Source organism: Glycine max, chromosome 1, assembly GCF_000004515.6.
Source record: "Glycine max cultivar Williams 82 chromosome 1, Glycine_max_v4.0, whole genome shotgun sequence".
NCBI classification, from domain to species: Eukaryota; Viridiplantae; Streptophyta; class Magnoliopsida; order Fabales; family Fabaceae; genus Glycine; species Glycine max.
The window spans coordinates 15,915,155-15,987,243 of record NC_016088.4 but is presented as its reverse complement, the minus strand read 5'-3'; the positions used below and the strand labels follow the sequence as shown (position 1 = coordinate 15,987,243).

Below are 72,089 nucleotides of genomic sequence, written 5' to 3'. Positions count from 1 at the left end.
ACAATAAGGAAAGCCCGGTCGTTGCCGTCTTGGCTGACATATACAACACATTCAACCAGAGGTGTGAAAAGAGTAACGCAAGAATTATCTGCTGCACGTCAGCCCTCTATGTGTGGTTGGTTTCGCACCTTTTCCACCAAGATGTGAGACACACCTGCCCACTGCAAAGTCATCGTTCATGTGTAGAAAAGAGGGAGGCCAATTGGGACCAACTCTTGCCAAGCATAGAAGGGGTGTCAGTCAACTGGTTCCCTCGCTGGTAGGAAGGAAGATAAGGAATTCTATTTTCATGCAGAGGATTTCCAAATGTTCCCTTGATGGGGACAAGGGGTTGTATCAACTATAATCCCATCCTTGCCATAAGACAGCTTGGCTACCTCACGAGGGGAGAGCCGTTGGTGGAGAGCCTCACACCTTTCGTCACACGGGGTTTCAGTGACCCAACGCAAGGGTGCTTCAAGGAGTCCACAAGGCGTGGGAGGTGGTGTAGAGAAAGGACAGAGAACTTAGGGGGAGTAGCAACGGCTTGATGCCACAAAGGTTGAGAGCCTACACACGAGGTCTAGATTGGCTCCCGAATTTGAGAGCCGCTAAAGAGGAAGGGGTTGAAGCCCCGGAGGAAAGCGAAGAGGTGCAAGCCCTCAAAGAGGAGCTCGAGAAAGAATAAGTAGTCAAGGAAAGGTTCAAAACAACAGCCGTCAGAATCCGAAGGGAGAATGACGAACTGAGGGGCATCAATACAGCCATTGCCAAAGCCTTGGAACAAGAAAACAAGAGGGTCCAGAAGGAAGAACACGACCGAAATAAGTTCCGAGGAGCTTTGTGGGGCAGCAAAAACGAGCTTAAACTCCGGAGAGAAGAAAGAGACTAGTCACGAGTGGAAGGCATGATTCTGAAAGACGAATTGAAGACTTGTCTGAGGTCTAAAAGAAGTTTGTCTCAGCAACTGAGCGAGACTGAAGCAAACATGTTAGCCATCATCGGCAAGTACAAAGAAGAACTGGATTTGGCAACGGCCCATGAGCATAAGGTGGCGGATGAGTACGCCCAAGTGTACGCGGAAAAGGAGGCAAGGGGAAGGGTGATTGACTCATTGCACTGAGAAGCGACGATGTGGATGGATCGATTTGCCCTTACTTTGAATGAGAGTCCAGATCTTCCCCGATTACTAGCAAAGGCCAAGGCGATGGCAGACGTGTACTTAGCCCCCGAGGAAATCCATGGGCTCCTCAGCTATTGCCAACATATGATAGACTTGATGGCCCATATAATTAGGAACCGTTAGGGCGGTTGTATTGTCACCCGGATCTTGACTAGTTGAAACTTTTTCTTCTCTTCAAATAAAATGAGGTTGAACCTATGAGTTTGCTCAAAAAGACTAGTGTGAATCTAATGCTCTGACAATTTACTTCTAGCATGCATTCATACTTAACTACCTTGTTGCATACTCACCGCATTTTGCCTCTCTAGGTGGAAACATCATAACTAAGCACGCTCCAAAGCACCCATATTGTACCCGCTCCAAGTCTAGAACGATGGCGGACTTGGAAGAGGTGCAAGAACAGATGAAGGCCGATATGTCGGCCTTAAAAGATCAGATGGCTTCCATGATGGAAGCCATGTTAGGAATGAAAAGGCTGATGGAAAGTAACGCTGCCACAGCCGCCGCTACTAGTATCGCCGCTGAAGTGGACCTAGTCCTTTAGCCCGCGACAAGCCTAGCACACCACCCCGTCCCTGACATGAGGGGATGAGGAAGAGACACTATGAGACGCGCCAACAGCCTACACCGGGGTATAACCGGAACGCCTTCCCCTATGGCTTGCCTCCCAACTTCACACCACCAACATTGCATGATAACATGGATCATGCCCCTCCACAACCTATTGGGGTTTCCTACTAAGGTCCACGGGAGCATGTTCACGAGGAGGATAACTCTTACCCCCCGTTCACTGCTGAAGGACCAACACTAGACACGCTGCCTCAACCCAACATAGCGGGGGTCTCTCAACCCCGCCTAGTACAACCAATACTCATGTCTGTAGGAGGGTCGCCTCCAACGACGAAAATGAGGGAAAAGCTTGACCTCCTCGAGGAGAGGTTAAGAGCTGTTGAAGGATTTGGTGACTTTCCGTTCACGGACATGATGGACTTGTGCCTAGTGCCAGACGTCATCATCCCTCCCAAGTTCAAAGTACCATACTTTAACAAGTACAAAGGGACTACTTGCCCCAAGAACCATTTGAAGATGTACTGTCGAAAGAAGGGCATGCATTCAAGGGATGAGAAGTTACTTATGCACTTCTTCCAAGATAGTTTGTCCGACGCTGCGGTGGTTTGGTACACCAACTTGGAGGTGTCCCGCATTCGATCATGGAAGGACTTGATTACTGCCTTTATTAGGCAGTACCAATACAACACAGATATGGCTCCTGATAGGACCCAGATTCAAAACATGTTCAAGAGAGAGCACGAATCCATCAAAGAGTATGCCCAGAGATGGAGGGATTTGGCGGCCCAGGTGGTACCTGTTCGAACCTGGCAAGTGCACCAGATCGTGCAAGTAGTATAAAACGGTAAGAACCGAATATCGAACTCTCGAGGAACTTGTGTTGCTTGGTAAAGCTATATTCAGTGAATAGGTGTCTAGTATGAAAAAAGATGTGTCAACTATGCACAGGTATGTAAACTAACTATTAACAGGAAAATCATGTGAGTAATGATGTGTAAAGATAAGTAGACAACACGTTGGTCTTCCTATTAGGTGCCTGATGTTAAAAGGATATTCTCTACTTAACAATGCTCATGTGTTCTATGGTGTCTCCTGAAATGCTAAACCCTGACTCCTTATGATAGACTAGCCTAATCCTGATCAAGCATCGTCCTCATATTCCTCTTGTTGGACTAAACTCGACCAGAATCACATTAAGACAAACAAACAAACAACTAGGTTACCGTACCTCGATCCCTCGTGATAATACGATAAACTAGCCATGTCCTATCAAGTTCTAAGAATCAGACCAGTTTCCACTGTTGAATGATCCTAACAAAGCATGCATCTACGTGATAAAGGCAAAAGCACACTGAAATGACATATTGATAGCACAGCGAACACATAAAACATCATTAAATAGATATACAAGTATTTATATCAAGTACCTACAAGGAAGAACCAACAGAGGATTTAGCTCTCCATATATGGGAAGCTTCCTTTATAATAAAGAGAAGAGAAAAATGAAGGATTGAAGAAATACAAGTAGTAGGGATGTCTCCTCCACCTTTAGAACCTCACAATCACTCACAGACTCATCTCATGCTTTCAGGATGGCTTCCTCTTCTCGCTCAGTTCTCTGCCAGTCTTCTCACAGCAAAGGCTCTCAAAACTCTCTAGAACTTGGACCTTTCTCTCTCTAGAAATCTCTAAACATGCAAAAGCTTCGAGAATTGTCCAAACTCTCTCTCCATTTATGATTTCAGGCTTAAATAGATGGCTTTGTTGGTGCTTGCGCGCATTAGTGAATTTCGGCTTAGCGCGCGTCTTTTCGCTCAACGGATGGACTCAAGCGATGCGCTTAGCAGGATTAGCCCTTGCTCAGGGAACATGCACAACTCATCCTTCTTCTAGATTCTTCCTCGTGCTCAGCCAAAAGAGTGTTGCACTCAGCGGATGGCTTGCTAAGCAAGTAGATTAGCTTAGCGAGCGGATGAAAATCAACACTTCACAAACTTGCCTAATTAACCTGAAATTAAGAGGAAATGATTATTAAACACACAAAATGGGAGTGCTAAGTATTTACCTATCTTTAACAAAAATTAATTACAACATTACAAAATAACCATAAATTGGAGGAGTTTGATACAATTTACACTAGTTTCTTACACAAAAGTTAGTCGTATTCATCAACTAACAGTACCTCCCATGATGGAAAGGGAGATGATCACCATGATAGTAGACACTTTGCCGGTGTTCTACTATGAAAAGTTGGTAGGCTATATGCCCTTCAGCTTCGCATACCTCGTCTTCGCGGGCGAAAGGATAAAAGTCGGGTTGAAAAGAGGGAAGTTCGACTATGCGTCTCTCGCCTGCACCAGCAATTGGAGGGAGGGAACAACTGGGGCAAGGAAGAAGGAAGGCGACACCCACGCTGTCACCTCCACACCCACTTGGTCTAAGTCTCAACCGGCCCCACACAACACCCACCAGTATGCCCAACATCACCCAAGCTTTGCGGCCCGCGCCGGAAGCTCTTCTCCCTCGGCACCCGTCCAACCAAGGACGCCCACACCACCACCAAGGGTCTCCCCTCTGGCGCCGGCTCCAGCCCAGCCTCGTCCCAACAACAAGTTTTCCCGCAGCACAAGCTACAACGCCAGAAGAAGCCCTCCGGCGAGGAGAACCCCAAAATTTTCCCCGATCCCCATGTCCTATGGGGACCTCTTGCTATCACTATTGTCCAACCATATGGTGGTAGTAACCCCGGGAAGAACTTATCAAGTCCCTTTTCCCAAGTGGTACGATCCCGACGCCACTGCGCATACCACGGGGGAACCCTGGGGAACTTGATTGAGCAATGCCTCGATTTCAAAACCAAGGTTCAAAGTTTGATCGAGGCAGGATGGCTAACATTCCAAGAGGATGGGCCCAACGTGAAGACCAACCCTCTTGCCAATCACGGAGGGCTGACCGTGAAAGCAGTAGAGGTGTGTGGGTCGTGATAGCCTAAGCATTTGGGAGACATAATAACCTCAAGAAGGTTTATCTTTGAAGCCTTGTAAGAGGCAGGTGTGGTCCCCCCCAATGGGAACAAAGAGGATCCCTGCTTGATGCACCCGGGTCTGCCACACGACATGGAGACATACGCGACAGTGGAGGAGCTGTTGCAGCGTATGATTGATCTTGGTCAGCTTGAAGTCAATAATTGGAGCGAGAATGAATAACATGTCTGCATGTAATCCGCGGATATGGAAACTCCCAAGAAATCGAAACCCCTGGTGATACATTTCACCCGGGTCTCTGCACCCCAACGGCACCAAGGCACGCCCATGGCATCAAGCCGAGGGTCGACCCCCTTTCCCTACAAAAGAAGCAAGGAGGTACCGTGGAAGTATGCCCTCTTGAACTCGTGTGAGAAGAAAGAAGACACCGCCAGCATCGACTCATTCTCGGCAAAGGTAACCAACATCACCGGGCTGAGTGGTGTGACCCATAGCGGTCGCATCTTTATGACACCTGACTTACCAGCACGGCCCGTTAATGCTAAGGGAAAGGCTAAGGAAAATGATGGACCGGCCAGTAACGCGACCCCCGCTTCGGAGGAGGATGTGCTGGCAGGGAGGTTCGCCGAGAAGAAAGTGGAGTTCAGCAGAAAAGAGGTGTTGGCAGAAGAGGCCAGTGAATTCCTTCGAATAATCCAGCAAAGTGAATACAAGATAATAGAGCAGCTTAACAAAACCCCAGCTAGGGTCTCCATCCTAGAGCTACTCATGAGCTCGGAGCCTTACTGGGCATTATTGATCAAAGTGCTAAACGAGGCCCACGTGGCCCAAGACATCTCTGTGAAGGATTTTGAGGGGATAGCCAAAAACATTACCGCTAATAACTATCTTACCTTCGCAGAAGAGGAGATCCCTGCTGAAGGGCGGGGGCACAACAGGGCCCTACCCGTCTCTGTCAAGTGCATGGACCATGTTATGGCCAAGGTCCTCATCGACAATGGCTCGAGCTTGAATGTGATGCCAAAAAGCACGTTGGAAAAGCTGCCTTTCAATGCCTCCCACTTAAGGCCAAGCGCCATGATAGTCCGGGCATTCGATGGGAGCCACCGGGAGGTGAGGGGGGAGATCGACCTCCCGGTCCAAGTAGGCCCCCACACTTGTTAGGTTATCTTTCAAGTGATGGATATAAACCCCACTTATAGTTGCTTATTGGGCTGACCTTGGATCCACTCATTGGGAGTAGTACCCTCGATGCTTCACCAGGAATTGAAATTTATGGTGAATGGCCTTTTGGTCATCGCCTCGGGAGGGGAGGACCTTCTGATAAGCTGCCCGTCCTCCATGCCCTATGTCGAAGCTGCCGAAGAAGCTCTGGAAACGGCATTCCAATCTTTCAAGATAGTGAGTAATGCCTCGGTGGAGTCCCTCTCGATGTGTCCTCGCATGTCTAGTGCAGCGGTCATGGTGGCCCGCATCATGCTAGGGCATGGTTACAAGCCCGGCATGGGCTTGGGGAAGAACAATGGCGGCAGGCCCGACTTGGTGGATGTCAAAGAGAACTCCAGAAGGTTCTGTTTGGGATATGAGCCTACACAAGCCAACATAAGGAAGAGCGGCTGGGAAAAGAGAAACCGGGGCATTGGCCTATAGCTAAGGGCATATGTGAAGGAGGCCCCTCCCTGTCATCTCAACGAGAGCTTCGTCAACGCCGGCTTGAGGTGCGAAGAGGAAGTGGTTGTGGTGCACGATGAATCCCCGCAAGGGTGTCCCGACCTGGTGCAACCATGTCTCCCGGGTTTCCAGCTAGGAAACTGGCAAGTCATGGAACGACCCAAGGTTTCCTCGGCAAGCATAATGTAAACCATGAGTTTTAGAACCCTATGGCTGGGCCTAGGCTTTAGGGTTTTCCTTTTGATAAGGCATTACTCGTTTCAATAATACAAGATCTTTTGCTCATTTGTTCTTGCGCCTTCACCCTTCCTCATTCATTTGCATATTTATTTCTTTCTGCTGCGATACAGATCCGACGATGAGTCCTGTGAAGGTACTGATACCAAGGACCCGACCGTCGATTTTGGGCGAGAGGCAGATCTGGCGGAGTAGGAAGAAGATGAGGCAGGGTTGTCCCCGAAGATGGAAAGGATGGTCGCCCAAGAGGACTAGGCGTTGAAGCCACAACAAGAGGAAACAAAGGTTGTAGATCTTGGTGCTGGCGACGAAAGGAAGGAGGTAAAGGTGGGTACGAGCATGACTGCCTCTATCCATAACAAGCTGGTGACTTTACTACAAGACTACCAAGACGTCTTCACCTGGTCATATCGATATATGCCTAGCTTCGACTCTAACATGGTACAGCACAGGCTCCCTTTAAATCCTGGATGTTCCCCGGTGAAGCAAAAGCTGAGGAGGATAAAGCCTGAAATGTCCTTAAAGATTAAAGAGGAAGTAAAAAAGCAATTTGATGTGTAAGCTTCTTAGCCATGGCTCGATACCTTGAGTGGGTGGCCAATATAGTCCCTGTCCCAAAGAAAGACGGGAATGTGCGAATGTGTGTAGACTATCTTGACCTAAACTGAACCAGTCCCAAGGATAACTTTCCTTTACCCCACATTGTTTTCCTCGTGGACAACACTGCCAATTTCACTTTTTTTTTCCTTTATGGATGGCTTCTCGGGCTACAACCAGATAAAGATGGCACCAAAGGACATGGAAAAGACGACGTTCGTCACCTTGTGGGGAACGTTCTGTTATAAGGTGATGTCCTTCGGACCCAAGAACGCTGGGGCAACCTATCAGTAGGCGATGATGGCTTTGTTCCATGATATGATGCACCAAGAAATAGAAGTGTACGTGGATGATATGATTGCCAAGTCCAAAACAGAAGAAGAACATCTCGTCAACTTACGGAAGTTGTTCGAGAGGTTGTGGAAGTACCAGTTAAGGTTGAACCCAGCCAAGTGCACTTTCGGGGTCAAATCGGGAAAACTGTTGGGTTTCATCGTAAGCCAAAAGGGGATAGAGGTTGACCCCAAAAAAGTTAAAGCCATCATCAAAATGCCAGAGCCACGCACTAAAAAGCAAGTTTGAGGTTTCTTGGGGTGCTTGAACTACATTGCCAGGTTCATATCACAGCTCATGGCTACCTGCAAGCCATTATTCAAGCTTTTGCACAAGGATCAGTCTGTTCGTTGAAATGACGATTGTCAAGAGGCGTTTGGAAAGATCAAACAATGTCTCATGAACCCCCAGCACTGATGCCATCGGTGGCTGGGAGGCCTCTCTTCCTCTATATGACGGTATTGGATGAGTCGATGGGGTGCATGTTGGGACAACACGATGATTCCTGAAAAAGGGAATGGGCCGTCTATTACTTAAGTAAGAAATTCACAGCCTGTGAGATGAACTACACCCTTTTGGAAAGAACGTGTTGCGCCCTGGTGTGAGTGTCCCATCATCTGAGATAGTACATGCTGAGCCATACCACCTGATTGGTATCCAAGATGGACCCAGTCAAGTACATCTTCGAAAAGCCAGCCCTCACAGGACGAATCGCTCGATGGCAGGTGTTGCTATCCGAGTTTGACATAGTCTATGTTACCCAAAAGGCGATAAAAGGAAGTGCCTTGGCAGACTATTTGGCTCAGCAAACCTTCAATGATTACTAGCCCATGCATCCCGAGTTCCCAGATGAGGACATCATGGCCTTATTTGAAGACAAGATGGAAGAGGAGGACAAGGACAAGTGGGCCGTATGGTTCGTCGAAGCATCGAATGCCTTAGGCCACAGGGTTGGAGCAGCCTTGGTCTCTCCTGACGATTAGTGCATACCCTTCACGGCCAGACTAGGTTTTGACTGCACCAACAACATGGCCGAGTATAAGGCATGCGCCCTCAGAGTCCAAGTGACCATCGTCTTCGGTGTCAAGCGGCTCAAGGTCTACAGGGACTCAGCTCTGGTAATTCACCAACTAAGAGGGGAGTGGGAGACTATGGATCATAAGTTGATATCCTACCAGGCTTACATCAAGAAACTGGCTGAATTCTTCGATGATGTCTCCTTCCACCATGTTCCCCGAAAGGAAAACCAAATGGCCGATGCACTTGCCACTTTGACATCCATGTTCCAGCTGACTTCGCACGGAGACTTGCCATACATCGAGTTCTGATAGAAGAGGAGCAAGATGGTAAATCATGGTTTTTCGACATCAAGTGATATGTCGAGAACAAGGAATAACCACTCGAGGCCTCTAATAATAACAAGAGAACATTAAGAAGGTTGGCGGCTGGTTTCTTCTTGAGTGGGAACGCGCTGTACAAGAGGAACCATGATATGGTGTTACTCCAATGCGTAAATGCTAAGGAGGCTGAGAAGATGATAATGGAAGTCCACGAGGGCTCTTTCGGAACACACGCCAATGGGCACGCCATGGCTAGAAAAATCTTGAGGGCGTGATACTATTGGCTCACCATGGAGAATGACTGTTGCCTCCACGTGAGAAAATGCCATAAGTGCCAGATGTTGGCAGACAACGTCAACGCTCCACCGATACCATTAAATGTCATGGCTGCCCCATGGCCCTTCTCCATGTGGGGAATAGATGTCATCGGGGCCATCGAGCCAAGAGCCTCAAACGGGCATCGTTTTATCTTGGTAGCAATCGACTATTTCACCAAATAGGTTGAAGCTGCCTCGTACGCCAGTGTCACGAGGAAGGTGGTCGTCAGGTTTATTAAAAAGGAGATAATCAGCCAGTACGAATTGCTGAGAAAGATTATCACGGACAATGCCACCAATCGGAACAACAAGATGATGAGGGAAATGTGCGAGGACTTTAAAATCCAACACCACAACTGCATGCCCTACAGGCCCAAGATGAACGGGGCAGTAGAGGCGGCAAACAAAAACATCAAGAAAATAATCCAGAACATGATTGTGTCCTATAAAGATTGGCACGAGATGCTCCCCTTCACGCTACATGGCTAGCGGACTTCAGTATGCACTTCAACTAAGGCAACACCATTTTCGTTGGTGTGTGAAATGGAAGCCGTATTACCATTCGAGGTGGAGGTTCCATCCTTGAGGATCTTGGCAGAGTCCAGTTTGAAAGAATTGGAGTGGGCCCAAACGCGCTTCGGCCAACTCAACCTTATAGAGGGAAAACAGTTGATGGCTATGAGCCATGGGCGTTTGTACCAAAGATGGGTAAAGAATGCTTTCGACAAGAAGGTACGCCCATGCAAGTTTAACGAGGGAGACCTGGTGCTGAAGAAGGTATCCCAAGCCCTGAAGGATAATAGGGGAAAATGGGCTTCGAATTACGAAGGACCTTTTTTCGTGAAGAAAGCATTCTCGGGAGGAGCACTAGTGCTTGCCAACATGGATGACATCAAGTTACCCTTGCCCATGAACGCTGATATTGTCAAGCAATACTACGCTTGACACTTGGGGCAATTTGGAGATTCGCTGCCCAAATTGTTTTTGTGTTTTTCCATGGCTTCTTGTCCTTTTGTAAGCTCCGGTCACAACATTTAATAAAATGACAAATTGATGGTTCTTTTCCCAATCCCTGTGTTGTGTCTGTTGTTGCGTCAAGCCCCCACTCAGGTCCCTAGGGGTGCCACAGACGCTTAATTAAAATGAACATAACAGACTTTGCTCATCATTGTTGCATTTTAAACTACTCATGCATGCGCATGCCCATGCATATTTCCATCCTGTAGGTGAAAGCGGGAAAACACATGCGTCAAGCGAAGGTCGGTGCCACACCTAGTAGAAGATTCAAAAAGACTAGGGTAAGCGGGGGCATGGTCATGTATTTATTGCGTTAGGTAGACCATCTGACTCAAGACGTTGAAGAAATGCTGCTGGGAGACAACCTATGATGGCTCCGAAGAAGCTCTCCACAAAGAGGTCCAGAAAGGACACCTCTGGGGAAGGCTCCAGTGCTGCCCAGGATTTTGATAGTCACCGATTTTGGAGCGCCGAGCACCAACAGCATTTCGAGGCCATCAAAGGATGGTCGTTCCTCAGGGAGAGGCGGGTCCAGCTGAGGAATGATGAACACACTGACTTCCAGGAGGAGGTAGCTCGGAGGCGATGGACTCAGCTTGTATCACCTGTGGCTAAGTTCGATCCCAAAATTGTCATGGAATTCTACGCCAACGCCTGACCCACTGAAGAAGGTATCCGTGACATGCGCTCATGGGTAAGGGGCCAATGGGTTCCTTTTGATGCAGACGCCCTCAACCAGTTCATGGACCACCCGCTGATCCTGGAAGAGGGTCAACAATGCGAGTATAGCCAGAGGAGGGACTAGGCTGATGGTTTCGACGAGGAGGCCATCGCCCAGTTGCTGTGTACACCGGGGCAGGATTTTGCCCGGACTGCCGTAGGGAGGCGGGTGCGGATCATGCGCACTAGCATGACCACCCCGACCCAGATATGGATGACACTGCTGCTTAGCAACATCCTCCCTAGTGACCACAACTCTGACCTTCATTGCCGAAGTGCCAGTTTGTGTATGCCATCCTTACAGGAATGAGCGTTCACGTGGCTCAGCTGATCACAGATGCCATTTATATTTTGTAGGTATAGGACGGAGCACCCCAGCCGCAGGCAGTAGACGCACCGCCACCACCTCGGCAAGCCGCTTCGGCTAGGCCACTGAGCGTGGAACATTACCTACAGCATGTGGTTCGCCAGTAGGCGGCCAACCACCACGGACAGGTGCAGTTGCATGAGTGCCTCTACCGATTCAGCCTCAGCCAGTAGGGTCAGGGTTCCACCCCTTTTATATGCCCTACCCCAGAGCAGTTCGGAGCTGCGGTCGCATGGCTTGGAGACTGCCCCGATGCTCAGACAGGGGCAGGACCTGCAGGGGCCCCCGGAGCCGAGGATGAAGCCCAAGAAGATGAAGACATGGCTGACCTATTCGACTTCTAGGGAGGAGGCGGATTGATGCAATCAGGAGCACCGGACTCGTGATTTCTTTTCCATTATTATCTATTTTCATTTATTGTTATGCATGTTACTACTTTCATTGTTATTATGTGCTGACTTTACTTTTCAGTTGTCCCCATAATTACTGCTTTCAGTCGCTTTGACGTTGCATTTAGGTGTTACTGTTTGTCATGTTATTTTGTTACATGTCGCGATTTACCGTTTGTTGGTTCTCTGTCGTACTTACTTTACGACGTTTTGTCCGAAACCAAAAAAAATGTGTGTGTGTGTGTGTGTGTGTGTGTGTGTGTGTGTGTGTGTAAGCTTTGTGAACCTTCATTCATACGCCTTTTTCAATAAAAGTAATCTCGGGTATCAACCGTGCCCAGGTCACAAGCTGTTTTTCATCTTTTGAAAAAAATGGCAAAAAAAAACAACAAAAAGGAAAAGATAAAAATAAATAAATTTGGTTAACTAAAAAGCCAACACTCTTTTGAAAGGAAGTAGACTCCAACTTTTCTTTGAAAAGATTTGCCATTCAGAACACAAGGTTTTTTTGAAAAAATGTGTGTGTATGCCCTTAAAGGGTGAATGCTGTGAAAATTTTCCCGAACGCCCAAAATGGACTCGGATGAAGGCATGAATTGATAAAAGAGCATGTTTTGGAAACACTGGGTTGACTTAAATAGGGAAAATGAATCCTGAGTCCTAGATTCACATGACCATAAAAATTGGATGCTTGAGTGTCCACATGGGTGCATGCATGACCAGTTTTGCATAAAATTTCCAAATCATAATTGTTGCATGTGTGTCATGGAAATAATGTGGGGCGTCCCTTTTATCCATGAACTGCTAGCCAAACCAATGCCCTAACATATATCATGTCTGACCATTCTACAAGCCTTGAGCCAAAATCCCAACTCACCATAAACCTTGACCCGGGATGAGAATTTCCATCCTTGCCCTCGGAAGAAGGAACAATGGGGTCTCCCAACAAAGAAGAGTCACTCACTGTTTAGCTGCTAACACACTTCAAAAACAAAATAAAAAAAAAGTTCCCAGTCAAAGATCGAAAGAAAACGAAAGAAAAAGAAAAAAAGAGAAAGTTCTCGGTCAAAGATCGGAAGAAAACAAAGGGAAAAAGAAAATCCCCGATCAAAGATTGGAAGAAAATGAAAGAATTATACAGAAGGGTCTTCGGACCAGACAAATATCCAAACAATACAGAATAGCCACAACCAAATAAGGAAAGAAAGGAAACCACGACTTCTAGTGGTCCTCTCCCTTTGGTTGCTGACCAAAATCCTATGTGCTGGCGACTTTCTCGCCTCGCACTAAACAAAAATAGAAAAGGGAAAGGCCAAAACACTCAAAGCCAAATTTCCCACCAAAAACACTATTCCTAAAAAGGTCTTATTGATCCATGATCACGCATGTGATCTTTGATTTGATAGGAAATGATTTGCAAAGTCAAGTCATGACATATCTATGGTTCAGAATTAGGATAAAACACTTGCTTGTGTGAGATTGATACACTTTGAGTGGTTTCTTTCTATTTCAGTTGGACCCGGTGTTTCCTCTAAATGGTCGTTTAGAAATGAAACGCTAACATCCAAAATCTCATTTGTGGTTATGGGAAAATTTTATCAGCATACTCTCCTTCCCCAATAGACACATTGTTTTTCTCCTAAAATTATATGTTGCTCTAATCAGTTGGAGGTTTTTGTTTCTTTACTAAAGCATGTTCACATTTTAGTGAAAGAATGCCGAGACTATTTTAGTTTAACGCCACTTGCAAGAACTATGTAGGTCTGAGTTCCTCATCTCAAATTGAGGATACATAGGAGCAAAAACCCCACTTTTTTCAACTACCCCATCCTGCTATCGTGACCCGTGAATCCGGTAGCATGCGAAGACGCCTTACGGTTATCTGCACCTCGTCATTTGGAGACCCGAAGTCTGATTGACAAGCAAAGACCAATGTGGTCGTCTGCACCCTTTCTGGAGATGTCAGCATCTTCCGACCGAGACTCTTTTGGTCTCACAACATCTTATGATCCTGACCCATGCGTCAGGTGGCAGGCGAATATACCCAAGTGATTATCCGTACAAAGACAACATCTGTTGATCTTGACCCATGCGTCAGGTGGCAGGCGAATATACCCAAGTGATTATTCGTACAAAGACAACATCTATTGATCCTGACCCATGCGTCAGGTGGCAGGCGGATATACCCAAGTGATTATCCATACAAAGACAACATTTGCTGATCTTGACCCATGCCTCAGGTGGCAGGCAGATATACCCAAGTGATTATCCGCACAAAGACAACATCTGCTGATCCTGACCCATGCGTTAGGTGGCAGGCGGATATACCCAAGTGATTATCCGTACAAAGACAACATCTGTTGATCCTGACCCATGCGTCAGGTGGCAGGCAGATATACCCAAGTGATTATCCGTACAAAGACAACATCTGCTGATCCTGACCCATGCATCATGTGGTAGGCGGATATACCCAAGTGATTATCCATACAAAGACAACATTTGATGTTCTTGACCCATGCCTTAGGTGGCAGGCAGATATACCCAAGTGATTATCCGTACAAAGACAACATCTGTTGGTCCTGACCCATGCGTCAGGTGGCAGACAGATATACCCAAGTGATTATCCGTACAAAAACAACATCTGTTCATCCTGACCCATGCGTCAGGTGGTAGGCGGATATACCCAAGTGATTATTCGTACAAAGACAATATCTGTTGATCCTGACCCATGCATCAGGTGGCAAGCGGATATACCCAAGTGATTATCCGTACAAAGTCAACATTTGCTTATCCTGACCCATGCGATAGGTGGCAGGCAGATATACCCAAGTGATTATAAGTACAAACACAATTCTGTTACCCCGACCTGTGAGAGGTCCGGTAGCATGCGGAGATACCTTTTGGTTATCCGCACACTTGCTTTCGTTACTCCAAGGCTATCAAAGTCCTTTTATCCTCCCAGGATGAGCAAGTCCGGTGATATCTAGGATGATGATAGTCGTCTGTTTCTAATATCTTTTTGAGATTTTTTTGCAGATACTTTTTATTATCCAAGGACAATCAAGTAAGATGACGCGCCAAGAACCTCTTCTGTTGTCCAGAAACGATCGAGTCCGATAGCATTGGAGACGTCATGATTTTCACTAACAGAGCTATTGGTCGGTCTGGTAAGGATTTAGCTCGAACGAAATTAGTGTCTTATATTTACTTCCCTTTTATCTCCAATAAAAAATAAGTAAAGAGGGGCAACTGTCATATCCTAATTTCGTCTGGGGACCATTTTTTGTCGGCATACAACCTCCATTTGACCACTTCAAAATGTTTAATACCCATTGTCATGGAATTCGTAGAGTTCCGGGACGTTTCAGAAAGAAAACAACCAAAAACACAAAACGGGGGGTGAACTTATCAAACACGGGGGGTGCGATAAGAAAACTTCATCCGGAACACTAAGGAAGCTGGGTGAACTTAGCAATGAGGGGGTGCGCTAAGGAAACTTCCTCATGAGCCTCTAGAGGGGGTGAACTTATCAAAAGGGGGTGCGCTCAGAAATCTTCCTTAGGAAGTCTCTAGGCGGGGACCACCTCCTTTTTTCTCCTATAAATAGGGGGAGGAGGCTGAGTTTCAAGGGCCCCTAACTTCTATGTTGTGTATTTCAGTTGTTTTTAGTGAAAAGAAGTGAAAAAAGGAAGGAAATCCAAGCCGAGGTGCTTCCATAACGCTTCCGAGACGTTTTCGTGAGCGATTCCATGAAGATTTTCCGCCGTTCTTCGCCGTTCTTCATTCGTTCTTTGTTCATTCTTCGGTCTTCAACTGATATGTTTTTGAATTCGAGGCTTTCAATTCATTCTTGTATTGTTCGCTTTCATTCTTCATCTCGTTTACTTTCGGTATTCTTTTCTTCCGCTTTTAACGAGCTTTTGACCATTTATTTAAGCCGTTATCTCGCCAAATAATTGATAAAATGAATTTCAACCGATCATTTGTGTTATAATCTCGTTTAATCACTGTTAAAATAAAATCCAACCAATCGTTCATGTTGTAACCTCAGTGAAATCAAAAAAGGCAAAAATAATAATAAAATAATCAAAATATCTTTGAATAAAATAAAAAAAATCAATCGGACGTTTTTCTTTGAAAGTTTCCTTGAATGAATTGACTAATAACTAAAGTGAAACTAAAGCTAAAATCAACTCACAAATCAAGCTTTGTCCGCAAAAGTCACTTAAACCCGTTTTAAGGTCCAACACCTTAAACGGTCCTCTTTGCTTTTATCGGTTAACATGGACCGTTCAAAAACTTAAAATCAATACATAACTTTACCGCTTTTTGGCAAGAACTATGTAGGTGTCTGATTTCCTCATCGCAATTGAGGATACATAGAAGCAAAAGCCCTGCTTTTGTCGACCACCCCAAAAGATCGTTAATGGTCCAACACCTTAACATTTCTCTCCTTTCAAAAACCAAGAGATCGTTAATGGTCCAACGCCTTAACGTTTCTCTCCTTTCAAAACCAAGAAATCGTTAATGGTCCAACGCCTTAACGTTTTTCTCCTTTTAAAAAATCAAAAGATCATTTAAAGGTCCAATGCCTTAAACAACTTTTGTTCGGTTAAAATATATCTTGCAGAAAAAGATAAAAACAACTTAACCAACGTTTAGTTCTGAAAGAACTACGTAGGTCTGATTTCCTCATTGCAATTGAGGATACGTAGGAGCGAGGGAAACACCCTTGTCGACCATAAAAAGATAAAAAAATACAAAAAGGCCTATAGAAACTAAAAACATAAAAAAGGGTAAAATACATAATTTTGAAGTCATGTCTTGCACACTTGATTAAAGGCTGTCGTCCCTTGTGACGGACGTGTGGGGTGCTAATACCTTCCCCGTGTGTAAAAAAATCTCCCGAACCTTTCACACTTAAAGTTCATAGACCACACGTTCCGGTTTTTTCGACGTTTTCCTCGAATAAACGTTGGTGGCGACTCCACGTGCCTTCCACCCTTGGAAGACGCACCCGTGAGCCTTGCGTCGCCCTCCCGCTGAAAGGTAGGTTGCGATAATTACATTCATAAACAATGAAATACTTAAACCATGCAATAAAAAATCAAAGTCTCTAAAATCCTTATCATAATAATAGAAACCATAATCCACAACTATGTGATCTCAAAGAGTATCAAAATAGGTAATGTAAATGGTGTCAACAAAGATAAAATGGTACTATATACAACCCAAAATGAAAGTAAAGTCAAAGTAGCAAAAGAGATACATATGTGACAACATACAAAATGTGAACCCTATTTACCCATATAAGAATACATTAAAAAGGAAAACTAGAGCTCAGAGTAGTCATCCATTTCCAACATACCCTATAAATTGTAGACCCCAAACCTTAAGACTATCCTTAGAAGGATCCTGTTTAGGATCTTCCTTAAGATTTTCTCTATATCCTCACTAGAGTCATCAAACAAGTCCTCCTTAGTATCCTCTTCCTTTAAGGCATCACTTAGACGCAATATACTAGTAGGAGAAGATATAAGAGACTCATGTTGGAATACTCAGATTTAGTCATCCCATAATCTCCATGAAAACTACCCTATGAAGATGGGGGTGATGAACGTGGCGCATCAATGTCTTGGTGATATCCTGGAGCCTTGTCTTGATAAAGGATCATTGACATGCTCAAATGAATTGGGGGTAAGGAAGGTCCATTATTTGCAGTTGCAAAACTAAAACACACCTGCCCAAAAAGATGTCATGTCTCCAATATGCATCATGGGACTAGATACATAACTATAACATCCACGATGAATCATACTGGAAAAAGAGGCATCCAGAGACTATGCAGGTATGAGACTGTACAACTAAGGATGTCTTAAAGGAATTAATTGGTATTATTTATACCAACAAGATGCATATACTTTTCGGTAGCTCATCACTTAAGAATTCCACAGTTAAGCGTGCTTGGCTTAGAGCAATTATGGGTTGGGTGACCTTCTAGGAAGTTTCCCATAAAGTGTGTGAATGAGGACAAAGCACGCTGAAAAGTCTTGTGTTGGTTAGTGCAGATAGTCATTGATCCTAAAAGCAGCCCAAGTAGATTGTCAAGGTCTCGAAAAGGGCTACCTATGGAATATTTTGATCGATGATGGGTTCTAACCAACAAGAAAGTTGAGTGAAGTGTCACCGCGTGAAGTGCCATAGAGTATGAGCCATCGAGATGTCAATAATTAGGGGCATTACAAATGGTATTAGAGCATACCTCTCTTTTGGTACGGTGTGGTTCGAGGATGAACCAAGTGGAAGCTGGAGGGCATGTAACACCCTGAACGAATCACATCGGAATGAGAGGGATCCATAGACTATGCAGATATGGGACTATACAATCGAGGATCTATTAAAAGAATTAATTGGTACTACCTATACCAACAAGATGGATCTATTTTTCAGTATCTCGTCCCTTAAGAACTCCACAATTAAGCATGCTTGGCTTGGAGCAATTATGGGATGATTGACCTTTTGGGAAGTTTCCCAAAAAGCATGTGAATAAGGACAAAGCACACTGAAAATTCTCATGTTGGTTTGGGGGATAGTCATTGATCATAAAAGAAACTAATGCAAATTTTTGAGGTCTCAAAAAGGGCTACCTATGAAAGGTTTTGATCAGTGGAGGGTTCTGACCAACAAGAAAGTTGAGTGAAGTGTCACCACGTGAAGTGTCGTAGAGTGTGAGTCATCGAGATGTCAACAATTAGGGGCGTTAAGTAACCACGATGCCCTTCACTCGTCCATTGGCCTTTGAAAAAAATAAAATGTATGGAGTGAGTCTCCCTTCTCCTTTAAACCAATACACAAATGACCTTTTAGTCACATACACAAACATTAACCACCTCGATGTGGTACTCTCACGGGTCTTACTCGTACCCTAAGCATATTCCCAAATTATTCCTTAACTCATCATATATCGGATTCATTGCCACTAGAACTTTCAGAACTTAGTGGACTTACAAAATTTAAGTTGAACAACTATTGGGAGCACCCATTGTCATAGTACAATGATAAGGATCTCACTAACATGATAATGGCTTGCATTCAGTCAATGTTTCTTAGTTGCTTGTATGAATACAACTCGACACCTTATCCCTAAGGACGTTCATGCCATGTGACCATTTTTTAGGTACCACACTGTGGTCATCCAATTTCTGAGGACTGATTCTTCAATGACTTTCTCCATCGAGACTATTCTTTACAAATTTGTCTGGGCTTATAAGCAAAATGTACTAGACAAAGGTCTACCAAACATCACGAGCTCATCAACACATCACATAGAGATCCATATCTCTTTCAGCATCATAGTGGATAGTCCATCGTTACCCTATCCCTCATAAACATAACTCATCACATAGTTGAAGCTCACTATACAACCCCTCAAAAAATCCCCATTCAACCCCTTCCACATCACATCCAAATGGTCTTGCTACAACCAAAGCAAAAAAATTAATATTCCTTCCCTTCGCGTATCTTGATAACCCACTTTTGGAGTGATATTTTGTGAGTTGTTGTGCCATTTGCATGCTTTTCTTGGCAGAACTTACATTTGGATGCTAGTTCTCTCATGCAGAAGCACAACTTCTCAATTAAATGAAAAGAATGGAAATATGCACTTTTACATGAAGACTTGAAGACTCTGCACTTGACTATGATCGTACTACATCCATCATGACCATGGTGAGCATAACGACCATGATAATCTAATGAAGACCCTATGTGAATAGTGTCAACTTCACGATGACGGTTGTAGTCACATCATGACAGCCGTAGTGAATTCAACACACCTAGAAATTTAGCGTCAATAGTTTCCAACTACGACCGTGGTGGATTTTAGCATTGTCGTAGTGCACCTCAAACTAGTTTGTAATCTTAGGAAGCTATGGATATGGGGTTTTAAATATGTGAAAACACCTTTTACCTAATTTACGAATTTGAGAGCATTCTAAGGGGTTTTGTGACTTTTGAAGCATGAACAACACCGTGAAGATGGATCATGATCATTATTCCTACCTTGTGGTATGTCTATGCTAATTTCTTATAGACCTAGGTGGAGAATGTTTTAACCTAATTGCATGATTAAACTGTTTGGGAAATCTCCAATAGATTAGTTAATCCTTAATTGATCATCCCTAAATTTGATTATATCCTTTGACATAAATTTATATATCCATGATCATTGGAGTATCAATTTGAGGCAAAGAGCATCCTTTGACCTTGATCATAGGCTTTGGTTAACTTTGGGAATTGGTAATTAACTATGGAAGGAACTTCATTAGAATGATGATTAGGGAAAATTTGGTATTGGTGAATCATAATCCTTGGTTGCTTTTACTATCACTTAAATCTCTCTCCTGCAATAGTTTATTTGTTTTCTTTTGAAAAACAAAAACCACAAAAATACTTAAATCTTCTTTTGAATTATATGAAATGTTAGTTTAAAATTTTTGACTATTTAGGAATACAACTAGTCTATAGGGTTTGATAACTGCACTTTTAGTCCACTGTTACTACTACATAGGTTACACTTGCCCTTGTGCGAGCATTATTTTTATGCATCAAGTTTCTGGCACTATTGTTGGGGACTAATTGCGGAGATTTTTGAGTAGTTTAATTTTGTTAAATCGAGCAGTTTTGTTCATAAAAATTATTTCCTTATTTTTTTTATTTTTATGATATTTCTTTTCACTTTATATCTCGTTGCATTTGATCTTTTCTTTTGCTATTTAGTGCATGCAAACCAGGTAACAAAATCCATCATTGTGGTACTAACCTAATATTAAAAAGCTAATATGAAAACTTTGTGTAGAGAGAGATAAAGAGTAATGACAATTGATCCGACTTAGACCCTTATGGACTACCTCACCCCTACCTTAGGGGAAACCAATACCATCCTACTTCTCGCCCTACTTGAAGGAGTCACATTTGATTTCAAGCATGGGTTTCTACATATGCTAGAGAACAACCTGTTTAGTGGTGTTGCCTATGAAGATCCTATGCAGCACCTGAGCAAGTTCATCAAGTTAACCAACATGGTGAGAAAGAATTATGTAGCGGTAAAGTACATTAGACTATATGCTTTTCCCTTCTCTCTCAATGAGAAGGCGTGGGACTGGCTGTGTTCACTACCTAAGAATGGCATCACCACATGGAATCAGTGCAAAAGTGCCTTCTTAAGGAAGTATTTCTCTCCTATTAAGATAGATCAGTACATCAAGGACAATGGAAACTTTGTTCAGAGGAAGCAAAAGAGTCTGCCTTAAGCTTGGGAAAGGTTACAAGAGATGATTAGAAGCTACCCACACCATGGAATTACTCAAAAAAGGCTAGTTCATATTTTCTATGGTAGAATGTCCTCACATAATAGTACAAGCTTGGATGTTGCTTGTTAAGGCAACCTTATGTTAATGCCCCCTATTGATGCCATCAAAATAATTGAAGATGTGTTCTAACCCCCCCCCCCCCCCTACAACAACTCATGGGATAAGAGGATTATGAAGAGAGGCATCAACCAGGTGGATAAAGATGAATCCTAAACTGAATTGGGAAAGTAGATGTAGGCTCAACAATGAACATTGAGACACTCATGAGAGCTCAAGCTCAAGTCCCAATCGCTACACCTCCATTCCCAACCTATGATAGATGTCAGATTGTGCATGGGCCAGGAGAATGCACTATTGATGATAAGCTAGTTGTAGCCATGCTTAGGGGAGGAACAATTCTTATAATTTGTACCCCAAAAATTTCAATCAAGGATAGGGCTTCAAGCAGAATTAGGGAATGTTTAGGTCTCAACCCATGTAAAATCAAAGGCCTAGGCATGATGAGAGATAACCTACTCTTCAAGAAACCATGATTCAGTATATGACCCAGAATGATTAAAGAATGAAGTAGGTAGAGTCCCAATTGACCAACATACATGTCATAAAGGCAACCAGGCAACCTCCATTCGTAGCCTGAACCAAAATTATAAGAGGGAGGATGCCAAAGTTGTGATGATTAGAAGTAAGAGGATTTTTAGGAGAAAGAAGATTCTCCTCAAAAAGCTACATATGACGACCTTACTAAAAAGGACCAAGCACCTGAGAAATTGAGGTTCCTACTAATGGGAATATAGTGTCAAAGAAGGAAGGGGATAAAAATAAGAAGATACTGACATCTTCTTAGGTAAGTGTAACATCCCAATTTTCGTAAACTAGATTAAAAATGATTGTTATTTATAAATAAATAAAATTTTAAAAAAATGATGAGATTTTATAAATAAATAAATACGGAGACATAATTATTAATTAAAATAATGATTTGAGAGAAAATAAAAATGGTATTTAATTTATTTGTTTGATAGAAAATAAAATAAAGTTTGTGTTTATAAAATAATAAATAATAAATAAATAAATAGAGTAAATAATAGGTCGTAAATGTCCCTAGCTTTAAATAGCAACATGCTAGGTCATTTTTCAGACTGACTCCTTAGCCTCCTCTGCCTCACAATTTCGTTTTTCTCTCTTCTCCCAAAACCTTCTTTTTTTTCCGTAGGCCACCTAATTTGTCTTAGAAAAATGACAATCTCGGGCTCATTCACCGTTGGATCGTCGTTAAACTGGAGCACCACGTTCACAACCCAATTCCGAGAATTCCCACCGTTGGGAATTTCGATAATATGTCCATGATAAGAGAAATACCCCTTGCATTGTAGCATTTTCCTTTCCCGCAGAAACCCAGAGCTGTCTCGGTAAAACTACGAACCCGGTTTCGTTAACCGTTGGATTTTCACGAAATTTGTATATGTTGTTTAAAATTCAATTTCGCAAGCTTTCACCGTTGGGATTTGCGAGATAATATTTTTGGAGAGAGAAAAATAAATCTCATGAAGACAGTACAAGTGGAGGCTTCAATTCCTTCTCTGTCTCTTTGACGTTTGGGAAGTCTATCAAAGCAGTTAGAGGAAAAAATTGGAGGAATCTCAGGGAACCGCTAGAGATGCTGCTATTGCTGGCTGAAGACACGTGAGCCCGCTTAAAGGTAAGGGATGGGTTATTCACAATTGGGAACTAGTGAGAACATGTGTAGGGATCCTTAGAGATATCAATTGGAATGAGTTTTTGGGTGTTTTTGCAATTTCATTTTATCCTTATAATTATTACAGTGAATTATATATGTTTGACAGACCAATTGTTGTGAAATTGATATGCTATTGTGTTGAGCGTGAACCCTATAAATTGAGTACTTTTTCTAATTAATATGAATTGATAAAATAAAGTAATGAGAAATTTAGAGAGAGATATTAATTTTGTATTTTCTCTTTTTCTTGTTGTTTAGGTTTTTATATATAATTTAAAAAATTAATATCATAATTGAAACTGACCAAAGTGTTCATATAATTATTTAGAATTTGTGCATTGAAAGCTTACTTTGAAATTTGTGATTTAATATGATGTATGCTAGTTTATATATATAGAGGTAATTATTTATATTAATAATTTATGTAAATAATATTGTAGAGTGTTATAGTATGATTCCAAAAATTATTAAGTGTTGGAGTTTGAAAATATTATGGTTAAATTTCATGAACATGTGTATGTTGTACCTTATGAATATCATTGAGAATGTTATGAGATGATTGATGTGATGTTATGAGATGTTAAAGTGTGGACATGATATTCGATTGTGAATAAGTGGATGTGTTTAACACTTGATGTTACATTAATTATATTGTGAGCTATGAATTATACAATAACCCGACCAGTGTTTATGCGCAGTGTTAAAGAGAAAGTGTAGGTTCCTAGTTAGGAACCAGTGTTATATTGTAGCGCAATGTGTTTAGCGTGTTTGAAACATGAGTGTGAGGTCGTGGTATTGTGTAATTCATTAGCAGTGTTTATAAATAGAATATGTGATGAATTGTGGAATAACATGTTGCTTTGAGATTATAATATTGTTATTGAGATTGAGTATAAGTGTAAAGTTGAACATGTGCTAATTTGTGAGATACGTGTAAACATGTGATGGTGGATTGTGACACTATGAGATGTGAAATTGTGAATGAGTTTTAGTTGTGGATAAGTGTGTAGTTAATACTTGATGTGAAATTACTTGTGTTGTAAGCTACGAATTGTACAATAACCCGACCAGTGTTATCTTGAGAAAAGCGTTGACGCGCAGTGTTAAAGAGAAAATATAGGTTTCCTATTTAGGAACCATTGTTAAATCGTAGCACAATTGTGTTGAACGTGTTTAAAACATGAGTGTAAGGTCGTGGGTATTGTATAATTCATAAGCAGTGTCTGCATGCAAAATTATTTTAGGGGTTGGACCTGAATCAGGAGGGAGAGGCCCTAACAGACTCTTCGGAGTGTAGGCCTTGGGGGTCACCGGGTTTGAGTGCTCCTTTAAGCCTATGCTGATCCCATATGGTTGGAGCATTCTCGCAAAACATCGTGACCCTGACTGGTCTCCCTATGATCTTACTTAGTGAAAGTGACCTGACAAACCCATTGTGTGGTGTGTCTTGTTATGTACTCCTAAGCGCCCCAGGGTGGTTTTTTACTGACATGGTACCACATTGTATATAGGATTGAGTCTTAGCATAACTGTTGCATATGCTTGCTAATTGTTTATTATGAAATTGATTTGTTATTATATCTTGATCGGAGTGTGGGATTCTTGTGTAATGTGATTGACGATTGAAAAGTGAATTTTGAATGAGTCAGTGGTGAAGTTACGTGAGCTATGTTTAAGCAAGTGGTATCTCATTTATATACTATGTATATTTAATTGTCTTGTTTCTCTATTAGCTAGGAATGTGATAACTCACTCCCTGTGTGTTGTTGTGTTTGGATCCTGTGATGATCTTGAACTTGTGTTCGGGGGAGCAGATGAATAGGTGGATGACTATGAAGAACCTCATGCTAGAGGACACGGGAACACAACGCTCTGATAGGATATGACATTAGGATATAGGTCTTACTTATATTAATTGTATGAAGCTTAGACGACCTTGTTTGAGTCGAGAATACTTTATTATTTATTTGGACAAGTTTGAATATGATATAGAAGAAAATGAATGTGAGCTTTTTTCCCCTTTGAAAGACTTGTTTAAAAAAAATGTTTTAAAAATACTTTTAATTAATATTTGAATTTTTTATTCCTTATTAGTATATATGTGAGGGGTTGAGGGTGTCACAGTAAGTCTACCATTCCCTCATAAAGTTAAGAATGACCAGCGAGATGTGCAATTTAGAAAATTCCTTGAGGTTATGAGAAAAATGCACATCAACCTCCCTTTCATTGAGGCTATTTCACAGATGCCATCTTATGTGAAGCATTTGAAAGAAATGTTATCAAACTAAGAAAAATTGGCAAATTTTGGCTCTATGGGTCTTAATGAGGATTGTTCTGCTATCATCCTTAGGAAACTTCCCCCTAAGATGAAAGAGCCCAGTAAATTTATTATTCCTTGTTTGATAGGGAGTCTTACTTTGATAAGTGTCTATGTGATTTGGGGGCTAGTGTAAACTTGATGCCCTATTCCGTCTTTAAGAAATTGGGCATAACAAACTTAGAACCTACTAACATCTCTCTTCACCTTGCTAACCATTCAATTGTCTGTCCTAAAGGGGTGATTAAGGATGTGTTGGTTAAGATGGACAAGTTCATCTTTTCGACTAATTTTGTGATATTAGACATTTAGGTCACTATCATATTGGGACAACCTTTCCAAAGTACTTGTGATTTTCTTGTTGAGGTAAGGCTTGGTAGGCTCACTCTTAGATTAGGGATGAGGAAGTGGTATTTAACTTGTCCGATACTTTGAAGCAACCTACTCATTTAATTCATGTAGCTTTATTGAGTCTGTTGATAAATCTGATGCATTGATTGAAGGGGCATTCTCAAGTGTGGGGATGCCTAACGATCTTGAGAGAGTTCTCACTAATGAGGGCCTTGATTGGGAACTGAACCCAAAAGTGGAGGAGATACTAAAATCTCTTCACTCTTAGCGTAGTCTTAAACCATCCAGTTTAGAGAGGTTGGAATGGGGCATTGTCCCAAGGCCAAAGTCTTCTGTTGAGGAACCTCCTAAATTGGAGTTGAAGCCTCTTCCTTCCAACCTCGAGAATATTTTTCTTAACCCCCCATCTTCTCTTCAAGTTGTGATTATTGCAGGTTTACATGAAACTAAGGAGGAGAAACTGTTGTGGGTTCTAAAGGGCAACAAAGAAGCCTTTGGGTGGAGCATTCATGACATAAAGGGTTTGCACCATACCCTGTGCCCCAACAAAATCAATATTAGAGAGGGGTTTCCACCCAAATGGTTACCCCAAAGGAAGCTTAATCCCAACATGATGGAGGTGGTCAAAGGAAAGATAATTAAGTTGTTAGATATAGGCATTATCTATCCTATTTCTGATAGTCCTTAGGCTAGTCTTGCTTAATGTGTCCCTAAGAAGCGGGGCACCATTGTGATAGAAAATGAGCACCATGAGCTTATAGCTGTGAGAAAGACAATCGAGTGGCGGATGTGTGTTGACTATAAAAAACTTAATGAAGTCACCTAAGAATACCATTTTCCTTTTCCCTTTATTGACCAAATGCTCAAGAAGTTAGCTGGAAAAGCTTTTTGTTGTTGATTAGATGGATATTTTGGCTATTTGTGAATTCTAGTTGCTGAAAAGGACCAAGAAAAAACTATTTTTACATGTTCCTATGGAACTTTTGCATATACACGAATTCCATTTGGACTTTGCAATGCTCCTACTACTTTTCAAAGATGCATGATGTCTTTTTTATTTATTTAATTAAGTCTTGCATTGAAATTTTCATGGATGATTTTTCTATTTTTGGAACTTGTTTGTAGACATGCTTGCATAACTTGAATGTGATCTTAACAACATGTGGGGATACCATGTTGGTCTTGAACTAGGAAAAGTACCAATTCATGGTGAAGGAGTGCATTTTCTTGGGGCACAAGTTGTCTCATGTTGGCATAGAGGTTGATCATGCCAAGGCAGAGGTAGTTGCAAAATTGCCACCACAAAATTGTGTGAGAAATATGAGGAGCTTTTTGGGGCATTATGGATTCTATAGGAGGCTCATTAAGGACTTCTAAAAAATAGTCAAGCCCCTTAATGATTTGTTTGATAAGGATGTAAACTTTACATTTTTTGAGGAGTTCCTACGTACATTCAATATTCTTAAGGAAAGTCTAGTGAATGCTTCTCTGGTGACAACCCCTGACTGGTCACTACCTTTTGAGCTCGTGTGTGATGTCAGAGATACAATTGTGGGGGTGGTTTTGGGTCAAAGAACGGATGAGGAGTTTTATACCATATACTATGCTAGTAGAACCCTTGACGATGCCCAAAAGAACTACACCACGACCAAAAATAAGCTTTTAGCAGTTGTTTTTGCTTTTGATAAATTTAGGAATTACTTGGTTTTGTGTAAGGTTATTTGTTATACTGACCACTTTGCAATTAAGTATCTCATGTCTAAGAAAAATGCCAAACCTAGTTTAATCAGATGGATCCTCTTATTGCTAGAGTTTGAGCTGGAAATCAAAGATAAGAAAGGGTTTGAGAATTTGGTAGCTGACCATTTGTCAAGATTAGACCCCCTTAGTCATGCAACTAGCAGATAATGGAAGAATAAAGGAGACTTTTCCTGATGACATTATGAACTATTTGGCATGCAAGGTGTTTCCAATTGACATTAACTATCAAACCAAGAAGAGGCTTATGTGTGAGGCCAGGAAATATTTTTTGGATGATCCATACCTTTTCAAGGTATGTGGAGACAATTTGGTAAGACAATGAGGTACCTTGTATCCTTACTCATTGTCATTCTTTTGAGGCTGGAGGTCATTTAGGTCCTTCTAGGACTACCCATAAAGTACTCCAGTGTAGGTTCTTTTGGCCTACCATCCATGTGGATGCTCATGCATTTATAGCTACTTGTGATAGATGTCAATGCACTGAGGCCTTATCTAGGAAGATGGAAATGCCTTTAAATAACATGCTTGTTGTTGAGATGTTTGACGTGTGAGGGATAGACTTCATGGGTCTGTTCCCCAAATCTTTTGGTAATGAATACATACTTGTTGTTATGGATTACATGTCTAAGTTGGTGGAAGCAGTAACACTCCTCACTGATGATTCTCGGGTGGTGATAAAGTTTCTATAGAAAAATATTTTCACCAGATTTGGCACACCTAGAGCAATCATTAGTGATGGTGGTATCCATTTCTATAATAAGTTTTTTGATGACCTTTTGGCTAAATATGGGGTGACCACAAAGGTTATAACCCCATACCACCCACAAACTAGTGGCTGAGTAGAATTGTCCAATATGGAGTTGAAAAGGATTCTTGAAAAGACAATGAGTGCATCTAGGAAAGATTGGGAACTTAAGCTAGATTTTAGGCTTATAAGACAACTTTTAAAACTTCTATTGGTATGTCCTCATATAAACTTGTGTTTGGTAAACAATTTCCACTAGCCCGTGGAACTAGAGCATAGAGCTTGTTAGACACTGGATGATCCATCACTGGATGACCCAAACATCTCTTACGGTTTTGATGAAAACAAAGATATAAATTTATGTTAACCACTATGTTGCATATAAGTCAACATGTTTGATGACTAGAAACAACACCAGTAGAAACCTATCCACAAATGATAACTCGTCTACTGGAAGCATGAAACACTCGTCCAATGCATCCAAAAAACAAGTGAAATAAACATTTATTTGAATTATCTATTTATTCCATTTTATATGATTCAGTTTTAAAAAGGAACATATTTGCAAAATTAGCCCTCATTTCATTTTATATGATTCACGGTCATATTGAGTTATGAATGAAAAAATGGACAGTTATGATCCTATCAGATAAGAAACTCGTAGTATTCGCTTAATTCAGGAAACAAGGATCAATCTGCACAATAGTCATAATATTCAATTTCCAAGATACTCTCTGAAATTACAAGCGTCTCCCTACCTGTAAATACAACATCCAATATTGAAGAACTCTAACGAAACTGGCTTGACTTGTTTACTATAAAGCCAAGCTCAAGCTTTTTAAAAAGCCTTTTTAGATAAAAAAAAAAGGCCAAGTTCAAACCATAAAAAAAGCTTGTTAAGCTTCACAAGGCGGCTTGTTTAACTAATAATAATAATAATAATAATAATAATAATAATAATAATAATAATAATAATAATAATAATAATAATAATAATAATAATAATAACTTTATTTTATCAAATCTTATCTTATCCAGATTTTATTCTATCTAGATTTTATTTCGTCCAGATTTTATTTCATCTCATCTTATCTTATCTTATCTTGTTCAGATTTTATTTTATTTCGTTTATGGGCTTAGACTTAAAATAGATTTTAAAGCTTTGGGGCTGAGGACCTATATAACAACAGCAAGGTTTTAGTTTAGGGAGTTTTTTTTCGGAGAGGAGAATAATTCTAGGATTTTAGAATTCCAGTTTTTATTACTGTTCATGCACACTGTTCATGTAGAATAAAATTCATTTTCTGCAAATCATCTCTAATCCATACATTTTTTAATATTATGCTCTTTTTATTTTCTTTTGATATACTTTGTGCTTTAACGACTTGAATTCAATATGATTTTGTTTATCAATTATTTTTGGATTTGTACATTACTTATACGAAATTTTATAAGTTTTTTTTTAGTTAGTATTTCACTAGGTTTTAAAATAATTAATTAATCAAAGACGTCTTTAAGCAGACTTTTAAATAGGCTTGTGGGCCAAGCTAGGCTTTTATATAAGCCGAGTCGAGCCTTAAAAAAAAGCCTATGATAGGTAATGAGCCAAGCTCAAGCCTTACGTATTCAACTCAGGCCGAGCTCAAGCCTAGTAAAGCTTGGCTTGGCTTGACTCATTTCCACCCCGTTTACATAGAAAGAAAAAGAGTCATAAATTAAGAAACGAGAGAAAAGAAGAACAAATGTTGAGAAAAACATTGAGCCTAAGATAGTTCATCCTTCGTGTATACAAAGTATCAGTGAGTGATAAGAACCTTATTGTAAATCCACTCTTTGAGAGTTGTAAAGAATCTTTTATTCTACATCAAACCTTTATTTGTGAAAGCCAAGAGTGTCGTAGTGACAAAATAATACTTGGGTGTTCTTAGATTCAGGGAGAGTCTAAGGGGTGTGCCATAAGTGGCCTTGAGAATACTTGCAAGCTAGAAGTGGCAGGGAAGAATACTTGTTGTAATCAAAGTTGATTAGTGGAATCCTTTATTGGTTGGTAAAGGAGATCTAGACGTAACTTAGGTTGAGTGAACCAGTATAAAAAAGTATTTTAACTGTTCTTCATTAGCTTATTACAATATTTCATTGTCCATTACCGTCACACTTTGCTCACAAGCTTTTTCATTAAAAACAAGTTTTCCAACTCACTGGACGAGGGCTTTACAAACTTATTTATTATAACATCTTCCATTTCAAAAAGGTTTTATATTTTGACTAACACACTGTTCACCCCCCTTTAGTGTGATTTTTGGTATTTTAGAGCCTTTTGGGCTCTTAAGTTTCTCAACTTTGATCCTGAGCTTGCAGCTAAGAACAGGTTGATGTAGTTGAATGAATTGGATGAGTTTAGACTTACACCTTATGAGAATACCATGATCTATAAGGAGAAAACAAAGAGATGGTATAATGCTAGGGTAAGACAAAGAACATTCCAAGTAGGGGAAAAGGTATTGGTATATGTTAGAACTGGACAATCCAGCACAAGATGATCCATTCATTTCCTTTGGTTTTGATGAATAACAATAATATAAATTTATCTTTACAAATGATTTACACATAAGAGTACAAGATACATTATATGCAAGCATTATGGTAATAACTTCCTATACTTCAAGCCTCGTTTATGATTGGTGTTCACTCTATAATTAAGTACTAATGTTTTATCCTACATCCAATGCACTACTAATTGAACAAACGTTGAAAACTAGTGGATCACCTGCTATGCTTTTATCATGTGTCCAAAAGGACTCTTAAACCCTTGCATAAATATTTATATCCTTTATAAGTATAGTCCAATATCAAATGGATTTGTTCATACTATAATTTGTCTACTTTAGATTGTTCTTTATTACTTGATTTAAACTAACATTTTTGAATCTAGCATGATTGAGACATATTTTGAAGGGATCTATTCAAGATCAATCTACTATTGGAATCGTGAAGAGCTTGCCTTATTAAAAAAGATTTGTACCTCCAACTGTCAATATGCCATAAAGACTGACAACGATCAAATATTGAATGCGCTTATCCCTGAGAAGATTTGCTCCTCCAATATAAAAAGGAACTCTTTTCGACATCCAGGGGTGACGAAAAACAAGTGAAAGTGATTAAGTCAAGAACTTAAAGAGAAAATGATATTAATTTAAGAGAAACACTAAGCTTTGAGAGTTTGATTCTTTGCCTAGCAAAATTCAGTTTTGAGATTACAATTTTCATTGTAAACGCACTCTGTGAGTGTTGGAATCTCTGATTCTATTTCAAACAGTTGTTTGAGAAAGCCAGGAATGGCTTAGTGATAAAGTAATACCTGGGTGTCTTAAATTTAGGTGGAGTCTAAGGGTTGTGCCAGTAGTGGTCTAGATAATACTTATAAGCTAAGAGTGGTAGGATAGAATACTTGTGGTAATCAATTTGATTAGTGAAATCCTTTAATGGTTAGTATAAAAGAACTAGACGTAGCTCAAGTTAAGTGAACCAATTTAAAACTGAGTAATACTACTACTCTCCTTAAGCTTGTCATAGTATTTTTAAGGCATATTACTGACACGTCTTTGCACACAAGTTTTTCATGAAAAACTTTTGTTTATAAATCATTGGACGAAAATTCTTTATTATTTGCAAAAAAATTACTTGTCACTAGACGATACTCCTTTAGCTTCATTGCAAAAGATTCCTAAAAGTTTATCCATAACACTATTCAACCCCCTTTCTTTCTAGTGTTATTTATTGTATTTCAGTGTACAATCCCCACTTACATTTGTTTCTTGGGAAGTTGAAGTCTAGATGGAGTGACCCTTTTGAAATAAACCAAGTATTTCCTTATGGAGTATTAGAACTGAAAAAGCACGATGGAGCCACTTTCAAGATGAATGCGCATAGAGTCAAAGTGTATCATGAGGGATTCCAACAGGTGCAAACCATTGTGCATCTCTCTAATCTTTGAGCAACTCAATCATCACACATCAAACTTATGACATTAAACAAGTGCTATCTGAGAGGCACCCGTGACTAGTATCCATTTAAATTATGTTTTATTGCATTAACTTTTTAATTTTTAAGTCAAACAACTTTCCAGTACTACGACAACGGTCAACTGACCATGGCCCAAGCATTCAATGCCATTGACAAGTACGGTCGTGGTCAACCCACCATAGCCTAGGCAATGTCATAGTCGAGTATGATCACTATCAACTAACCACAACCCAGTCATTTCACGTTGGTCAATCAAGTGCAGTCATGGTAACTCTGTTATGGTCGTGGTTAGTTATTGTAAAAGAAAAAACTAAAACTATAAATACCATATTGACAACACCCATAGCCACTTCACCCATGCTCTCTCTCTTTTGACCAACGTGACTTTTCTCATTACAGTTGTAGTCCTTTCATCTATCTTTTTTCCACTTTTCACTACAACCGTAGTCAACTTCACTATGGTTGAGGTGCTCTTCACTCACAACACCTCTTACTTGTCACTACGATTGTAGTCCTTTCACTACATTCGTGGTGCTCTTCATGCACAACATTCCTCATAAGTCACTATGGTCGTAGTCACTTCTTTCACAGGTCGTAGTCACTCCCATCACAGATTGTAGTGCCCTTTTTCCTGATTCTTTTTTTCTAACACTGACTTTCTTGTGTTTCTTTTTCTCTTCTTTTTTAATATTCTTCTCTTTCTAGCTATGTCAAGTGCAAGAAGCTCACGCCCGTTGGGAAAATGCCTACGTAACACCCACACCCGGCCACCAGCTTTTGATCCTTTGGTTCCATAGCCATCACCACCACACCTACATTTGGAACTAGAGAATTATAACACACCAGTTCCTCCTCCTTTCTTGGAGTGATGCTGGATCCTCGAGTCCTAGTTTTGGCTTTCTGAGACCTACCTAACAACCATCGATTGGTAAAGGGGCACTTCCATCTCCAATTATTTCTTCTAACATATCACAATGTAGTTCATCTCCACCTACCAGGAGTAGGACCCATTCAATAGAGATGAAGACTTAGACGTGGAAGAGATGAGGAGGAGGACCAGTTGGAGCCTCCTACCGAGCACATGGTTTCATTTTTTCTGCTTGGTAAGACAAAGGAAAAATGATGTTGTTGTTTACTCACAACATTGATTTTTCTAAAAATCAATGTTGGTGAGAAGAAAACAACATAGGTTTTTTTAACAACATCGGTTTTTAAACAACCGATGTTAACATTGATACTTTAATGTTGGTAGTTTCAACATTGATTAATAACCGATGATGTTTTTTTTGTAAAACAACATCGGTTTTTAAACAACCGATGTTAACGTTTATACTTTAACGTTAGTAGTTTCAACATTGGTTAATAACCAATATTAAAAGTCCTTAATAACCGATGTAAAAAACCTATTTTTTAGTAATGATGATTAACTAACGGAAGGACCAAAATATTTTATTCTGAAAAATAGGAAACTAAATGTCTTGATTTAGAAATAAGGAGACTAAAATCCCAGATTTGAAATTATAGGATGATCAAAATTACAATTTAGTGCAATAAAGAATAGCATGGCGTTTTTACTATAGTAAAAAAAATTAAACTTGTGAAAGTAAGATTTCCACTTTCTCTTATGAAAAAGTATTCACGAGAGACTAATTAAAAATTATTTTAGGGAAACATCCTTTCACATGAATATTATCTTTTAAAATGCATATTAAACATGAGAAACTAAGTTTCACAACTTGTGATTCTCGGCAAACCAAAAACTTCTCCCCCTTAATTCGAACAAAATCATTTCGAACATAAGCTACAATGTCGCCTTGTTCAACTCACACAGGCACACTTCTTCCGCCATGCCATAATAAAGCATGGCTTTGTAATAGGGTGTTCAAAACCGAACAAAACCTTTTGTAAACCGCCAATCCGATAAAAAAATCGAAAACCACTTAAATCGAAAACTGCAAAGACTAAAATTCTAAAAAATCACATATTTTTATGGTTTAGTTCGATTTTTGGATCTTGTTATAAAAAAACCAAACCAAACCAAACCGAAAAACCATGTCTTATAATTATTTTGATTTTTATTATGATAAATAATAATAAGTATTAAGTGATTTATTGCTTTTCCATTGCGTTATAATATATATTTTACTTTTATATGTTAAAAAAGTATTTACTAATATTATTAAAAAATAATGTTAAATACTCATTGATGTACAAATTATTATTACGTTATAAAAAGAGTTGATAATAACATTTTATATTAATGTTAAATAGAAGGAAAAGTAATAACTTTTAACTAAAATATGTTAAACAAGATTTAATGAAAATAAAATTTATTTTTAAAATAATATAACATATATAATAATTATGTTTAATTGATAAATTTAAATTATGATAATAAATTTTAAAAATAAAAAATTACAAAATCAAATCAAATTAAACTATACAAAATAATTTAATTTGATTCAAATTTGATGTTACATTTAAATTTAATCAAATTAGATTGTATTTTTATTTTATGTTTATTTCGAAACTTTTTTTTGTCTGAAAATCGACCACACCTTAAGCGAGAACCCCTACTTTTATAGCGTATAATAGTAGGCACTGTACTGAGTTCACAGCTTCGGCATGGTTTCTCTCAGTCTCTCGTCACACCAACTGTCTTCAAATCAGCGTTTCATTCCCATCTCCACCTTCAATTCCCACCTTAGGTGCATTTCTCTAGACTCCTTTCTCTCCTTTTCTTATTTATTTATTTTTCCTCATAACTGGTTTTGAAGGTTCAGGTACTTTTGCTCCGACCCCAAGAACAACCCCAAAACGCAAGACCCAGATCAAGAAACGCAAGCAAGCCAAAACCATCGCCAATCTCATCAATTCCAAACCTTTTTCAAATGGGTTGCTCTCTTCTCTCCTAATCACTATCTCCAAAACCACTGTTCTTCGAACACTTCGTCTCATCAAAGACCCTTCCAAGGCCCTTTGCTTCTTCAAATGGACCCAGCAAAAGGGTTTCTCCCACACACCCGAATCCTACTTCATCATGCTTGAAATCCTTGGTCGCGAGAGGAACCTCAATGTGGCCAGAAACTTCCTCTTTTCCATTGAGAAACACTCCAAGGGAACGGTCAAGCTCGAGGACAGGTTCTTCAATAGCCTCATTCGGAGTTACGCCGAAGCCGGCCTTTTCAAAGAGTCCATGAAGCTTTTTCAGACCATGAAATCCATTGCCGTGTCCCCCTCCGTGGTTACCTTCAACAACCTGTTGTCAATTTTGCTTAAAAGGGGTTGCACCAATATGGCCAAGGAGGTGTATGATGAAATGCTTCGCACGTATGGTGTTTCTCCGGACACTTGTACTTACAATGTTTTGATCATAGGGTTTTGCAAGAACTCCATGGTTGATGAAGGGTTTCGTTTTTTTAGAGAGATGGAGAGTTTTAATTGCGATGCGGATGTTGTTACGTATAACACACTTGTTGATGGTTTGTGTAGAGCGGGGAAGGTTAGAATTGCTCGGAATTTGGTGAATGGTATGGGCAAGAAATGTGAGGGTTTGAATCCTAATGTTGTTACTTATACGACTTTGATTCATGAGTATTGTATGAAGCAGGAAGTTGAGGAGGCATTGGTTGTTCTTGAAGAGATGACTAGCCGGGGCCTTAAGCCGAACATGACCTATAATACTTTGGTAAAAGGGCTTTGTGAGGCACACAAGTTGGACAAGATGAAAGATGTTTTGGAACGAATGAAAAGCGATGGAGGGTTCAGCCTAGATACATTTACTTTTAATACCATTATTCATTTGCATTGTTGTGCAGGAAACCTGGATGAAGCATTGAAGGTGTTTGAAAGCATGAAAAAATTTCGGATCCCTGCGGATTCAGCCTCGTACAGCACTTTGAAACGGAGTTTGTGTCAGAAATGGGACTATGATATGGTAGAGCAGTTGTTTGATGAGTTATTTGAAAAGGAAATCTTGTTAAGCAAATTTGGCTCTAAGCCGCTTGCAGCCTCTTATAATCCTATATTTGAGTCTTTGTGTGAACATGGGAACACTAAGAAGGCTGAGAGGGTGATAAGATAGCTCATGAAAAGGGGTACACAAGATCCCCAATCATACACCACAGTGATTATGGGGTATTGTAAAGAAGGTGCATACGAAAGTGGATATGAGCTTTTGATGTGGATGCTAAGAAGAGACTTTCTTCTAGATATTGAGATATATGATTATTTGATTGATGGTTTTCTTCAGAAGGATAAGCCTCTGCTTGCAAAGGAGACACTAGAGAAAATGCTCAAGAGCTCCTATCAGCCTAAAACATCTACCTGGCATTCTGTTTTGGCAAAACTTTTGGAAAAGGGTTGTGCTCATGAGTCTTCCTGTGTTATTGTTATGATGCTGGAGAAAAATGTTAGACATAATATAAACCTATCAACTGAGAGTTTACAGCTACTTTTTGAACGTGGATAGCATGAAAGAGCATTTGAGATTATTAATTTGCTTTATAAGAATGGGTATTGTGTTAAAATAGAAGAAGTGGCTCAGTTTCTCCTTAAAAGAGGAAAACTGTCAGAAGCATGCAAATTGTTGATTTTTAGTTTGGAAAATCACCAGAATGTTGATATTGATTTGTGTAATGCAACTATTTTGAATCTTTGTAAAATTAACAAGGTTTCAGAAGCATTTAGTTTATGCTATGAATTAGTGGAGAACGGTTTACATCAGGAATTGACATGTCTACATGATCTGATAGTTGCTTTAGAGGAAGGGGGAAAAAGAGAGGAAGCTGCATTTATATCAAAGAGATTGCCAAGACTGGATAACTTAAATGGATCTATGCCGAATCATAGCACCAAGAAGTTCAGGCCTATTAAAGCGTGAGTCATTGAAAGTAAAAATCATAAGCTTCTACGGGTTGAAGATGATCGTTATTTCATTAAGTAGAATATTTTGTTCGACATATAAACTAAAGTGATTGGATACATTCAACAGATTAGGAAGCTAGAATGTCATGAAAAGAGGTAAGGGACCCATCAGCTGCTGCAATCAGGATCTGAGTCAATGTAGATCGGGGAAGCTCTTGTTCAGAATTAGACGAGCTCTATGTCTAAATGGTGAGTTAACTGGGATTATTCTTTAAATCTTTTGTTTCCTAGACTATCATCAAAGGCTAATTAAATATTAAATATTAGTAAATGGTGACTCAATTTGGAACAATTCCTAAAATATTTATATATTTTTCCTCTATTAAAAATATAAATTTAGTCCTTATAAATATTACTTCAAGAACAAATGTTTGACCTTTTTATATGCTTGCTTGTTGCCTTGTTGGTAATACGGAAGTTTAGTTTCTATTCCAGAAATAGAACTCATACCTTTATGTTTATTCTTTGTTTTTTATTTTTTTTTCTTTTTCTGTGGTTAAGGATTTGGAAAACTGGTAAGGAAGATTGTTTGCATTGTGCTCTTTTTTCATTGAAAACTAGTTCCAATTTAATCAACTTTCCATAGTCTAACTTTTAACTCAATGCATTATATGCTAAAAATATTACTTCAAGATCAAATGTTTGAATAATCAGAATATACTTTAGTCCTTAAGAACCAGGGGCTTCTAGGATCTAACAACATGATAATAGGGGCCATCTTTTGCATTAAAAATATTGGAAGCAAGTCTATTTTAAGCAGATTGTTTGACTGTTGGAAGCAAGTTTATTTTAAGGTCTATAGACTGTTAGATACCTCAGTTTCCGATACTTGAAAGATTAATTTGAATATTATTATAATTTTGTTTTTCAAAGAGTGAACACAAGACTTATTTATAAGCTGTCAGCTACCAAATTAAGGAAAGAAATAAAATAGAACAAAAGCTGTACAAATAAAAGAAATCAAATATGTGCTAATTATGGAATGTATCACAACACTCCCCCTCAAGCTGAAGCTGTGGAATAAGATGCATTATGGAGACACACTCAACAAAGTACATAAGATTGAGGCAGAGTTAAATAGCTTGGAAGATGCAAGTTCTACTAGACAGCTGAGTACTCAAGAGCTGGAGACCCGCAAGAAATTGCAGGAGGAATTATGGGCAGCAGCATGTTCCCACGAGTCCTTGATGCGACAAAAGGCAAGAGTGAGATGGATTAAAGAAGGGGATTGAAACTCACGCTACTTTCACTTGTTAATGAATGCTAGACGTTCAAATAACGCAGTTAAAGGAATAATGGCTAATGGCTTATGGGTAGATGACCCTAGAAGAGTGAAAGAGGAAATCTACACATTTTTTGAGAACAGATTCACTGAACCTGAACAACACAGGCCAATCTTAGATGGAACCAGATTTTGTGGGATAGATTAGCAACAAAATGACATGTTGGTGGCAAGCTTCACAGAGGAAGAAATAAAAGCGGCTGTTTGGAACTGCGGAAGCGAAAAAAACCTGGGACCGGATGGTCTAAATTTCAAATTTATTAAACAATTTTGGGAGTTGTTAAAGCCTGAATTCAGCCGGTTCATTGCTGAATTTCATGCCAATGGGGTATTTACGAGGGGGACCAATGCATCTTTCATTGCCTTGATCCCAAAGGTGAAGGATCCACTTCATATTAATGAATACAGACCTATCTCATTAATAGGCTGTGTTTACAAGATTGTGGCTAAACTCTTAGCACATAGGCTGAAGAAGGTGTTGCCAAACATAATTGATGAGAGGCAATCAACTTTTATCTCTGGAAGACAGCTGCTGCACAACGTTCTGATTGCCAACGAGGCAGTGGAGGAAGCAAAAAGGCGGAACAAGCCATGCCTCGTGTTTAAAGTGGACTACAAAAAAGCTTATGACTCGGTCTCGTGGAACTTCTTATCATATATGATGAAGAGGCTAGGATTCTGCTTTAAGTGGATGGATAGAGGGTTGTCTCAAATCAGCCTCCATGTCTATCCTTGTCAAAGGCAGCCCTACAAATGAATTTTATCCCCATAGAGGCCTCCGACAAGGTGACCCTCTAGCGCCTTCACTTTTCAACATTGTGGCAGAAGGCCTAACCGGACTAATGAGAGAAGCATTGGACAAGAGCCTCTACAGTAGTTTCATGGTGGGAAAAAACAAGATACCAGTCAACATATTATAATATGCTGACGACACCATTTTCCTTGGTGAAGCCACTATGCAGAATGTGAAGACTATAAAATCCATGTTGAGAGTTTTTGAACTTGCGTCCGGTTTAAAGATAAATTTTGCAAAGAGCAGTTTTGGGGCAATAGGTAAACCTGATCATTGGCAAAAGGAAGTGGCTGAATACCTCAATTGCAGAAATCTGACCTTGCCATTCTTATACTTGGGTATCCCCATTGGGGATAATCCAAGACGTAGTGAGTTTTGGGATTCCATAATCAGAAAGTGAGAGAAAACTAGCTCCTTGGAAACACAGACATATATCCTACGGGGGGAGAGTGACTCTCATTAATTTTGTTCTAACCGCACTTCCCATTTATTTTCTCTTTTTTTTCGGGGTTCCTTCAAAAGTAATAATCAAATTGGAAGCTATTCAATGGAAATTTTTATGGAGTGGAGCACATGAGCAGAGGAAGATTGCATGGGTTGACTAGAAAATGGTATGCCTACAAAAGGATAAAGGTGGGCTGGGAATCAAAGACATAAGAACTTTCAATGCAGCTTTGTTGGGGAAGTGGAGGTGGGAACTCTTCCACAAACAGAACGAATCATGGGCCAAAGTGATTGACTCAAAATATGGTGGATGGAGGTCATTGGAGGATGGAAGAACAGGTACTCATGACTCAATATGGTGGAAGGACCTAGTCTCAATTCACAACCACCAGCAAAATAGTGCCTTTAAAAAGGAAACATCTTGGAAGGTGGGCGGTGGTCAGAAATTTAGGTTTTGGGAAGATCCATGGACAGCTGATGAAATGCCACTAATGGACAAATATCCTAGGATGTATCATATCTCATGCCAACAAAAGCAATTGATCATGCAGATGGGGAGTAGTACGGATAATGGGTGGGAATAGAAGCTTACTTGGAGGAGGTCTCTATTTGATGCTGAAGTAGAAATGGCGGATAGTTTCTTAGGAGAAATTTCACAACAACAAGTGGACTCAAGCAGGGAAGACACCTGGATTTGGAAGCCTGAAACATGTGGTTATTACTCAACAAAAAGTGGGTATAACTTGATATGGGATGAAACAATGGGAGCAAGTCTGAATTCTGACTTTCAGGATTTATGTAAACTCAAAATTCCAGCAAAGGCTGCCGTGTTTGTTTGGAGGCTCATCCGAGATAGAGTACCTACAAAGAAGAATCTTAGTAGAAGGCAGGTGGTAATGACTGGCGTGCCGTGCCCGTTTTGCAGAAACAGAGAGGAGGAGGCTGCACATTTATTTTTCACTTGCAGCAATATCCTTCCTCTATGGTGGGAGACAATGGCCTGGATAAAGTTATCAACAACAATGCCCCAACACCCTAGGGATCATTACTTGCAGCATGGACACGGGGTTGCCGGAAGGAAAATGTCGACAAGGTGGAAGTGCTGGTGGATTGCATTAACATACACAATCTGGCAGCACAAAAATAAAATAGTCTTCCAAAATGCTACTTTTGATGGAACTAAACTGATGGATGATGCGGTTCTTTTGATCTGGACATGGATCAAAACCATGGAGAAGGACTTTGGAATGCATTTTAATCAATGGTCATCGAATCTCAAAGATGGGTTTAGAAGCTAGGAGGGATTGGGTGTGGATGGTTTATGTAATATATTATAATGTCTCTAGCTAGGTCCAGCTCAAATGATGGAACATGGCTGGCTGCATAACTACATATATGTATCTCTAGTACTATTTCAATTTATAATATATATATATATATATATATATATATATATATATATATAAGTGCTGAGCAAAAAAAAAAGCTGGTGAATGTATATTTATCATTCCCAACTTGCAAGTAAGGTCTTGAAGTTGCTCCGTGGGAAGTCCCTTGGTGAACATATCTGCCTACTGAAGCTTTGAAGGGATGTATTTAGTGGCTATAAGACCATTGTCCAATTTCTCCTTAATGAAATGTTGATCAATCTCTATGTGCTTTGTTCGATCATGTTGAACTGGATTGTGTGCAATGTTGATGGCGAACTTATTATCACAAACCAATCCCATAGGAGCTTCATATTTTATTTTGAGGTCATCAAGTATGATCTTCATCCATAACAACTCACAAACACCTTGAACCATAGCTCTGAATTTTGCTTCTGCACTTGATCTTGCAACCACATTTTGCTTCTTACTCCTCCATGTCACCCAAGAACATGCAATATCCTGTGGTAGATCTCCTATCAACAATTGATCCTGCATAGTCAGCATCAGTATATACTTTCATGGATAAATTTACTCCTTTTTAAACAACAACCCCTTTCCTGGAGAAGACTTTAAGTATTGAATGATCTTATTTACTGCCTACAAATGTCTCTCTCTCAGGTCATGCATGAATTGACTAACCACACTAACTGCATAGGCTATATCAGACCTGGCGTGGGATAAGTAGATAATTTTTCCCACAAGTCTTTGGTACTGTGTCTTCTCTACCTTTGGGCTTTCTTCATCATTTCCAATCCTGTGATTTTGCTTTATGGGCGCTCCAATGGTTTTACAACCCAACTTGCCAACTTCTTTGACTTGATCAAGTAGATATTTTCTCTAAGAAATGAAGATACCCTGCCTAGAGTATGCAACCTCTATTCGAGGAAGTACTTTAGCTTTCCGAGATCCTTCATCTCAAATTGGGCAGCTAACCTCTCCCTCAAGGTTTGTTTTTCAAGCTCATCATCGCCTGCAATAAGTATATCATCGACATAGACCAAGAGCAAAGTAAGTTTTGCATCTTGGGAGTGTTTTGTAGAGTATGGTCACCTTGGCTTTGCTTGTACCCCAAAGATTAGCTTGAGTGAACCTACCAAACCAAGCCTGAGGAGACTACTTGAGACCATATAGGACCTTTTTTAGTTTGCAAACTTTATTTCCTCCATTAGTGGCACCATATCCAGGTGGAATCTCCATGTAAGAAGACATTTTTAACATCAAATTGATGCATCTCCCAACCAAAGTGCGCTGCTAAGGAGATGATGATCCTAATTGTATTCATTTTTGCCATTGTTGCGAATGTCTCCTCATAATTGATTCCATAGGTTTGGGTGTATCCCTTTGCATCCAACCTCGCCTTATACCGATCCAATGTGCCATCTGCCTGATATTTAACTATATATATACACCTACAACCCATTGCCTTTTTGTCTTTTGGTCTCTCTGCAATCTCCCAAGTCTCATTCCTTTCCAATGCACTCATTTCTTCATTCATGGCTCGAACCCAGTTCTCATCCTTTAAGGCTTCTTGTATTGATGTAGGGATTCTGATAGAATCAATAGTTGAAATAAAACTCTGGTACTGTAGAGAAATATTTTTAGTATACACAAATTGCGATATAGGATATTTGGCACAAGATCTTTTTCCTTTTCTTAAGGAAATTGGCAAATCATCTAGGTTAGATTCACAAGAGGCATCTAAGGTGTCCTCAAGAGTATGGGTTCTTACCTCCGGTTCGGATGATTGAAATTGTTGTTGGACTAGGTCGGGTTTTTTTCTTCGTTGGTACTAGTTCCCAAAGCATTTGTCCTCCTTATGTTGAACTGGTGATGATGCTAGTTCAAGGTCTTTGTCATCCTCTGTAGGAGTGGAATCCTGTAACAAGGGAAAACATGACAACTTGGGAATCTCAGCTTCTAGACTATTCTTCCCTTGAAGTGGAGGACTAGTGAAGAAAGACTGTTTCATGGAAAGTGACATCTTTGAAAACATAGACACGACAACTTTGAGGGTGATAACATTTGTACCCCTTTTTGTTTGAGGCATAACCTATGAAAACACATTTGATAGCCCGAGGATCTAACTTTCCCCAATGGGGACCATGAACTTGAACAAAGACAGAGAGACACGACTCTGAAGACTGGTCATAATGGGAACAAATGGATAAAATGTGGTCATGAGTTGACTAGGACTAACACCATTTAAAACACGAGAAGGTAACCTATTTATCAAGTAAGTAGCGGTTAGAATAGCTTCCCCCAGTAAGACTTAGGAACAGTAGGAAGAGTAAAGCTCTGACAACCTCAAGGAGATGTCGATTTTTCCTTTCTGCAACCCCCCCCCCCCCCCCCATTTTGTTGAGGGGTGTCCACACAAGTTAACTCATGAACAACACCGTTATCTTTGAGAAAATTGGAAAGGTTTTGATTCGCATACTCTTTCCCATTATCAGAACACAATCTTTTAATTGGGCTCCCAAATTGTGTTTGAATTATACGGTAAACGTGTACAAACAATTGGAAAACTTCAGATTTGTCTTTCATGAGAAATATGCAGGTAACCTGAGTGCAGTCATCAATAAAAGAAACAAACCACTTGGCACTGGAAATATTACTGATAGGTACAGGTCCCCACACATTTGAATGAACAAGATCAAAAGGTTTAAAACTTTTATTAGTACTAGGAAGAAAAGTTTTCGATGGTGTTTAGCAAACTCACAAACATCCAATGAAAAGACTTGACTGACCTTTTTGTAAACAAAAAAGGAAATAAAGACTTAAGGACACTAAACGGAGGATGACCCAAATGCTTGTACTGAAGCCATAACCAAGGTTCTGAACTTGTTTGATGATTGGAAGTGAGAGCCTTTTGTTTGGTACATTCTTTATTGTCCTCATGTTGCAAGTAGTATAACCCGCCCTACTCTTTAGCAATTCCAATTGCCCTCCCCGTGGCAAGATCCTAGAAAACACAATAGGAGTTTGTTCAAATGAAGGGAAGATTGAAGTTGAATGTTACCACAACCAGTAATAGGGGTATGGGAACCATTAGCAATAGTGATGTGTTGCTAACTAGTTGGAAATGTGTAGGATGAAAAATAAGAAGAGTGAGGTATCATATGATCAGTAGCACCAAAGTCTATAATCCAGATATTTTCAGTACCAGAAACATTACAGGATAGGAAGCTAGAACTCTTACTAGCCATGGTTAGGGAACAAGAGCTAGATGTCTTCCTGCAAGGGTCTATAAAGGCTTGTAGACGTTCCAATGACGACGACGGAAGGTGGCTGACGGCGGAGGATGGCATCGAACGGTGACTAGTGGTATACACAGTGACTGGGCACTGAAACAGTATCAATTGCAGCAATGAAGGCTACCTGGAAGAATGCAGAAGCAGAGCCCCTTCAATCGGAGGCTTTGATACCAACTTGAAAGATAATAATCTGAATATTATTGTAATTTTGTCTTTCAAAGAGTGAATACAAGACTTATTTATAAGCTACCAGCGACCTAATTAAGGAAAGAAATAAAATTGAACTAAATCTATACAAATAAAAAAATCAAATCTGTACTAATTACAGAATAAAATCTGTGCTAATTATGGAATGCATCACAACACTGATGCAGAGTTGCAAAGCTTTCTTAATACTTTTTATGCTCTAATTGCAAAGCTTTCTTAATACTTTTTATGCTCTAATCTGCTGGTGTAATCAATCCTAGTTTTCATTTTTGGAGATAATAGAGTTTCAGCTTCTTGCCTTTTCCATGTGTTGTTTGAGATTTATACTAAAAGTCAGATTTGTAATGTAGCATCTTGACATGGTAAATTATGTTGCATTTATATGATATAAATAAAACTCAAATCAATTGTGGTGCAACAGTAGCCCATCAAGCATAATCAATGGTCCAAGCTCATAGGAATCTTAATAAACCTGTTAGAGAAGACAATCTTGTTTTCAGCTAATGTACCTGTTCATGTTGATTGATGTGATCAAGAAAGCTTAGGTGTTGCTCATGATTGTAAGTGTGTTTCGATGCAAAGAGGTTTATACATACACACACTCGCACAAAGTGGCAAGTAAAATAACCCTTTTGCCCCTATAGTGAAGTGAACTATTGATTGGTTAATGATTGTTTCTTTTATAATTATTATATACTAGTCCTCTTGTATCCCAACTCCCAACCTAAATGAACTAGTTTAGCTTGTTGTTTAGAAATTTTGGATAATAGCTCCTCTGCATTCCATGTTGGTTGAAACATATATGCTATCTGAAGCTGTTTGTGCTATTTTGGAAATGTATACTAAAATGATTGATTTCTAGAAGTTCTTAATTTGTATTTGAAAAATAGCATAGACTTCAATGTTTTAAAGTCTTAATCAAGGAATCTGTTACATGAGGTAAGTATCACATTCAAATCAAAATAAACCTAATTGAGATTGTAAACAACTTTCACTCTATTTCCTCACTTTACAAAACTTATTTTTGTCCCTGACTTTTGTAAAATAATGCAAAGTGTCATTCATTCACTTTAATCCTTTTCCATTACATTTTTTTCATTAATATTAAATACTAAAATGAGTGACATTTTGCAAAGTAAGGGAGAAAAGTGAAAGTTTTGTAAAGTCAGGGATTGAAATGAAAGACGCTTATAATCTCAACTCTCAAGGACTAAAATGGAGATTTACTCTTACTAACATTTATCACTTAAATGGAGCACGAAAATAGTTAAGATCTAGTGGTGGAGGATGAGGAGATGGCTGGAGTGAGAACAAGAAGATTCCAATGATAGAGACTTGGGTATTAACATTTTGGGTGCGTAAGTCCCATATGGGGTGTTTAGCAGAGTACTAGATCAATGAATCTCTCAATAAAGTTTGCTTATCAACCAAATATCAATGAATCCCTCAATGTGTCCGATAAATCAGAAAGGTTGACAAACCAGAATGATGAGAAAATGTAGCAAATTGTTGTTATCAACATCTCTTTCTCATACAAAACTTCCGTACCTTAAACATAGTGTCTTCTCTAGTATCTTCTAACCATAGAGTTTCATATTGTTTTGCCAGATTGTATGGACATTTCCATTAAGTCTATTCAAAAGATCCATCTTTTCCATGATTTTATTTTTTGAAAGTAGGTAGTGTTAGTTTTATGTAATACAAGACTCTGATTTTGCTTTTGCTAGGCTCTCTCACTTAATCTTATGTGTTATGGCTGATATTCAAGTTTTAATCAATTTATCTTTTCAAAATTAAAAAGAAATTAAAATATCTCATATTTTGTTGAAAGGTGACACTTACCAGTGCACCATCACTCTTTACCTGTGCCCTGTTGTTGTAACAAGTCATATTACCTGATTATGTTTTGTTTATTTTATTTCAGCAGCCACTGGTGCCAATGACTTAACTGACCTAGGAAAGGAACACCACAAGAATCTTCTTGACAAATCAGGGCAGCAACCTGCAAATTCCACAAGAGTAAGGCACATGATGGCGGCTCATGCAGATCTAATGGCATATGGTTGCAGCTTGCTCAGATCTGGGGATGTGTGGTGGATGCACACGAATCTGGATATCATAACAGAAATATTCCTGAGGATTCTTCATCGAAATGTTACTCCTGGTGAGTCTGACATCTATGATACTTTACTGATTCAAAAAGTCATGTAAAATTTGATGGATTTACCTTGAAATTGCAATTGGTCTGTCAATAGTGAGTTTGTCCACATTTTTCTAGGTTGGACTTCAGTCATAGGCCGTTCTCTGTTTTGCTCTGATGTATGAGATTGAGGCTTAGTTTGTTTAACTGAATATGCAGCGAATTCAATGTTTAACTGCGAACATGGACATCGAGGACCTCTATCTCTGTGTTGCTCTTCCGCAAACCCTGACAAACTCATTCTCTATGGTGAAAGCAAAGAGATTTGCTACACACGCAGATTTTGTGAACATGACAGTTTTCCTGAGGCTCATTCAAACAATATATTATTAATTGGAGATAATTTGTATGTGAAAGGGTGACTCAAGCGGTTAGGAGAGGATGTTGAATCTGAATGTATATGAAATTTTCACTAGGTTATCGTTAGACTAAAACATTAACATTTACTCTAGATCATCGTAAATCTGAAACATGCAATAGTCTAAGTACATACTTGGTTTGCAGTAGAAATTACGCAACACATTCCAATGTAATCCAACGGATAAAAGTAAAATAAAAGCAAGAATTTGATTCTTTTGCAAAAGTACTTTTCTATTGATTTCCAAACATGTACTAATTTTATTTTGTACTTTCAGAAACTTGACATGCATACATCTTATAAAAAGTCGGGTTAGTAAGGGGCTGTTTGATTTGGTTGTTTTTTATTTTCATTGCCACTTAAATAGAAAACGGTGATGAAAATGTGTTTGGTTGAATTTCTGAAAACATTTTCAGTGAAAATGAAAACAGGAAACAACCATAAAATGAAAACAATAAAAATCTCATTTTCAGTGTTTTCAATTGAGAACTGAAATCTCATTTCGGGTAAAATGAAATTGTGGTGGCAATGAATGTAATTTTAAGCAAATCTAAAAATACAAAAAGATAAGAAGTTAATATATCATAAATTTTCAGTATTTTTATTTCATGAAAACAGAAAACAAGAAGTCAAACCAAACATGTTTTCAGAATTTTAATCTTTTGAAAATGAAAACAGAAAATAAAAATGCAAACAAAACACACCCTAAATAATTTATGAAAAAGGTTGCTCTCTTGTGATAGTAAAAAAAAATTTGTCACGGGCTTAAATCTTAAAAACAGTCTATATTTCTAGAGGTAAGCTTGCAGGAGTAAAAACTCTACGTATTTAACCTCCTCAGATTATTTGGTTCGGTGGGAACCTTGTTTATTTAACTATCTTTTTTTATCTACAAGGTATCATCAATCCAGACTTTCAAAAAATTTATTTAAGAAAATTTAATTGTTTAAAATTTCATAGTAAGTGAAAATTCATTTTTATTTTTGCCCTTAACAATTTGAAATTGGATTAGAAAATAATTTAGAAAAGAAGGCACTGAATGAAGAAACTTCCTTTAACAGTTTAACTATGAGTGATTTGCATAAAAACTGTGTGCTTTGAAGTAAAGGACTCAAAGGAGCTAAATCTGGTCTCTAAAATGAACAAACATAAAAAAAAAAAAAGTGTAAATAATTTCAGATATTGATGAAAATATTAACCGTCAATATTACATGTGTAAATCATGAATGTGCTACTATCTCTTTGTAGGTGAGCTAAGGCCCACACATGAAAAAGTTAGGCATGAGTTGGTAAGTTCAACGAGTCATAATGATAAGTTTCAAAGAAGATGGAATTTTCTTCACAAGAGTTCCATGAAATTGATATTTGATAGCAAAAAAAAAAAAAAGCAACAAGAATCAAGAACTTAGAGTGAGGCATAATAAATTTCCCTGTATTGATATTCAGACAGTAATTTGCTACATCAAACTTTATTAATTGTTAAGGGAGATTTTAATTTTAAACCACAGAAAAAGAACACCATAGACTATTGAGTACATCCTTTGCTAGGACAATATGAAGACAAATTCATGTGTAAGATCAAAGGCTGCGCAGGAGAATGCCTTCAAAAGTAATTCCTGGACCAAATGCCAATCCCAAGCCCCATTCTTCTCCATCTTCTTTCAGATACTCCCTCATGTACTCCATGACATAGAATATAGTGTTGCTGCTAACATTCCCATAGTCCATTAGTGCCTTCCTACTGCACTCCAACTTGTCATTGCTCAATTTGAGTGTACTCTCAAGCCTGTTGAGAATTGCAGGCCCCCCAGGGTGAACAGCCCAGAACAAATCATTGAAGTCCTTGGCACTGCTTTTAGCCATGAGCTTCCTGCAGAACTCCTCAATGTTGTCTTCAATTTTCTGAGGAAGGTCCCTTCCAAGTTTGAAGTTTATGCCTTCTTCAGAGAGTCTCCCATCAATCACATTGTGTGTGTCAAGCAGGAACTTTTGGACAGCATAGCTCAACTCCATGAAGGGAGACTCTTGACCCATCACAGGGTTGGCTCCAATTATCACAGCTGCAGCACCATCACCAAAAAGTGCAGCCCCCACAAGATCATATGGCCTAGCTTTGTTGGGGGGTCTGAACCCAAGTATGGTGGTCTCAGAGGTAGTCAGCAGAACCCTACTACCAGGGTTGTTCTCTGCTATGTCCTTGGCAACTCTCAGGCCAGTGACACCACCATAGCAACCTAGAAAGTAGAGCATTACGCGACTGACATCGCTCCGAAGGCCAAGCTCATTCGCCAAGTAAAGGTCACCACCTGGTAGGCGGATTTCACTCGAGGAAACATAGACAATGTGGGTGATGTCTTGAGCAGGCCTTCCCCATTCCTTGATGCAACAAAGGCTGGCCTTTGTAGCCATCTCCACCACTGCTGGATTAGCTATTTCAAGCTTTTGCCTTATGGTTGGTGAGCCCTCTGTGGCCAATTCTGGGTACTTGTCAAGGATCTCCTTTGACATCACTGTGTACCTTGTCTTCACAGTGGTGTTCTTGCCTGACAAATGGAAAATGAAGGAAGAAAGTGTTGGCAGTTTAGATTAGTAATGTTTTTATATATAGTGATTCAAATTATGCACATATTTTTGTTAGTAGTTGCATGTAGGAGTGCCAAAGCACAAAAATCCAATTATCCTCTCAAGGTTTTGTTAAAGTTGCAAGGACCTGCAATTATAGTCACTGTGCGATGGCAAACAACATTGAAAAGACTTCCAAACCTTAATATTGCAAAAAATAGTCAACACATGAAGATGGTGTAACTGCCATGGTGGTCACAATGTGATAACAAACCACAATTAATTGTAAAGACTTCCAAAACCTTGATGTTGCCAGAAATTGTCAACAAAAGCAATTGATGTAACTACAATTTTGGTTGCAATGTGATAACAAACTACAATTGTTTTCATGATGCAATAATAGATATCTCCAAGACCTTAATAATACGGCTGCGGTTGCAGACCACAATTTGGGATTTTCTTTCACTAGTTAAAACATTGGTAGAACAATCACTAGGATCAACCTAGTGACGAGGGGTTTTGAGTAGTTTGCATAAGATCTTAAGTTCAAATTTTGTTGTTTTCATTGTTCACTAAAAAACATTGATAGAACCAATTTTAATAGTCACTTGGAAGAAAAGTAGAAGGGTTAATATTTTTTATGAAATAAGAAACTAAACAACTAATATTGCACTTACAAAGACGCTCTAATTTCTCCTTAATATATGCATCTTCACACTTAGTGTCACGAATGTAGCCCTCCACCAAACACTCCTGAGGGATGATTTGGCTAGGGAAGGCCTTGCCTATTGCAAGTATTGTGGCCTTCCCGGGAGTAGGGACACGCCTAGTAACTGCAGCAAGCTGCTTGGAGCTACCATTAGAATCACCTTGAGGCATCTTTATGAGGTTTAAGCAAATACTACTATTACTGTAGAGACAATGAATTAAAACTCACATGGAATTCAAAAGTTCTCGGGTTATTATAAATGAGAGCTTGGAATGTAGTGGAGAAGAGGTTGGTGTGAAGCAAGTCTAGCATGTTGTAAGAAACTATTACCTAGGTGGAGTTCGGTGACATTTCTATGTTCATGGTTTAGATGTGTGAGGGGTTTCACAAGTCAACAATCTTTTACTTTCTTAGTTTAGTAGCACCGAATCCATTTCTAATTTGCAACACTTTTTGGAATACTCACACCTTTAGAGTTATCGGTACTTTGGCTGTTTAGGGGAGGGATTGTTTTAGATTGGAAAAAACAAATTAAGACTAACATCAATTGCTTTATTCCACTATATTCAGATTTTAAAAGATTTGGGGTTAAAAATTATAACTTTTGTTTGTAAATAAAATTTTTAAATTGAATTTATAAGAACCGATTAAGAGTTTTCTTTTTTCAGGTCCTTTTCATGAAAAATCGCTTTGAGTTTGGAAAATTTAATTCAAAATAATTTCAATGTGTTTATTTAAACTTTTAAGAAAATCATCTTTTTAATTAGTTTGAGAAGTTTATAATTTTTTTATTAAAGTATTTTATAAAAATAAAAGGTATTTTTTTGTAAAATTATAAGCAAACAAAACATAACATCTACTTTTCATAAAATGTCTAAAAATATATTATATTTTATATATTCCTAAAATCACTTTTTTTAAAAAAAAATTAATCAAACAACTCTTATTTAGAATCAACTTTTACAGATAAAAAAAGTCCAAAAAAAAAATTAACTTCTCTAAAGCCTAATTTTAGTTGTAATCAATTTGAACTTCCCTGGAAGTTGACAACGGAAAACATTAGCACGAGATTACCGACTGCATTTTAACTCTGCTATGATTTTATAGCTACCCAAGGAAGCAAATAATATAAATGACGATGGTGTAGAGTTGATATAGCTTAATTAATAATTTTAAGTTAATTTCACTTCTGGGATAATGCTGCGTTTAGAGGTGGTCATGGATCCAGATGAATCTAATAACCTAAGAATCCAAATCAATACGATCTAAAATTTTTGGATTGCTTCGGATCATTAGTTTGAATTGAATTGAAAAAAAAAAAAATATAAATCTGACTAGTTCGGTTCAAGTCTTTAATTTTAAATACGAGAAGTTAATCCTATCTAATCCAATTTCCTTAATTACTTAATATGTTTTATTTTTTGTATTTTTATTAGAATAAATTACACTACATCCTTATGTTTAAGGATTATTACACTTACACCCCTGCTTAAAATACATTTCTTTTGTCTCTCCTAAACATCATTGTTACCAACATGTGTTAAATTTAAAGTGAAATGTTAAAAAAGTCCTTGTCACTTAAGCCACCCTCAGAAGCGCTAGTGTTTGCTCTCTCAAACACACAGTTACACTCGAATGGTGCTTCCAAAACCTCCTTTTTCCTCCACCACCTCGCCAATCCTTAACCTCACCACCATGTTATTCCTCCCTTAACCAATTCTCGGCCTTCTTCATCGTCCATGCACCTATCACTTACGACGACAATGCCCACCAGTCTGACACTCAAAGATCTCCTTGTTGAATACGATGATGAGCTTCACGAGGTGATATCACTAGCAGATCGCCACGAAGATCGATGGCGACGTCTGGTTCAAGGAAATGCAGATCTGCTATGGACTGTTGAAGGGCTTGGAGGAAGGCATTGGACTGGTGGAGGTTGAAGCGTTTAGAACGGCACACATGATGGAGCCAGGACTCGAGGATCTCGAGGGTGGGAGCATTTTGATCGGGGCGTTTAAGACCTCAAAAGAGAGAGTATTTGGGCGCACACGATGATTTGGGTTCCTCTTTCTTCAACTGTAACGTTGGCGGCGATGCCGCAGTTCCCCCTTCGTTGAAAAAAAGGGGAAAGCATTTCTGGGTGAGAGTTGAACGATGAGTTTTCCCTGGAAAACTTCATCTACTGGGTCCATTTGTACAAATTTACTTGCTTATTTAAGTTGTTGGTGGCTTTGTAACAACTACTGATCTGAAATTTTAATTTGTTGGTTAATGAAGTTCAGTAATTGATCTGGACAAGGGTTCGTTTGAATTACTTGTTTTATTAATTTGTTGGTGGCTTTGTGACAATTGATCTGGAATTTTAATTTGTTGGTTAACGAAGTTTAGTAATTGTTCTAGACAAGGGTTCGTTTAAGTTACTCGTTTTGTATTCTATTTCTCTCATTTTCTTGGTTTCTTATTGTTACTAGTGTGACAGCAAAAACTACATATATTTCTTGCCTAGTGATAAACACGGGGATGCAATTTAGGAGACGCATGGTAGGGTGGATTAGAGTGGAGCGGTAGAGTGTTTGTTTGCAAAATTTGAGTGTAGTCCAAATCTTTAAAGTAAATTTGTTACTTTTGAGAACCCCAAATAAAGTTGGAACAAGTGTGGTCCAGATCTGCAAATTTATTTTATTAGTGTGCCAAAATCTATAAAAGAAATCAAAATGGTATTGTTAAAGGAAGAGATAAGGGCATTTTAGGAAAAAATATATCATTAAAAAACATGTGTTAGTCACATGCTTAACTTCTGTCAATATTTTTTACTGAGGGTTTGGGGTCACAGGATATGACAAAAAGGTTAGAGGAGTTTAGTATAGGATAAAATTAAGTAGGGAATATGAGTGTAATAAGCTTTAAACATAAAGGAGGGGATTAATGTACTTTGCCATTTTTATTAACATTTTGTTTTGAACCCCTCATTTTCTTTAATTATAATTCTATTTTTGAATAAGTTTTGTCTTTTCTTTAATTTTGTTCTATTTTGGAATAATTTTGTGATTTTTTTTTCTATTCATAAAGGTCACAAGTGTTTGCGAATTGCAACACAAGCACCATAATCTTGGTAAGCCTCCTTACTCTACCCCTGTTATTCATTGTGTTTGTGTAAATTTTCGTGAGTATATTTACAAGTTGCAAGTGTTTTTATTATATATTTTTTAATAAGCATGCACTTAATTGGAAATTATGAAATTGGAATTGTTTTGACTACTACTAAACTCCCCTGGCAATTTTGACGGCTACTTTAAGAAGCTAAGTTGTGTTGTGCTGTGTTTTATTAGGTCAACACAAACATGTGTTTTAGGGTTTGTAAATCTCACGTTTTGTTTAATTAATTTTCTAGACCATTAATTACTTAGTTTTAAAAGTCTTTACAACTAATTAGTTTAAGTCTACACACATTAACATTCTATTTAGGTGCCTTAAATTTTATTTTTATTGGTTATTTACTCATTTATGGCATATTTACAAAGATATCATTAAGAAGTTGACTGCTTTTTCTTTCCATTGACTAGTGTTGACTATAGCACCCTAAATTTGGGCTTACTTATATTTAACAAAATACTTTATGTTCAATCTTAAAACATCTCATTTTTAAATATACCCCAAGACGAAAATAAAATCATGTAGGCAAAATAAGTGGAAAATTTTAAAACTTTTTAATTCCAATTGGAAAATTCACTTCACATAGTAAAACTTAATTAATTAATTAAAGAAAGACCTTTGTTCTTCATTTTCAAAATATCATCATTAACTATTAATCGTTTTCTTTATACGGGTAAAGTGACATTGCATCACGTCAATTCACTACTGCAAATATGACTTTTTAAGTCAGTTGAATAGCTCTTTTAACGATGGTTTTGAACCGTCGTAACAGCCGTCGTCGTAGAAGGTGCAAGTATTTTAAAGACGGGCCTATGAACCGTCGTTGTAAATAAGACTTTCTACGACGATTGATGAAAATGTCAACATTTTCTACGATGGGTGTGAAAAACCGTCGTTGTATATCCATGATTTTTACAACGGTTGATAATGAACCGTCGTTGTATGTGACATGCGAAAATGGTTTTTTACACCGGTTATGAAATAACCGGCATAGTAAATTCAATATACTAAGACGGTTATACAATAACCGTCGTAGTATTGACATTTTTTTAAAACTTTTTTACGCCGGTTGTTTAATAACCGGCATAGTAAGTTCAATATACTAAGACGATTATACAATAACTGTCGTAGTAATGCTATTTTTTTATTTTTTTTTTAATTATTTTTCGGTATTGCATTGGCTTTTTTTTTTGCCTTTTTTTTTGAATTTGATGGGAACCAAAACTATAATAATCATTTTCTATATTTAGAATGATTTTTGACTACAACAAGTGTGAAAAAATCAATATTTATAATTATATCCATTACAATACAATAATACATCATTTTAAATTAGTCCAATATCATCCATGTAACGACGAACATGTGATTCAGGAAAAATTTGTCTCTCAAGCCTTAAAACCTGCGTTGCAGTTGTGGTTGCTACGAGTATTTAAGTGTCCAATTCGTGCGGTTGCATAGTAGACACAAGTGCAAAAGTGTAAGATTTCCTAATATTTTGCTGTATGAGTGGATAAAGACAAAAGGACAATGATATTATACAAAGTCAATTGATATTTTGAATTTGTATAGTTATTTTAAAAGAAAATAAAAAAGCTTGAGTACATAATTGGTATTCAATTTATTTCAAACTTTTGATATCTTATGGTCATTGAAAATTCATTTCTAAATTGGAATAAAATTGTTTTATAGAAGAAAAAGAGATAAAAACAAACAACGTGACATCTATCACGTGATGCTAATTATAAGTGATGGTACTAATTTGATTTAGGGCGCGATTGGTAAAAATAATTGATAAATTAATTAAAATTTTAAAAAACTAATTTTTAATTTAAAGTTGAAAGTTTTTAAATTAACTTATTAAATTTAAAGTATTTGATAAAATTAATTCTTAAACTAGTTTATAAACTAAAAATGACATAAATAATACAGTATGTCAGTTGTTTGCAAAATATTTTTTATATTATTATTTTTAAAATACTTCTATTTATAGACAAAAAATATTTGTAAACAGTTTTTTTGTGTGTTTTTATTACGATTTTTAGGTAGTTACAGTTTATATTTTTAGTTTATATATTGTCTTTGTATTTTTTGTTTAAAGATTATATATTTTATTAAATTTTAAAAATATATTGTATAAATAATAGAATAATTAAAACAAATAGTACAGTATTGAAAGATATACTATGTGAGAAATTTTATTAAAGTACTATGAATAAAAATGAAAAAAATGATAATAAACTATAAATTACAAGTTCGAATATTACTTTTGTGATGTACAATATTTGTAGTGAATATAGAACTTATGACTTCTTATATATTACCCTAACTATCCACTACTCAGTCAACTTAGTGGTTCATTCAAATATTACTTTAAATAGTATGTAAAATAAAGTTATAAAATAATATAATAAATACATTTTACAAACACATCTATTTAGTCTAATTAACTTATAAAAGAATTAAATAATTTATAAATAAATAAAATAACTTGTTAAACACACTTATTAGTTTACCCAAATCAAATTAACTTGTTAAATACTACTTTTTGATGGTATTAAAATTTATTTATTAATTTATTTTTTTATAAATATTTTTTCATACACAAATCAAATTTAGATTATATATTTAAAAAATAAAATTATTAATCAGATTATCCAGGTATTCTAACATGAATCATTCTCTATTCCATGCTCTGAATAATGACAAGAAATGTGCATATATTACAGACTATATTCTTATTTCTTAATTTGTTACTTAGCTAATATCAACAAAACATTTAAACTACAAAGAAAAAATATTACCTCAGCCACAAGAGTATCTTTTGTCACAGGATAACGTAACTCCAAGGGGTCTTCTTTTGATTCACGTGACTTGGCTTTTTGAACATTAATTAACCTCCGCAATACCTATTAGATCATCAAATCTAGGCCCATATTAAAATTATATATTAACTTGGTTTTAACATAAAATATTCTATCGAATTACAAATTATCAAATGCATATTTCTATTTTAAAACTTTAACAGCTACAAACTATGGGAGTATCTTCACAAACATTTAGTCTAAATTGAAGTTTTAATAAGTAATACATTTAAAAAATAAAAAACCCAGAATAGTTCATCTATACTTTAGCTAAACCCAATTCCCCAAGGAGTGATAATCAATACAAAGCAATACTCTACCAGAAAAAGAAAATAATTATCCCAGAAACAATAGCATAAATAGTCTAAAACAACAATGAAAAGATAATTATATACCTTTAACTCATATACTTATTTTTATTTTAATAATGATAATGATTGTGGTTGTGGGGGGTGTGATATGATAATTTATATCAACCAGGAAGCTTGTTGCCTTAGGTTTGTTACTAAATGAAACAAATTGCTACTACTTCAGTCCCTTTAAAACTTGTACTTTATTTAAAAACTTTGGCTTACTTGAGCTAGAACTTAGAAAACTACAAAAAATGTATTTATATTATAAGAGTTTAATTTCCATACCCTGTAAAAATATGTCAACTAATAAATAATCACCTTAGATGTGACCTTTAAAGTAATTTCCAAGTTTCGAAGGAAGATAGGAAATTTTTTTATTGGTTTGATCTGTAATGTGAAAGGTCTATTATGTATTTTTTAATCTCTCTCAAATTTATTGGTTTTTCTTTGAATAACTTAGCTGCGTTACTAATTTCATGAAGATGGGATAAACTGTCAGTCTTAGAGTACCCCAAGAAGTTTTGAACAAATTAGGCCTCATAATAAAATTCTAATAATTAATTGACACTAACTACATATTTAGTTCAAGATGCTTGAATTTTAATCTAAACTTTATTACATAATTAATATTTTAACTCAAACAACATATGCATGTTTGGGAAAAGGTTGGTGAGACCAAAAGTAAACGAATCAAAATCGTTACTTTTGCATTCATTTTGCCTTGGACAGTGAACTGAATGTTGTTTGTTTTCTCATACTATACACAAGAAAATTTCTCCTAATTTGCACTTGGTAGATGCATATGACAAGGGGAGATTCCCAGATTAATAAAAAGGAGCTAAATGCTTTTTTGTCTGATGAGTCATTGGCAAATGTACCTTTCCTTGTACTAGGAAACAAGATGGATGCACTTGATGCAGCATCAGAGAATAACTAGACAAATAAGAATCTTTTGTCTAGTTTTGTACTAGGAAAGAATGCAAGATAGTAAATAAGAAACAAAAGGACTTAAATGCATTATTGTTACAGAACCAACTGTTCATGTTGGTGTCATTGCTTAGAGATACAAAAATTTAGGAAATCACCCTATAGACTATCAACCTATAACTTAAAGTTGACTTAACAATGGCCTTATGCATTTATGCTATTAAAACTGATTTCTTTACATGTAGCATGTTAGAAATTAAAACTCTTCCCCCAACGATAACAGTTATCTAGATGAGAACACTTAATGAGAGTAATCTGTGTGTGATACTATCATAAATCATCTCCATAAATATTCATCAGTAGAAAGTCATTTTCTTTTATTTTACAAAAGTAATGACCATTGTCATTTGCTTAAAAAATATATTATTATTAGGTACTTAGTACTATATAAAACAATTATATCTTACAGAAATGTTAATTTATCACAATTTCTATGGCGATGTATACTATGGAAACAACTTGAGATATCATTGGCTTTTATATTGGGCCGCATTTCATTTGCAATTCTATTAGCAGAGGCTACCATACTAACCAGTGGAGTTGATTTATCCCTTTTCTCTATCCTAGTACATGCTGGAGGGCGGCACGAGGGCATTTTTTAGTTATAATCACTAAATGATATTAAAAGACTAACTAAATTATATAAAATGTAGAGTAGAACACATCCCTGTTAAACTAGGCTTCCTCCTTCTACGTACAACTCTGGATAACCATATAGTCACCTGCTATTTAAGAATCATAACATGCTAATATTTTGGGGAGTATTTCTCCTTTACATCAGAACTTATATGTTAAGGTTTGAGGACTAAAACCAACTTTCACCATAAGTACGGAGATTAAACATATTTTATTATTTTTTATTTAAATTGTTTAGTCTTTTATTTTGGTACAAGTTAAGATGACTTGCAGCAACGAACCAAGACAGATAATAAAAAAAACTGAGCAAATATAACATGAAAGTGTTTGGATTTCAAATATCTCAGGACATGGACGATTTGGTCCTAAGTTCTTGCAGCCATCAATATATATAGATGAAAGGATATGTAACAAACTGTTGGCTACTTCAACAATTAGTGTATGAGATAAGAGTCAGAGGACCTATGGAGCATAAGGTCATACAATATGTCACATGGTGTTGTCCTACAGAATTTATGTGATCTAGTTCATAACAAATTCATGACATAAAAACATCAGAATTTATGTGATCTAGTTCATAACAAATTCATGACATAAAACACCATAATTTATGTGATCTAGTTCATAACAAATTCTAATGACATGTACCTCTTTACAGATAGGAGGTTGCTTCTTCCCTTTCACCAAACAAGAGTTAAGATTCAATTACCTATATTATCAAATTTGAACATGTAAACTTGATTTCTAAAGTTGTGTTATGCTATACAAATCAATTCACACAACAACCATACTACCAGCATTTGACCAATCAAATGAAACATTGCTTTGAATACTTACATTTGTTGGGTTCCAAAGAAGTAAACATGCACTTTCTTCTGATCAGAGGAATAGCCCCACTTCTCCGCCTCACTTACCTGCCACCAGCAAAGAACTTGAAAAGTCATGAAATAACTAGTTAACTACTACAAACAAGAAGGGAAGCAAACATAAACATACTTAATTTTATAACCTAAGGCCCCATTTTTCTTACATTGTGATTTAGGGTGCATTTGACCACAGCCTAACAATGGGTGAAATTTAAGGGAGTAAATTTTAATGGGCAAAAAGTATGTTTAATTAGAGTGAAAAAAGACAAGAGAAGTTACGAGTTCTTTTGTTGTAAAACTAGCACTAATCCTGACAAGGGGAAACATTGTCCAGTGTTGCCCCTCTCCTCCCTCACACCCTTGCTTACATCTCTCTCAAAATAGAAATATTAGCAATATAACAAAACATTAATTAAAAACGAACTTTGAACACACATTACTCTTCTATTAGCCGCAATTAATAGAACTAAATTAAACAGGAAATAGAAGGAGGCTAGGGTTGACGACATTACCAGTTCAACGAGGCTAGGGTTGGTCGAAGCCCACCGTTCGAGGAACACGAGCTATGGTTCGCTTCGATGCGCCTCACTTTAACAAAACCGAACACCGTTTAGGTGCGTCAACTACTCAGCTTCGATGAGGTTGAGGTGCGTCAGCTTCGATGAGGTTCAGGTGCGTCAGCTTTGATGAGGTTGAGGTGCGTCAGGTTCAATGAGGATGAGGTTGAGGTGCGATGAGGTTGAGGTGCGTCAGGTTGAGGTTGAGGTTGAGCTTCGATGAGGAATATCACGAGAGAATGGCTGAGAGGAGAGACAACTGAAGAGGCTAGGGAGTAAAAGTAATTAAAGTATACAACGACGGTCATAGGGAAAAAACCGTTGTTGTCTTAATTAGTGGTAATTACAACATTGCCACTACAACCAATTCTACATCGGTTATTTGTTACCGCCTTAAAATCTACGACGTAAAAAACAAAATTTGTATTACTAATTACAAAATTGCCACCGCGTCATATATTAAATCGGTTCCCTAGAACCGTCGTAGATTGCGCGATGTTAAAACCATTATTTCTAGTAGTGATTACTTCTATACATCATCCCAAATAATAACCATTCATTCTTCGACATAATAGAAATATAAACTAGGTGTACCTCCGTGGCCACCAAATGCATACATAAATAAGTTTTGAATAAGTATCAAGGTCATATGCATTTTAGTGGTAGAAATAAGTAACAAAACAGTAAGGAATCACGTATGTAAAGACGATCGAATAAGTACAAAGATCTGATTTCTAAGTCTACCTAAGTCAAACACACAAAAGAAAAAGAGGGAAAAACATAGGACTCATAACAATTATCTATATCCCAAACCTCATGTAGTTAGTTGTACCCAACAAAAAAGTTTATGTTAGATCTTGGGAAGTATCCTAGCCAAAACCCTGTGAAGAACCCTAGTGAAAGTCCTCCATTGGGCCTCTTCCATCCTCACATGCTCCTCTGTAGTGTCCTCCTCGACATATCGAGATCCTTCCCAACCATCTTAGGATCCTCCTCAGGATGTTCCTCCTTCTCAAACTGAAAATCATCCAAATCTATACCATAGGCGGTGCCAACCTTCGTGCACCCACTCCCGTAAAAGTCAAGTAATGAGGCTCAAATGGAAATGTGCAAACAATAACTAACATTGACCTCAGAGATATCTAGGTAGAAGGAGTAGCCTTTGAGTTTGTAGGATAAGAGATGGGTCTGTTAGACAATGATGAAGATGAAGATGAGACCTCTATGATATCCACAAGTGCTGCATGACGACAATACAATGGGATAGGCTGAGTTCACCAAGCAAAGTAATCAAAGTCTTAGGCTACGTGTAAGGCTCATCCACTGACGTGATGAGGAAGCGCAAGTGTCCCACGAAGTGGTCTTTGTTCATGACCTCATCATGGATCCACCAACCTTCAAACACAATAATCCAAAGTCAAAGATCCCAAACAACCTACACAGCCATTGCGTGTGGTTTAGTAGCGATAACCACTCACGATAACCCTAGTTTGAGTATCTAACTCATAACACCTTCACATACTGGGTCCCATTACAATTAAGCCACCATGTCTTAATGGTTTTACATAACTTTATAGATGACGATTAAGAGTACATGACCTATGTCCAGTACTAGTGACATGACCCTCTCACCAACCATGGTTATAACTCCTTTTAATCAAGAATGCCAAGTCAGTTTTGGTGAGTCCCCCCACACTAATTGGACTTTTAACCGAAATATCAAAGATCACACTAGAAGAGGGGGGTGTTGAATAGTATGTTAACTAAAGATATAGACTTTTTCACAAAGAAGTGATTTTCATGAGTTAAAATGCAAGAATACAAATATGGTCTATGTTGTCCAGTGACTTAAAAATAGTTTGTGAAAACAAAGGACTGTCATCCAAGTATGATAAAATATAATTTTCATAAAGGTTTTATGAATAATACTTATGTGACTTAGTGTGTCAAAGTAAGCTGGAGAAAATACTAGTTAAAGCTTAAGAGAGAGGTCAAAACACTTAGTTTACATTAGTTCACTCAAGCTGAGCTAGGTCCAGTTCTTCTTTACAAACTATAAAGGGTTCCACTAATCAATAATGATTACAAACAAGTGTTCTAACCTTCCACTCTCGGTTAAACAAGTATTCTCAAGGTCACTACTGACACACTATTTTGACTCCCCCTGATTCTAAGAACATCCAAGTATTGTTCTGTTACTAAGTCATTCCTTGCTTTCACAAACAGATTGTTTGATTGAATACAATGATTCATATACTCAAAGAGTGGATAAACAATAAGCTCAAATACAAAAGATGAATTTGCCAGGCAAATGATACAACTGTTTTAAGTATAGAATGTATTGTCCAATGACTTGTAGAAAACAAATCTTTCACTTTGATGCTTCACTTCATATTTCACTTCTTTACTTCACTTTATAACTTGAGTCTTTATTTATATAGACTTTAGTGAAGTATCCGTTGTGGGATCCATGCTCGCTTTCTTGATATGACCGTTGTCTCACATCTAGGCATAGAGCAACATGGCATGCTTTGGTTAGAGAGAGGAATAGCAGAGTCAGACAACAACAAAAAAAGTACAAACAACTGCATTTGTATCTTCTTTTTGAGGAAGTGACCCAAGAGGAATATCCTTTGTTCATTCCTTTCTTTATGTCCTTATCTTAAATTTAAATGTTAGCAATTCAAACATAATAGAGGCAAAATGAAATTTCAAGAGGTTAGGTTTGTGCACTTTCCTTTTGTCGCTAACACTGAAGCTTGCTTGATAAGCTTCTATGGAGGATGGATCTTTAAGCTTCAATAAGGTCCTTCTATGGTGATTTTCATCCATGGAGTTGCAACGAAAGATAAAGGAGAAGAGGTGAGAGGAGGCGCCATCCACTAGAGAATAAGCCATGGCAGGAGGAGCTTCACCACCAAGAGAGTGCCTTAGATAAGAAGCTTAGAGAGGAAGATTCAACAAAGGAAGAGAATGAGAGAGAGAGAGAGAGTGAGAGTGGCGTGGAAAGTAAAGGAGAATAGGGAGAGAAGTTGAACTTTGAAGTGTGTCTCATAAGTTTCTCATTCATCAAAGTTATGACAAGTGTTACACATGTTTCTATTTATAGCCTAGGTCACTACACTTTGTGATGCCACATTCATTTTCATTTCATGTGAATCTAAAAGGAATATTCCAAGAATATGCCAAAGGCATCTTAGCATATTCCCTTTAGATGCCACGAGCATGAAAGGTGTGACTCTAGCACATGGGAAGCTTCCTTGAGAAGCTTGGGAAGCAGGGAAGAAAACTTCCTTGAGAAGCTAGAGGTTAGCTACTCACACCCCTCCAATAGCTAAGCTCATTCCTATGCCAAAATAGGCTTGGCTTCTTGGGTAAGGAGGAGGCTAACATTCACCTGGCTTGGGGAGGCTGAAGCCCTGATGAATCTTAGCTACACACATCCCTCCAATAGCTAAACTCACACCCATGCCAAAATACATGAAAATACAAAAAAGTCCCTACTACAAAGACTACTCAAAATGCCCTGAAATATAAGGCTAAAACCCTATACTATTAGGGTACCCTTAACTTGTAGGGTAGGGTGCCCTTAACTAAATGACCAAAATACAAGGTCCAAAATAAGAAAAACCTATTCTAATATTTTCAAAGAAAAATGGATCCAACCTTGGCCCATGGGCTCATAAATCTACCCTGAGGTTCATGAGAACCCTAAGGCCTTCTTCAGCAGCTCTAGTCCAATGCCAAAATAGGCTTGGCTTCTTGGGAAAGGAGGTGGCTGGCATTCATCTGGCTTGGGGAGGCCCAAGCCTTGATGAATCTTAGCTACACACACCCCTCCAATAGCTAAGCTCACCCTCATGCCAAAATACATGAAAATACAAAAAGTCCCTACTATAAAGACTACTCAAAATGCCCTGAAATATAAGGCTAAAACCCTACACTACTAGGATACCCTTAACTTGTAGGGTAGGGTGCCCTTAATTAAATGGCCAAAATACAAGGCCTTGATGAAGGAAAACCTATTCTAATATTTTCAAAGAAACATGGATCCGACCTTGGCCCATGGGCTCATAAATCTACCCTGAGGTTCATGAGAACCCTAGGGACTTATTCACCAACTCTAGCCCAATCCTCTTGGAGCCTCTTACTCATGGCTCTGGTGACTGGTCCCTTCCGAGGGAGGATTGCATCACCAGATGGTGTAAGCTCCATTAGAGCTTGTAGGTCTAGGATCTTCTTCATCAATGGATTCCTTTGCTTCTTGGAAGATGAATAGCAGCGGAATGGAGAAGGAAGAGAGAGAGGAGATGCCACTTCAAGGAAAAGATGAGTCTAGAAGAAACTCACCACCATAGGAGGCCATGGATAAGCGCTTGGAGGAAGAAGGAGATGAATGAAGGGAGAGGGACAGAAGAGCACGAAATTTTGTGCTCTAAAAGAGCTCTGAAATCTGAAGTTTAATATTCAAATGATCAAAGTTGAAAAAAATGCACACACATGACCTCTATTTATAGCCTAAGTGTCACACAAAATTGGAGGGAAAATTGAATTTCAATTCAAATTTCACTTGAATTTGTGGAGCCAAACTTTGGAGCCAAAATTTCACTAATTATGATTAGTGAATTTTAGTTATGGTTCAGCCCACTAATCCAAGATCAATTCCAAGATTCTCCACTAAGTGTGCTTAGGTGTCATGAGACATGTAAAGCATGAAGGACATGCACAAAGTGTGACTATATGATGTGGCAATGAGGTGTAGTAAGCAAATGCTCACTTCTTCGTCTAAAATTTAATTGGATTGGGCTTCAACCAATTCAATTAAATTTATTTCCAACTACACACATCAAATATTCACTTAGTGTATGTGAAATTACAAAACTACCCCTAATACAAAAACTAGTCTAGGTGCCCTAAAATACAAGGACTAAAAAATCCTATATTTCTAGGGTACCCTACCTATATTATAGAGCCCTAAATACAAGGACCAAATATAATGACATCCTAGTCTAATATGTACAAAGATAATTAGACCCAACGTTGGCCCATGGGCTCAGAAATTTACCCTGAGGTTCATGAGAACCCTAGGACCTTCTTCAACAGCTCTATCCTAATCCTCTTGGAGCCTCTTGCTGAGGGCTCTAGTGACTGGTTCCTTCCTAGGGAGGATTGCATGATCCCTTCCCCTTGAAGAGGATTTGACCTCAAATTTGTTAGTTCCTCTTCCTCGATATCAGCTCCACCTGCAAAAGGAATTAAATCAGAAATGTTAGAAGTGGTGCAGACTCCATACTCTTCTGGGAGGTCCAACCTATAGGCATTATTATTGATCCTCTCCAAAACCTAAAAAGGTCCATCCCCTCTAGGGCTAAGCTTGGATTTCCTTTTAGTAGGGAATCTATCCTTCCCAAGATGGAGCCAAACCCAGTCACCCTCATTAAGAACTAGCTCTTTTCTTCCTCTATTGCCTTTAGTTGAATACACCTTTGTTTGGTTCTCTATTTGGTTCTTAACACTCTCATGCAACTTCTTTACAAACTCTGACCTAGATTCCCCTTCTTTATGTATAAAAGAAGTGTCCAGTAGGAGAGGAATGAGGTCTAACAGTGTTAGGGGATTAAACCCATAGACCACCTTAAAAGGGGACTGCTTGGTGGTTCTATGAACCCCCCTGTTGTAGGCAAATTCTACATGAGGAAGATACTCATCCCAAGACTTATGGTTGCCTTTTAGAAGAGCCCTTAAAAGGGTGGATAAAGACCTATTCACTACCTCTGTTTGCCCATCAGTTTGTGGATGACAAGTGGTAGAGAAAAGAGGTTTAGTTCCTAGCTTAGCCCATAAGGTTTTCCAGAAGTGGCTAAGGAACTTAGCATCTCTATCTGACACAATGGTCCTAGGCAAACCATGGAGTCTCACAACTTCCCTGAAAAAGAGTTTTGAGATGTAGGAAGCATCATCCACCTTGTGGCATGGTATAAAGTGTGCCATCTTGCTAAACCTATCCACCACCACAAAGATAGAGTCTACACCTCTTTGGGTTCTAGGAAGCCCAAGGACAAAGTCCATACTAATGTCTACCCAAGGTGTAGAGGGGATGGGTAAGGGTGTGTATAGCCCATGAGGAATCACCCTAGACTTGGCTTGTAAACAAGCCACACACCTAGTGCAATGCTTATGGACATCTTTCTTCATATGGGGCCAATAAAACTTTTCTTTGAGTAAGACAAGCGTCTTGTATATCCCAAAGTGGCCTATGAGTCCACCCTCATGGCTCTCTTTCACAAGTAATTTCGTAATAGATCCTTGGGGTATGCAAAGCTTTCCCTCTTTGAACAAATACCCCTCAGCCAAATAGAATCCATTTTGGGCCTTTTTCCCACAACTCTCGTAAATGGGAGAGAAATGTTCATCTAAAGCATACAAGTCCCTAGTATTATCAATTCCTAAAATTTGAGCTCCTAGGGAGCAAAACAATGTGTGTCTCCTAGAGAGGGCATCAGCTACCACATTTGTTTTTCCCTTTTTGTATTTGATAACATATGGAAATTGCTCTAGGTACTCTATCCATTTTGCATGCCTCTTGTTTAACTTGCTTTGCCCTCTAATGTACTTAAGTGATTGATGATCACTATGAATGACAAATTCCTTGGAAACAAGGTAATGTTCCCAAGTTTGGAGGGCTCTTATTTAGGCATAAAGCTCTTTATCATAAGTGGGGTAGTTGAGGGAGGCTGTAACGACCCGCCTCGTTGCTACGGTATCCACACTCTAATATTCGATGATTTCAATTTTTATTTTTTTTTTATAAAAAGAACTTCCTTAATTTTTGATTATGAAAATAGAAGTTATTTTGTCACAACATAAATTCATCCAACAACGCGCCATTACTTAAGTGAATATGCATAATTACATAGAAACAATAATTCGGTACACGTCATACACATAACGAAAATTAAATATGTTCATAGATATAATTAAAATCCCAGTTTTACATCTTTAACTCAACAAAATAAAACTTAAAAACCAACTATGGAGGAGTTGATTACAAAGCATAACTCTCTCCCAAAATAACGCCAATGTCATCACGTCGGCTCGGCGGCTCCTCACCAGAATCTCACTCCCTGCACCCTGCCACTGTCATTTTGCTCCCACGAACAAGGTTCGTGATCATCACAGGTATCAACCACACGATACAAAATTGCAAGGGTGAGTTCATTATAAAAAGAACCAATACCAATTCCAAATAACCACAGTTAGCAAGGAACATAGGCAAACATGATGAGCATACACAACAATCATTATTCAACACTCGTATCCAACAAATATTCATCATCCACATCCAACAATTACTCATCATGCATCCATGGACCCAATCAAGACTGCACAGAATGATGCATGCACCTGACTCAACACTCAGATGCAATGTGGTACGTACCAATAACAACCAAATCTCAGGAAATAGCCTAAGCGTGTCCACACGACACTCTCACTTAGGAAACTGTGCTGAGTTTGTCGAGACTACCCAGTTGTGCACGTAACAGCCCCCCTCCCATAGGCGATCAGCCTGGGAGCCCAAAGGTGTTCCCTACCAAGTGACAGCCCCCTAGTACAAAGTACACTTGGCCACAGTTACTCTATTTCCTGTGTCGTATGAACTATGATCACGGCCAAAAGCAAGTGCCAAAGACCATGGACCAATTAAAGCGCCTAAGCATCCCCTCAGAAATGCTTAGATTCTCTAACCGCGCTAGTTACCCATGTTTGGGTCATCCGACAAGGTCAGTGCACTCTACCCCCCATGACATACACTCCATACGGCGTATGATCGTGGCCAAAAGCTAGTGCCAAAGACCCTGGAAGGTCAGTGCACAGTGCCCCCCACGAACATACACAACATCCAACGTATGAACGTGGCCAAAAGCTAGTGCCGAAGACCCTGGAAGGTCAGTGCACAGTGGCCCCCATGAACATACACAACATGCACATGCCAATGCATTTCCAACATCAATCAACATTCCATTTCCATGTCATTCACAACATAAATATCATCTCATCTCGATGACGTTATCAACAACAACAACAACCTCATTTCATATTCACATATTCATCAATAATAACAATTCATGTTGACATGGTCTTTATCAACAACATCATCTCAAATCAATATCATCATAATTATCATTATTATCACATATCAATTAAAATCCTTAATAGCGACATCAACAACAAATCGCATTTCACACACACACACACACACACACACACACACACACACACACACACACACACACACACACACACACACACACACACACACACACACACACACACACACACACACACATATATATATATATATATATATATATCGCATCCCATTAGTTAAAATGTAATTTTCTTTGAAGAAAAATCAGCATGCGACAGGGACAGACAGATATCCTCATAGCTAGGTTTCCTGACCCTAGCTATGGTGTTAAAACGGTAAATTTTATAATAAACTCCCCTCACCTATCGTGAGCTACCCCGTGGATTCCTCGTCGCGCCACTTGAAGATTCCTTTTCGTCCTTGCTCGTTGATTCCACACAAGCCTCTACCATGCCAAAACGAAGGAGACTTAGTATGGATTTCAAAAAACAAAGCTAGTAACAGTGCTCTGGGTCAAATACCCACATCACTACATGAAAGATCTGAGAGCATTTTGGGTTTTACAATGGAACATCATTTGGAAATTCTGACCACGCCAATGTGACCAGGGTTCAGTGTAGATTACGAAAATAACATGCATTTCATGAAAGGATAACATTTACAAAGTCTCTTTCTCTAAGGTTTTTCAAAGGAAGCATAAGACATGCAATGGAGGTTTCAAAGTAAAAAAAGATGCAAAGACAAGATGAAACTAACAAGGAACAAACATGGAATCATGCTTACCTCAAAGGAAATGAAAGGTTTGATTAGGGTTTCGTTCTCTACCGAAACCGCAAGCCAAGTTGAAAGATTCTGCTCCAATCGACGGGTTCCTCTCGTTGTGGAGTTTTAATGGAGAACAAAGATGGTTTGTGGTGGCTAATGGTGGTTGTGGGTGATGGAGAAAGTGCTTGGGACTTTATAAATGACTTTGGAAGAAAGAAAGGTGAAGAAAAGGCGTTTTTCCTAAGCTACACGAAAGCAAAGGCTGAAATGCTTAAATAAGAAATGCTCTCGGGAACGGAAGCTTTGAGCACACTCCAGACATATTCTCAAATATCCCAATGGTCAGATCGTGGACAAGTGTCTTGTGAAGCTGCAGACCAAATTTCGAGAAGATCCAACGGTTAACGAAGGCTGGGCAGTGTTTTTACCGAGGCAGTTTCATATAGCTTCCTCAAGAAGCTTCATTAAGAGGCTTTCTCAAGAAGCTTCCTCGTGGCTTCTTTGAGAAGCTTTCCCAAGAGGCTTCTTTGAGAAGCTAGATCCTTATCTATCCACACCCCTCTATTAATTAAATTAACCTCCTTGAAAATAATTACAGATAAAATAACACAACAAATACAATCAAACATCAAACATAATTACTAATAATATATAGATATATATATATCAGGGTGTTACAGTGGCACTATGAAGTTTTTCACTAAAATAAGCAATAGGGTGCCCACCTTGTAACAATACAGCTCCAACTCCCACTCTAGAGGCATCACATTCTAGCTCAAAATTTTTAGAAAAGTCAGGAAGAGCTAGAACAGGTTCCTTAGTAAGCTTTTCTTTGAGCAAAACAAAGGCTTGCTCTTGTTTTTCACCCCAGGTAAATACCACATTCTTCTTCACCAGCTCATTGAGAGGTGATGCAATTGTAAAGAAATTAGGAACGGACCTTCTATAGAAGCTCGCTAACCCATGGAAGCTCCTAATATCTCCCACACTTTTTGGGGTGGGCCATTCTTGGATGGCCTTGATTTTCTCAGGGTCAACATGGACCCCATTTCTACCAACTACAAAACCTAAGAAATTATATTATCTACACAAAAGATACATTTCTCTATATTTGCATAGAGGGTGTTTTTCCTAAGGACTGAAAGAACTTGCCTGAGATGTCCTAAGTGATCATCTAGGCTCCTATTGTACACTAAAATATCATCAAAATAAACAACTACAAATCTACCTATGAAATCCCTTAAGACATGATGCATAAGCCTCATAAAGGTGCTTGGTGCATTAGTGAGCACTAACCATTCATACAAACCAAACTTTGTCTTGAAAGCGGTTTTCCACTCATCACCCTTTTTCATCCTGATTTGGTGATAACCACTTTTAAGATCAATTTTTGAAAAGATATTGGCACCATGAAACTCATCAAGTCTAGGAATGGGGTGCCTATACTTTATAGTGATGTTGTTGATGGCCCTGCAATCTGTACACATTCTCCACGTACCATCCTTTTTGGGCACCAACAACACCGGCAGAGCACATGGGCTTAGGCTCTCTTGGACCCAGCCCTTCTCCAACAATTCTTTAACCTGAGACTCTATCTCCTTAGTCTCCTGAGGGTTAGTCCTATAGGCTGGCCTATTAGGAAGGCTTTCTCCTGGGACTAAATCTATTTGGTGTTCTATTCCCCTTAAAGGAGGTAACCCATGGGGTATCTCTTTGGGAAATATATCACCAAATTCATGTAAGAGTTCTTGGACCTTTTGGGGTAAGGGCTCAAATGTAGGAATTGTGGCAATGCTAAGGGATGTTTCCCTTGATAGGAGAAGGTAGAAAGATTGTTTAAGAAGTAGTGCTCTTTTAATATCACCTTTTGTTGCAAAATGATTTTCCTTCCTAACAATCTTTTTGGAGGAATCCTTTTCCTTTTTTTCCTTCCCCTTGGCCTTTGAAGACAAGACCTTATTATCCTTCTTTTTCTTTTGTTTTTCTAGTTTTTCTTCCTCATCCCTCTTATCTTTCACAGTTAGTTGATCTTTGGCCATTTGTGAAGGTGTTTGAGGATGCAACACAAATTTAGTGCCAAGATGGGTGAGGGTAATCTCATTAGTTAGGCCATTGTAAATGATCTTCCTATCAAATTGCCACGGCCTTCCTAAAAGAATATGTCCTGCCTCCATGGGAACTATATCACAATCAACTTCATCCTTATATGTCCCAATGGAGAAAAGTACCTTCACTTGTTGGTTAACTATCATTTCCCCTTGCTCATTGAGCCATTGAAGTTTATAAGGTTTTGGGTGGGGAATGATAGTGAGGTTCAACTTGGAAACTAATCTTGTGCTACAACAATTGCAACAAGATCCACTATCCACAATGAGAGAACAAGTTTTATCTAAAATTTTGCATCTTGTATGAAAGATGTTCTCTCTTTGGGATTGAGATAGATCACAAGATTGACCTCCAAGGAGCCTTCTAACCATTAGGAGGTCACCTTCTTCATGGGGGTAGACTTCCTCACTAGACTCTTCACCCTTACTTCATCTTCACTTCCACTAGAGTGATGGAAGCTTGCTTGTGGAGCTTCTATGGAGGCTGGATCTTTGAGCTTCAATGAGGTCCTTTAATGGTGATTTTCCACCATGGAGATGCAGTGGAAGACAAAGGAGAAGAGGTGAGAGGAGGCGCCATCCACTAGGGAATAAGTCATGGAAGAAGGAGCTTCACCACCAAGATGAGCCTTGGATAAGAAGCTTGGAGAGGATGCTTCAATGGAGGAAAATAAAGAGGGAGAGAAAGAGAGAGGGGGGAGCACGAAATTGAAGGAAGAAAAAGGGAGAGAAGTTGAACTTTGAGTTATGTCTCACAAGACTCATTCATCAAAGTTACAACAAGTGTTACACATGCTTCTATTTATAGACTAGGTAGCTTCCTTGAGAAGCTTTCTTGAGAAAAATTCCTTGAAAAGCTTCTTTGAGAAAACTTCCTTGGGAAGCTAGAGCTTAGCTACACACACCCCTTTCATAACTAAGCTCACCTCCTTGAGAAGCTTCCTTGAGAAGATTCCTAAAGAAGCTAGAGCTTAGCTACACACACCTTTCTAATAGCTAAGCTCACCTCCTTGAGATGAGAAGCTAGAGCTTAGCTACACACCCCCTATAATAGCTAAGCTCACCCCCATGACAAAATATATGAAAATACAAAAATGTCCCTACTACAAAGACTATTCAAAATGCCTCGAAATACGAGGCTAAAACCCTATACTACTAGAATGGCCAAAATACAAGGCCCAAATGAAGGAAAAACCTATTCTAATATTTACAAAGATAAGCGGGCTCATACTTATCCCATGGGCTCAAAATCTATCCTAAGGCTCATGAGAACCCTAGGGCCTTCCCTTGGATTTTTGTCCCAATCTACTTGGAGTCTTTTATCCAATGTCCTTGCGAGGTAGGATTGCATCATATAGGAAGGGGAATAAGTAGTCTCCTCTTGACTACTATAAATGTCTTGACCCCTCATGATCATGGTTTTCTTTGTGGGGCATTGAGAGACAATGTGACCTCTGCCAAGACATTTGAAGCATTTAA

The 72,089-nt window shown here is 38.5% G+C and overlaps 5 protein-coding genes and 1 pseudogene across 5 annotated transcripts; 5 read left to right on the top strand and 1 right to left on the bottom strand.

Annotated features, from left to right (window-relative positions):
* The first annotated feature begins 2,035 nt into the window (after nt 1-2,035).
* LOC100796126 (uncharacterized) lies at nt 2,036-4,564 on the top strand. The gene is made up of 2 exons (XM_006573975.1): nt 2,036-2,541; nt 4,006-4,564. Exons 1-2 carry the CDS (start codon nt 2,036-2,038, stop codon nt 4,562-4,564), a joined length of 1,065 nt encoding a protein of 354 aa, XP_006574038.1.
* Nucleotides 4,565-20,604: 16,040 nt separating this feature from the next.
* Nucleotides 20,605-21,015, top strand: LOC106799510 (uncharacterized). Its single transcript, XM_014778302.1, has one exon. It carries the CDS (start codon nt 20,605-20,607, stop codon nt 21,013-21,015), a length of 411 nt encoding a protein of 136 aa, XP_014633788.1.
* Nucleotides 21,016-26,687: 5,672 nt separating this feature from the next.
* LOC100795065 (pentatricopeptide repeat-containing protein At1g02060, chloroplastic-like) lies at nt 26,688-47,119 on the top strand (annotated as a pseudogene).
* LOC106799511 (uncharacterized mitochondrial protein AtMg00310-like) lies at nt 39,620-40,039 on the top strand. The gene has a single exon (XM_014778309.1). The coding sequence runs from the start codon at nt 39,620-39,622 to the stop codon at nt 40,037-40,039; it is 420 nt and encodes a 139-aa protein (XP_014633795.1).
* Nucleotides 40,082-40,753, top strand: LOC106799512 (uncharacterized). The gene has a single exon (XM_014778311.1). The coding sequence runs from the start codon at nt 40,082-40,084 to the stop codon at nt 40,751-40,753; it is 672 nt and encodes a 223-aa protein (XP_014633797.1).
* A 905-nt stretch (nt 47,120-48,024) lies between the features above and the next one.
* On the bottom strand, nt 48,025-50,345 carry LOC100793478 (type III polyketide synthase A). Its single transcript, XM_003516751.5, has 2 exons — nt 50,144-50,345; nt 48,025-49,447 (listed from the first exon to the last, which is right to left on the bottom strand). The coding sequence occupies exons 1-2, from the start codon at nt 50,343-50,345 to the stop codon at nt 48,483-48,485; spliced, it is 1,167 nt and encodes a 388-aa protein (XP_003516799.1). The 3' UTR covers nt 48,025-48,482.
* Between the last annotated feature and the right edge of the window lie 21,744 nt (nt 50,346-72,089).

Bases quoted from the DNA above. Each gene is read 5' to 3' on its own strand.
- LOC100793478 (XM_003516751.5), bottom strand. From the start codon at position 50,345: ATGCCTCAAGGTGATTCTAATGGTAGCTCCAAGCAGCTTGCTGCAGTT. The intron at 49,448-50,143 runs GTAAGTGCAATA...TCCATTTGTCAG, and splicing joins GGAGAAATTAGAGCGTCTTT to GCAAGAACACCACTGTGAAG.
- LOC106799511 (XM_014778309.1), top strand. From the start codon at position 39,620: ATGGTATGCCTACAAAAGGATAAAGGTGGGCTGGGAATCAAAGACATA.
- LOC106799512 (XM_014778311.1), top strand. From the start codon at position 40,082: ATGGCGGATAGTTTCTTAGGAGAAATTTCACAACAACAAGTGGACTCA.
- LOC106799510 (XM_014778302.1), top strand. From the start codon at position 20,605: ATGGACTACCTCACCCCTACCTTAGGGGAAACCAATACCATCCTACTT.
- LOC100796126 (XM_006573975.1), top strand. From the start codon at position 2,036: ATGTCTGTAGGAGGGTCGCCTCCAACGACGAAAATGAGGGAAAAGCTT. The intron at 2,542-4,005 runs GCAAGTGCACCA...TATGCCCTTCAG, and splicing joins GTGGTACCTGTTCGAACCTG to CTTCGCATACCTCGTCTTCG.